General features: G+C 34.2%; 1 protein-coding gene and 1 pseudogene across 1 annotated transcript; one reads left to right on the top strand and one right to left on the bottom strand.

The window, feature by feature from the left end:
- Nucleotides 1-13,968: 13,968 nt before the first annotated feature.
- LOC127848043 (glyoxylate reductase/hydroxypyruvate reductase-like) lies at nucleotides 13,969-21,653 on the bottom strand (annotated as a pseudogene).
- A 3,588-nt stretch (nucleotides 21,654-25,241) lies between these two features.
- Nucleotides 25,242-53,772, top strand: LOC127848042 (lactoperoxidase-like). Its single transcript, XM_052380328.1, has 15 exons — nucleotides 25,242-25,372; nucleotides 38,202-38,331; nucleotides 39,660-39,783; nucleotides 40,145-40,353; nucleotides 40,745-40,927; nucleotides 41,754-41,784; nucleotides 45,179-45,294; nucleotides 45,733-45,849; nucleotides 49,392-49,496; nucleotides 50,255-50,549; nucleotides 51,004-51,195; nucleotides 51,557-51,793; nucleotides 52,203-52,366; nucleotides 52,778-52,874; nucleotides 53,450-53,772. The coding sequence occupies exons 1-15, from the start codon at nucleotides 25,274-25,276 to the stop codon at nucleotides 53,625-53,627; spliced, it is 2,277 nt and encodes a 758-aa protein (XP_052236288.1). The 5' UTR covers nucleotides 25,242-25,273; the 3' UTR covers nucleotides 53,628-53,772.
- The last annotated feature ends 18,317 nt before the right edge of the window (nucleotides 53,773-72,089 follow it).

The raw sequence follows: 72,089 nt of genomic DNA, 5'->3' as shown, positions 1-72,089 counted from the left end.
TGTTGGAATGTTTTGACTGGATTCAGCATAAAAGATAGATATCACAATTTATGTTATCTGCATTAAGGCGAAAAAAGACGAACCAATTTTAATATAAGTCGCTAAACCTGTTCAGCAACCATTCAGAATTTAAAGTACAGTTACGTTCCTCTTCTAAATGAATCATGTCAAAACAAGAATTTACGATGATACGCTGGTGTTTGGTTCATTTTCTGTTTTGATATTTATATTTAACCAAAAAATGATTATCTGCAATGAAGCATGACTCAAATACATTAACTGTCAATTCGTTGACAATTTAATAAACCTGCGTGGGACTTTCGCACATTAACGTCCTTTTAAGTTCAAAGTGAACTTCAATCAGTCAAAAACCATTTCATGCGATAGGATCTCAAAATGTCGCCTGATATGACTATATTCATTATATGAAAACAAACCTATGAACGCCTCTCATCACATCACTACTCGGGTAGAAAGCTAACATACCGTAGCATGAAGTGAACGCGCGTAAATCGTTTCAGTTAATTTATTTTTACAGCCAGAATACGCACGGGCTGGCTGGCTGCTTTTTTAGCACAAAATTATTAAATATGGAGCACCTTCATGAGTATTAAATTGACAATCTCTTAACAAAAGCATTTCGCTTGATGTCTATTATTAGTGTGTTGCTCACAAACTAACAGCCTGCATCCAAACTCACAACACACGTTATAGTTTAAAGCAGCTGTGACTGTAAAGCATGCGATCGATCGTTATCTAGCGTAAATGAAATAATTTTTATAATACCAAGTCTCGTCACCAACATACATAAGTTGAACGATAAGCAGATATGATTTACCAAGAATAACAAGCAGCAAAAGAAAAAAAAACATGAAGTATTGACAAGCGATTTGCTGTCACGATATACCAGTTTTAGCTCGACTGCTCATTTACATTCGGCATCAGCCTCCACTTTAAACTCTGGTTAAGGTAAACGTGTAACAACTTTATACCAATGTTGTAATTCAGGTATTGTATTAACACTTCATTTGTTATGTCCCTCTTTGTACTTTAAGGCTTATGCGCAAATTTAAATTCATTTTAAGGATGCAGTAAACAAATATTTATCTCCGTAATAACTCATTTAAAACCTCATACATGTCTTTGGAATCATTATGCTCAGCCAATGTCTAATACCCATTTCTCTGACCTGCCAGAGTTATGTTCCGTTCCTATCACACATGTGTCAGGTCAACGTTTTCGTGCAAAATTGTATTTTCATTATAAGCAAATGACAACGACCTATATGTTTGAACAGCCGATTAGCATGATTTTGCCCTTGTATAGTTACTCATGCCATGTTTATGTTTTTTGTTTTAGTTAGTACATGTACTCAGGTTTATAGTGCGCAACCAACAAATTCATATCTATATGCCACTACATACGTGCGATTAGCATTTCACACTATCTTTGGGATCATCAAATGAGGTACCCTACCAAGGCCCATAACTATGAGATGAAATATAGAAGAATTATGCCATTGCTGGTACATTTAGATTATTATGAAGGCGTTCGCTTACAACAACGTCTGTCTCAAATTTGCATGCAGACATAGCATGTGGGACCAAGGTCGATGCCACTGTTACTTAAAATAAATATACAGTTTACGCTCGATAACATCAGTTCGGATGGAGATATTGTTCTGTACGTATGTGTATATGAACTTGCAACAGGCTTATATGGTGATATGTTTTATTTAAATAAAGGTCATTGTTACTTTAGTTTTTTTAGTAAGTAAAGTGACTATGGATGTCCTTCTTTTTTCTGTGGTACCTTATACTCAGATCTGGCTTTACACTTTATTACACATATTTAAATTAATTGGGAACAAGTTAAATACATAGTTCTTCAGGGTAGTGACTATTCTTGTTTAACTTGGTAATGTTTTAGATTTATATTTACATTAGTATACTTAATTAGTGCTGCAAATGAAATTTCAAAATGTCTTTATTATAGTCAAGTGGAATGTATATGTGTTTTGTTGATTATTGTATAAGCATATGTTAATTTAACTATGTACATTTACATTTGTTAATATGCATTACATGAATGTTTATTTTTATATTTTCTACCAAAAAACTGTAGAAAATAAAATAAACACTCAAATATCACTTCCTAAAGGTTACAAATTGATATCAGCATGAATAATTCCTTGAAATAAGCATTGAAATAATATTAAAAAATAATTGGTTATTTACTTCAATTGTGTCATTTTGAGATGTTGTCATAATTTTCATAATATGCTCACTAGGCTACTAAGCACTTAAGCTTTATCTATAACGACATACAAATGGACCGTGCTCAGTGAAAAAATGGGTTTAATGCATGTGCGTTAAGTGTCGTCCCAGATTAGACAGTGCGGTCCGCACAGGCTAATCAGGGACGACACTTTCCACCTTAACTTGATTTTAAGCGAAGAAGAAACTTTCCTGAAACGAAAAATAGAATTAAAAAGGAAAAAAAACACGTTATTCTCAACACAAGCCACTGACACTTGGAGTAAAAGTCTAGCACTTAAACAATTCGGCCATCTGTGTTCATATAATCAAAAATGTATTTTATGCTTTATATAATATATATGCAATCCTCGTAATGTTACAACACATAACGATAACAACCAAACTCTCCAAATTATACAATCGTTTCGCGTTTGTAATTATTTATCATGTTTAGGGTTTTCAATGGTAAATGATCCGTATTACTGTTTCCTCGCACACATCATAACTACAACGAATATTTGCAAATCTGAAAACAATACGTGAAAAGGTCACATTTAAAGCCGCCCTTAACCGGATGAAGAGTACTAATGAAACATATAATATAATTCATATATTAATATTATTAATAATATTGATATATGTTTCATTAGTACTCTTCATATTTGTAGTAGTAGTAGTAGTAGTAGTAGTAGTAGTAGTAGTAGTAGTAGTAGTAGTAGTAGTAGTAGTAGTAGTAGTAGTAGTAGTAGTAGTAGTAGTAGTAGTAGTAGTAGTAGTAGTAGTAGTAGTAGTAGTAGTAGTAGTAGTAGTAGTAGTAGTAGTAGTAGTAGTAGTAATAGTAGTAGTAGTAGTAGTAGTAGTAGTAGTAGTAGTAGTAGTAGTAGTAGTAGTAGTAGTAGTAGTAGTAGTAGTAGTAGTAGTAGTAGTAGTAGTAGTAGTAGTAGTAGTAGAAGTAGTAGTAGTAGTAGAAGTAGTAGTAGTAGTAGTAGTAGTAGTAGTAGTAATAGTGGTAGTAGTAGTAGTAGTAGTAGTAGTAGTAGTAGTAGTAGAAGTAGTAGTAGTAGTAGTAGTAGTATTTGTAGTAGTAGTAGTAGTAGTAGTAGTAGTAGTTGTTGTTGTTGTAGTAGTAGTAGTAGTAGTAGTAATAGTAGTAGTAGTAGTAGTAGTAGTAGTAGTAGTAGTAGTAGTAGTAGTAGTAGTAGTAGTAGTAGTAGTAGTAGTAATAGTGGTAATAGTAGTTGTAGTAGTAGTAGTTGTAGTAGTAGAAGTAGTAGTAGTTGTAGTAGAAGTAGTAGTAGTAGTTGTAGTAGTAGTAGTAGTAGTAGTAGTAGAAGTAATAGTAGTAGTAGTAGTAGTAGTAGTAGTAGTAGTAGTAGTAGTAGTAGTAGTAGTAGTAGTAGTAGTAGTAGTAGTAGTAGTAGTAGTAGTAGTAGTAGTAGTCGTAGTAGTAGTAGTAGTAGTAGTAGAAGTAGTAGTAGTAGTAGTAGTAGTAGTAGTAGTAGTAGTAGTAGTAGTAGTAGAAGTAGTATTAGTAGAAGTAGTTGTAGTAGTAGTAGTAGTAGTAGTAGTTAGGGCTGCAACGGATATCCGAAATATCCTTGATTCGCGGATCCAAACGAGGATTCGCGGATCTAACCGTGATTGGTAAAATCGGTTTCAAATCCGGATCTTATTTGAGTTTAACCTTTCCTTTGCGGTAATTGTTTCTTTCGCCCTAACACTTTTTGTTAAATTGTTTCCTTCTGTTTGAAAGGCTGACTGGTTCTTAGTTTGTCATGCTACTTTTTCGACAAAAACATGGTACTACACAGTCTACTTTCGTTTTCGATGGTACAAAATGGCGCAGAAAAAAATTCACGATGCACATAAACAATAGAAACAGTGTTTCATCAAAATGTTTAAACGATCTATAAGTTATTTGTCCATGTTCAGATATAGCCGTACTTTTAAGTTTACAAAGGAGTGTACACGTGATTGGATAGTCGTCACTCAGGCCTATTACTGGAACGTTAACTTCTGATGCGCAAGATATTGATGTTGTGTTTACATGCTCAATTATTTTGGTTTTTGTTACGTTACGTTTTTGTTACTCTGGTTGGATATTGATCCAGTTGTGTGAGTCCGAAATCAAGTACAGTTTTTGCCCATTTTGTATTATTAAATTTATTAGGTGAAGAAAGTTGCAATGTTAAAATCGCCAATAGCTGACCATTTCGTATTAGATGATTCTGCAAATTCCATTTGTTTCTCAAATAAATCTATCCAAGATTGGAGACTGTTAGGGGCACGGTAGATAAAGCATAGAAGATGTGATTTATTATTTTCGGTAGCTACCTGTAGCCAAATAGTCTCAATGTCCGAGGATTCTAGATCAAAGCGACGGACATAGCTTATGTTCTTTTTGAGATATATAATAAGTCCTACAACAGCCTTTTTTGACCTGTCTTTACGTTCAAAAACGAAGTCGTTAAATAATAGATATGTATCATTAATTAAACCTGTTAAAAACGTTTCACTCAAACCAAATATATCAATTGACCTTGGCTCTCCCATTATAAGTTTGAGTTCATCTAATTTTGGAAGAATGTGTTGAATATTCAAACTTGCTACATGAATACCTTGTTTGCTGAAAGTAAAAACGTTTTTATGAATCAACAATTTATCTTTAAAATTATTATTCGTTCGAGAGGAGGCATTTTCGATAAATCTACGTTTTTGCTAACATAAAGATACTGGTATGAATCATAATTGTAATTACAATACAACGTACATGTATTTTAGAAACAAAAATAGTGTCAGATTGAATATTATAGTCACAAATTATTTTGTTGCATTCGGTTCATATATTGTTATGTTTAAGAAAATGTCTGTCAGTGTTTTCCTACCATAATCTGTGATTTAGGCAATCTGCTGTTGAGTGGTTTGCTAAACCGCAACGTCTGGACGGTGACCTCGTCCACGTAGCTGAAAGTTTCTATTACCAAACTGGCGACCGTTGTTCTGGAAACGGTCTCTAATGCCATATGTCGCCCCTGTCCATGGTGGCCGAGAGCAACGTGTAGCGGCGACTCTGTGTGTTAATTCTCTCGCGGACGTATGTTTGGACTTCACAATTGGAGTTACCGTGTTGATTGTCGAAACCAGTCTACTCGAGCCTTTTGGTCACAGGTGTAAACCGTCTTTGAAGTTAAACGGGCAAATTGTGGTTTTATCAGCGTAAATGAACGAATCGTAGCAGTCAATGAAAACAGTACCCGTTTCCATCCACAATTTCATTATTTCTTCATTTACCGGCCCGATGTCCGTGTCCGTTCGCGGACAGAGAGTGCATAAATATACAGTGCACTGGTGACGTAGAGCCTCAAATATTGAGCGAAGCGTTTCATACACACTGCGTGATGTTCAGGAAGCTGCATCATTACCTCCGACATAAATTACTGTGTATTTTGATTTATCATCAGTCAAAAGAAGAGTGTAAATGTCTCTCGATTTCTTACCGGGAAGTGTACGTACGTCCACATTGCTCTGAAGGCCACGCTTACTTATGCCTTTAAGAATTGAGTTTCGATTAATAACGTTCTATTTTTTTCAAGTCTGGGTTTATGTACGAAGTCATAAGTATGTGTGTTTCCGCTTCCGGTCTGTTCCGACGTGTTTTGCGAATTTTGCGAAGCGGGCGACGTTATTTCTACATCAAATTATTGCGTCGCGGGAAACGTTGTACGATCATTTGATAAATCATACGATCTAGTAGGAGTTTCCATCAATTTATTTAGCGAGATTTCAGTTTCCTTTTGTTGCGTTAAAATATTAGACATCTGGGTTTTCATTGATTAAGAGAAGGATTGCCATCGTTTTAGAAGTCCCTCGTTCAGGTTGCTCATTTACGTCATAACAGATTGTGAATTTGAAGTAACATCTTTCAACTTATTTTTCATGTCACTACAGCACAGAGTGTGTTGATTTTTTAAACCACATATAATATCTTTTATTTCAGCGAGTTGCGTTGAGATCTGTAGTATGTGTTCCCGCATTTCACTTTTAAGTTCATTGATTTCACTTGAAACGGATTTCATAAAATCATTCAATATCTCATGGATATTCGAATATTCGTGTCTTTATCAATTCGACGAGCATGCTTTTCGTTTCGTACTGACTGAACTGATTCATTGAGGCGACGTAATTCTTCATGGTTATCGGATTCATTTTGATTTCCCGAAAGTTGATTTGATTGAAAGTTTAGATTCATTTTTGCTTATTGACATCATAAATTTTTTTAAGGCATTGTTTACATCAGTTGTTGTTGTTTCGTCATTAACTAATCTTTCCTCTATGTTTTTTAGCATCGCTGGCAGGTGAATTTTAATGTGTTTAATATGAGACATTATTCTAAATGTTTGTCGTTAAAATGCTCACACTTTTTCGTGTATGTGCGATTTTGATAGTTTTTGAAAAATTTGCGGAATCTGGACCCGGTTATAAAAGTTTGTTCGAACACCGTCAAAGTCCATTTTTTCATCTACTTAGTATTTGTTTTTGTTTTTGATGCCGTTATTTCTGCTTCCACTACTGCTATTGCAGCTGAAGCTGCTAAAGTAGTATAAATATTAGTAGCTGTAAAATTTATAATAATAAAAGTTAATTACTTTTTTTCATAACAAATATATAAGTTCTGGTGTTTCAAAACATAATTTTGGTTATAGCAATATCAATTATTATTTATTTTGCGTACTTTCAAATTAAGATTCGAACCGATATTCGATATCCGCGCCATTGGATTCGAATTTGGATCCGATTGAAATTTTGGATTCGCTGCAGCACTAGTAGTAGTCGCAGCAGCAGAATCAGAAGTAGTAGTAGTAATAGAAGTAGAAGTAATAGTTGTAGTAGTAGAAGTAGTTGTTGTATTAGTAATAATAGCACTTTAAGTAGTAGAAATAGTTGTTGTGTTAGACAAATATATAGGTATTCGTTGAAAAAATAATTTACATTTGGTAACAATGGTATCCACAATTTATAGCATGTTAAACAATTTTCCATTTTATACAGTCAGTATTGTAGCAGCTGGTTTAATCAGTCAAATGCCTAATAGTTATGTAATTAATATTAAATCATGGGGACGGGGCCAGTAATTTGTTAATGCCATTATTATCTGTGCTTTTTATTACTTGCGTTATTTATACAATTTTAGGAACCGTGTAATATATCATTATTATACTCGGCAGCAAATGGTATCTCTTTAGGGACATATTTATCATTAAGTTCCTTTAAGCGTGTCAATTATAAAAAGTAAAACAGCAGATTGTCGCGATTAAAGTTGCTTTAGATTGTTTACAGGATAGCTTTCCAATCCTGGTTTATACATTTTTTAAACAGCGAATAAGATGTTGAAGAAATGTCCAACAGTACAATTACAATGCATAAATATTTACAATCACATTGATTTATAAAATAAGACATGCATCCCTTAAACTATTGCTTTCAGGGTTATCTGTTTAAGAATAAATATTTGCAAACACTTTGTAAATCTGAGAAATATTTAATATTTCTCTTTGTAATGACTCATTACCACACGGTGTGAGAATCATCTATAAACACTTATATTTAAGCCAATAAATGGGCCGTGCTCTGTGAAATGGGGGTTTATTGCATGTGCGTAAAGTGTCGTCTCAGATTAGCCTGTGTAGTCCGCAAAAGCTAAGCAGGGCAACACTTTCTGCCTAAACTTGATTTTGGCTTAAAAGAGACTTTATTTAAAACAAACTTGCCATACAAGCGGAAAGTGTCGTCCCTGGTAATCGTGTGCGGACTGCACAGGCTTATCTGTGACGCACTTTACGCACATGCATTAAACCCCTTCTTCACAGAGCACGGCCCAAATGTATTGCCAATTACCCAATCATTGCGGCAAAAAGTGTTTGAATGCCCTTTATTTCGTATTAGGTAGGCAATATTCAATTTCATTCATTCGTTTGGCAGATATAAGTATTTGTAAATATGTTCTAAAATAGCATAGGAGCCGAATGCTTTATACATCTATTTCGTATTTTTGGTATGAGCATGGGCGTGCTGATGTTAACGTCAACCAATATGTTATATCGAGATAAATTAGCTTTTTGTATAAGTTCAATTGTTACCTATTAATAATGTCATGAATTTCTTTATAAATAGATTTTGATTCCTTTTTCCAAGAGATATTCATTAACAGCGGATGATCATACGTTCGCTCCCAGTAGGTCGATGAACTCTTGCAAAGGCGATATAGCTTAAACGAGTTTAATGATTATGTTGCTATAATTTAATTTGCTGAGAAAAATTTATTTCATCTTTATTGATGAAATTGATCAGCATTACGTCAGTAAATAAATACCCTATGTATACATTCAAGCATATGTGTCTTGTTCTGAGAAAATTGGGCTTAATGCATGTGCGTAAAGTGTCGCCCCAGATTAGTCTGTGCAGTCCGCACAGGCTAATCAGGGCCGACACTTTCCGCTTTTATGGTATTTTTAGCTTCAATGAAGTCCCTTTTTACCGAAAATCTAGTTTAAGCGGAAAGTGCCGTCCCTGATTAGCCTGTGCGGACTGCACAGGCTAATCTGGGACGACACTTTACGCACATGCATTAAGCCAAGTTTTCTCAGAACAAGACACATATGGTCTGTACCTTTCTTGCTTTTTTTTTAAGCATACTTTTACCAATTAAAATTAAATACATATATTTTATGGACCCTGTGCATGCGATGATTTAAGTATCATATTTAATTAAAATTAAAATTAAAGTGTCATGCACATTTGATTTGTTATTATTTTGTTTATGACATAATCAAGTAATAAATGTGATTTATAAAGGTTTTCTATAAGAGGTATGTTTCGTTCGTCTACGGGCAACCATGTTTTTTGAAAGAACAAACAAGCACATTAAAATATCGATGCAATTCCTGTTATTATTTCAAATAAATTTAGCAAGATCATATTTTCTAATGTTTTGTTCATGCACTTATTACCTAAAATTATACGTGTCAAAAACACAACATATTGACTTAAGAAATATATTATGAAGTAAACGCAAAACGGCGCTGTTTCTGTGCGCAAAAAAAGAGCTGTTACCATTTAATTGACACTCTGCAATATGTCACATAAAAACACGTAATAAGTGCCTGCCGGTATTGCTGCGATGACAAATACATAACAAATCACCATTAGCCAACATGTTGTCCTTTCTATAGGGTTTATACAATGTAGTACCAAATACTAGTAGTACGCATACTTTTTGTTCGTTTCTGTGTTCAACAGTAGTTTCGTCATATCCAAGCGGTCTGTTATTTAACTCATACTTCTCATGGCTAAGGATGTTAAACTAGTACTTATGACTATACAATTGTTTAATTTTTATTTTAAAAATATTTTCTTAAAAAAAACACATTTTGTATATAACAATAATTTCTACATTCATGACCTTTTACATAATTTTATCATATTATGCATTAGTGGATTTGCCTCGCCTAATAAGTAAGGATGTAAAGTTTATGTACATAATTGTTACGATTTGTGCCGGATCAGGATTGCGCGAGAGTAGTAGTCGTAATTCCGTTTTTGTAGTAAACGAGCTCCTTTCTTTTATTTCTAATTTACAGCCTTAATAAGACAGTTTTTTTTTAATATAAATTTTAGACGAATATACAATCGCAAAGGTCAGCAGATTCATTTAGCAAGAACATTAATATTATCTGATGAGAAGTAGCATATACCTTATTTATGTCCAATACAGGTTATCTAGTAATATCCTCTGATCATGAACTACTTATTGACCAATATCCCCAATACAAAACCTATATATAATGATACTGACAATATTACACGTGATAATAGAAATATAAGCTTACTTCATTATGAAGTTTGAGGCTTTATATCACAAAACAACACACACAAATCTTGCATAAAATCTGGGTCTGTAGCTTAGAGCGACCAATGCATTATGGGTTTAGAATGGTACTAGTCGGCCCAGAGGTACGCTGAAATCGTCAACGTCTAAATACAACTGACATTAAACTTACATTAAACAGTGATGCAATGTTTTGTGGGAGTTACATTACATGTTTTCATATCATTGTATGATGCAAACCAGAGACAATATATTGCACCATCTGCGCACGATTTACCAAAACAAAAACAGCCATCAACTACATCGTGTTTTTTTTTCAAATATATTTCTAGGCATCACATAGTGAAATAATATGATAATCGTCTCTCAATTTTTAAGAAAACACGCCATTATATCAAGTCTAAAAAGTCATATTTAATTTAATAACATTTCTTAGACATTCAAACAAACAAGAATCTTCCTGCCAAGCATTCTATAGAAAAACAGCAAAGATGACGTTTGTGAGTAACAATAAAAAAATATCACGCACATTCGCGAAAGACAGACAAATTAAATAAACCCTCTTAATTACGGGACCAATCAATTCAACCCATATGGTGTAATACAATTCGAAGCCGTTAATGACTCTGTCAATTATTGCAGTCAATAGAATAGCAGTGCCACCGTTCACCTCATTATTCGTGTATAATGCAATAATTCCGATTAGTTTACGAGTAGGACTATACATGAATAACTGTTTACATGTAATACGTCCAAATCATATATTTCACACATCAGTTTATTTTTCCACACAACTTCATGTGTAAGATACAAGTTTAAAAAATAGCGCAACAAACAACGAAACAAAATCAAAAATGCATCATTTCAATGTCCACTTCCATACTGATTGTTTTAATTGTGCGACGATGCAGTGCATTTTTTATAAGTGTCCATGGTGACAGATGGTTCAGATGGCTTTCAATATAATGAATACCCTTAGTATGTGCCTTGTGAACACCCAATGTGTTTACTCATACTCAATTAATCCTATCAGGGTCAATGCTGAAGTTCAAATTTATTTTGCATCATGGTTGTATCATGTTGGATACGTCAAACTGTGAATGTTATCCCCTCAAATTCGCGATTCAATGTGCAGGGTTTTAAAATGCCATGTGAATACTAGCGTGTTCATGTGGTTATTGTTGGTAATTGTTTGCTAGCCAAAATATTAAGATGTTTGTCCGTTCTAAGAAATTGAAAAACCATACAAATATAAGGAATTTAATTGTGTTAAAAGGCGCTAGTCTTTAACTAAAAGCAACTAAAACATATAAATACACAAATATATAATAATATCTTCATAAAACCACAGACTACAAAAAATATGGTCACTACAGGTCGATTGCAAGCAGTGGGGGAATCGAACTTGTCCATAGTTGTAATGTTAGAATTTTTAATGCCGAGACATATCCACTAGAGTTAAATAATCAGCCAACACTTAACGTAATACTGCTGCGAACGACACATATTTAGCTGTTAATTACTGGAAAATGACTGGTCAGACTTTAGAACCTTTTCTAAAACAATCAACTCTCTTAGGTACAATTAGCAACACCGCAACCACTATATTAAGTCGTTACCAAGTTGTTTGTTTCCACTTACCCGACCGATCATACTAAAGTCTGCGAGTATTTCAGCCCAATTAGATCATATTCTCTTGATTAACTATACCTTCATTAAATATAACTAAAGAAGGGGTCTTTACTATTTATGTACATCATCTAAAATTTGTATTAAGTTGTGAACTGTAGAAAATAAACAATCAGCAAACCTACCATTATATTTGGCCACGTTAGAGGAAACAAATGACTCTTTTCGCCTAACTTATATTTTGCATAAAATTAACTTTGAGTTAGTAAATGCTGTGTGTTTCACCTGGCGACAGTAAAGATAGATGCATCCCTATCTGATAATGTGGTTTAAAAAAATATTTTAAACTTTTTTACACATGACATGTTATGTAATATTGCCAACTTAAACAAACATATTTCATACAGGTTTTTATTTCTTTTAAGGTTTAAATACAACATGTTGACATCTTGTGTTAAGATCGTTTGCAAACCGGCATCTATCGAGCTTGATTTAAGTGCTATTGGTGAAGTTGGAAGGTGTTCAGTTGATCGCGTACTGTGAGGTTGCGATTTATTTATCTAATGTATTGCTACTTTATTTAGCAACTTCTGAAATATAATACTGATCACATTGCTGGTCGTTTATGCCTCACTCTGATTTGAACATATATACTCATGGGCTCTTTGTATAAGGTAAATTTTATAAACCAATAAACCTGTCACCTGTTTGTCATGAGACTGTAGAGATCCAGTAACTTGTCAAGGCAATCAATAGATATCTAAGACGCTGTTTTAGAATAGCATAACAATATGTGTGTGTTTTCCTATCAGGGCACGTTTGTGTGAGTGCTAATCACTCAGTGATATGCGTGCAGACTGGTTTGTATTAATGTGTAATCATAAGATAAACATAATATGTAGCCGTAGTTGGTATGCATAGAGAATCGGAAATAGAGAGGAGGCAAAGAAGCAGATGATAAAGGATGATGATATGTTTGGTATTATTATCATGGTATGTGGGGCGATGTTGGGTTTATAAATGAGTACATGATTATAATCTAGAATTAACGGCTGAAAATGGAAACAGAACAATTAATAATAGTATACTTTTGAAAAATATCGTTGGACATTCACCACTATCCATGTTATTTAACTTATGAAGTGATGACATAAAACTCTGGTATGGTTAAATACAGAAAGACAGGTGACGTTCTTTCATAACTTAAAGCATTACGATTTCACAGTGACCGCATCGAGCTATATTTGGCGGAATAAATTATTTCAACTACAAAGCCAGTAACACTGACCAACAAAATTTGTCGAGAATAACCTTTTAACTAATGTAAGTATTACTAATTTATATGAGCGCATGCAAAAACCATGGCCACAGTCGAGCGTAAAATGACAAATGCATACACTGAGGTAAGAACATGAAGTAACAACGGCTTATAAGACATCGTGGCGGTCCTTATTGGTTCGAGACATACTTCTGTCATTGTCGAAATACTCTCAAATCGAGTAATGGACGAAAAAGACGAAATTTATAACTATTTGGTCAATGTTTATGATGACCGTTGTTAATTCCAAGTGTATACGCTCTTATGTAGATAAATGCTGAGACATTAAAGAAAATGCATATTTGCCTTTACAGATTCAAAAATTAAAATACTGCTTCCTCGTAATATACATGTATATGATTATGCTAAATACGTGTTGAATACACATACTAATAGTTAGGCCTAAACAACTTGATCGGACGTTATTCGGATTTTTCGCACCAAAATGTTTTAAAATACAAGTTCTTATTTTTGTATTGCACACCCGCATGGTCCATTTGTCTTGCATCCACGTGTTTTAATGCGGAGACGCTATTTCCCCTCTTCATTTTCGCCAAGAAAACACATTCTACGACATACACTATTAATTGTCTGATTTATTGTTAAAAGTCTACAATGACAGTTTTTAATAAGCTGTAATCGTTGGGCTCAAATATTTTACAACTACAAAAAACAAAATATTTTGTTATTCTTGACTTTGAGCAAGCATGATCAAAATCGAAACTTAAATAAAAACATTGTATAAATTGCGCGTGTTTTCCAAAACGTCTTGGGGAAGAATTCCGTCAATTAACTGAATCAATTTGTAATGTGTAAAAATAATATCTGACATAACATGTAATGTCCTTAAGTACAAAACAATAACAAAGTGTGTTCGCTTATTTCACTTGACACGGGATAGGATCCCCATAGAGCGCAGCGACAATATTTCTGTCTCTCAGTTCTGACATAGCGTTCCTTGCTTTGAACGTCGCGCTGCCGATATGCGGTTAAACCACTTAAAAATCTAAGGTCAAAAGAGGATGTGACGTCGATAAAGGCTCTGGTGACGTCACATCAAGTCCCGCCGCTAAAATATCGCCATTTTTTAAAGCGTTGTAAAGATCGTCCTGATTCACTAAACCGCCCCGGCTTGTATTGATGATATCGCATTTTTCTTCATTTTCCTGAAGGCGTCAGCGCTGAACAGACCAGTTGTCTTGCTATTGTGCGCACAACACCCGATGACGAAATCCGAGTCGTTTAGAAGTTTATCGAATGTAACGTATTCAGCCGGAAGTTGCGCGGCCGACGCTTTTTCTGTCTGACCAGTGTACAATATCTTGGAGACGCCAAAAGGTTTCAGTCTTTGAGCCATGGCAAACCCGATTCTTCCCGGACCTAAACGAGAATAGTCCAAAATGAAAATTTAGAATATAAAGAAATGATGATAATCAGTGATCTAAACTAGTTTCATAGTTTCCCTCTAACCCGAACGTCTTCTCTCAAATGAAAACAACACATATGAGAAATACAGCTTTTATATTGGATAAGCCTGCGTACTACCGGATGACACAATGCAATTCGTAATGCGAGTATTCATCATACAAAAAGACATAATTATATACATTCGATGTTCTTTACAAATATGCAACACTGTAATCAACTATATATTCATAAAGAAACTTGTCATTCACAGCCCTTTACCTTAACTTTAGGAAAATTAATGTTTAAAACCGGTCAGTATCGCCAAGTTGAATGACAATTCCTCGTTCGTTCACCCGCATATACCTTTCTACAACGCCCTCTAACGGCGACTTATCTTATTCAAGGGAGATTATTTTCCTCTAATTCACTTTATTCAAACTAGGGAAATTATATTTCACGCTCGTACTACTACTGCTGCTGCTTACGTTAATGCAACTGCTGCTGCAAGCACACGTCCACTGCTCAAATTGTATTTGTCAAACGTTGTTTTGTAGATACGAACTTTAAAGGTTAGACAGAGTAATCAGCCGGAAAATTAAGACAGCGTTTATTTCTTTAACTGTTTAATTGACTGTCTTTTTTATACCAGAGACGTAGATTAAATGTAATCTACGTCTTTTTTATAAACAAATGTTGTAGATCAAATAAATATTGCAAAAACGATTCGGACTCGTTCGAATTAGATCTGTCTAATAACAATATTCACAAGATTTCACAAAACTAATTTGCGAGGACCAGGCATTAAAATTCCATTCTGCTAGCATTGTGGTCGCTTAATTACGTCGACTATGGCGACTATAGATATATAAGCAATATCCGATACTCATGACATCGGATTCACGGTCTTAAAAACGATAAACATGATACTATGCTTCACATGGCATGTATGCGAAAATATACTTCGTGAAAAATATGGCGCGTCGTAGAAACTGTCAAACGATTGACTTAACATGACATGAATAGTTTATTTCCCAACGCTTTTACGTTAATACGTACTTCCCAAGCCGACAAGTGTGAGATTTTATTAAATGTTTTTTTTTTATCTAGGTACGTAATTACTACGCCAACAATCAATAATAAAGAATTGCTTTGTGAAAACGGGGCTTTATTCATGTGCGTTTAGTCAGTGTCGTCCCAGATTAACTTCTCCACACAGGCTAATGAAGGACGACACTTCCCACCTAAAGTAAATTTACGCTGAGAAGAGACTTCCATTAAACGAAAAATACAATAACAGCGGCAAGGGTTGTCCCTGATTACCCAGTGCGGATTACATAAGCTATTATGGGACATCATTTCACGCACATGCATTTAAATCCGTTTTCACAGTTCGAGGCTTTATAATTTGTTTATGGGTATACTATCAATGTGAAATACGTACCAACAACGCCGACGGTGGCGCCTTCTAGCCCCTGTCCGCACAGCCAAAGAGGGGCCCACGTACCCCAGGACCCGTCCTTGACTGTCGTCATACCTTGGCACAAGACATGAAGATAAATATAAGCGGTGCTCTTAGAATAATGGGCTTGATGCAGGTGAGTTTAGAGCGTCCCAGATAGGCATTTGCAGTCCGCTAATCAAGGACGACAATGTCCGCCTGAACTGGATGTTTGCTAGGAAAAGACTTCCTTTTAACAAAACACACCATACAAGCGGAAAGTGTCGTCCCTGCTAATTGCCCAAAAGACTTCACAGGCTAAGCTTGGACGACACATTACGCCAATGCATTAGGCCCTTTTTTCCCTGACCGCAACTTAAATGTAGTAATATATGTGCATACGGAATATTTGTGCATAGCTGGAATCATCTTTCTGAACACAACACATGCTGGTCGATTCAAATATTGGTTTGATATATTAATTTAATTGTTTATGATCCATTTTCTGTGATATATTGCTTGTCAGTAAACAATACATAAAATTACTTTGTATATAGAAAACTGTGCTGATTAAAGGTTCATGTAGAGACTTTATTTTGAAAAATGTGGGACCCCAAGCATTGAACTCAAATTTGACTAAAGGAAGAGTGCCACATTGAAAATGTATACATATATGCTTTGAAGGATGTTTTTCCTTCAAACTGCTACCAATTTTGTACATCAACGTATCATACCATCCACAAAATCAATCAAAATACAAAGCGATTTTAACACTAACATATACATTATTTTAAAAAATCTGAATCATGTTTATTTCACGTATTTCGGCGGAAAATTATATAACTAGTGAATAATATCGACATTGACGAGGGCAAGTTACGCTTAAATAGTAAAAAAAAAATTACATATATAGATATATCAAAACTCGAACACATGTCATTTCATCACCATAGGGGCAGCCATTTGTAAATTCATAAAATAGAAAGAAACATGCTAAAAACTCACTCATCGCCTGTTTGACATTCCAAACGGTTGACGATGACAAATGCATTGGATTGTAATCTTTCCGTTGATGTTTGCAAACTGCACGATCAGACCTCATAAACACTCAAAAGAATAACTATGTAAGAAGCATTTCATCAATGTATACAATTGTTGTCGAATCACCATACTTTTTTATTGCGCATAAAAAAGTACGCTTACAGACTGACAGAAAGATCGATACGTAACTCCGTTAAATTCATCACGGTATACTATTCTATTGATAATATATATAATAACACATCGCTTTAACAATCTTAAAGGAGAAATAATTCTTTTAAACAAAGTTTTTAATAACGAAAGTGAAAACAACGGAAGTTAGATGGATATTCTGTGAAATGCACTTCGGCTTCAGAAAAACAATACAAATAAACTAAAAAAGACGTGTGGGGAACAATTTTCAGCTGGAAAATATTTGAAATAGGGTAAGTGATGATATCTCTACGTGGTCATTTCTCTTATTGAGTGTGATCTCTTGCTGATTAATGTTAATAGTTGTTTTACTAGTTGCGAACCAACTGTCAAAATCAGTTTGTGTTTTCTCAGGTATGTGTATACACATACCCGGTTTTCTCACCACTGCACGTGGTTTCGACCGATTTGTTTTGCACGTTTTTCTACGGAGCACAGCGAGGGCCACGCTTTCAAAATGGGCAGAAGGAATCGGAATATAAAATCAATCGGTTTGCCAATTTCTTTATATTCCTTTACAATTTTATATGTCGTCTGCAATCTATTTCAATTTGAGATGGTTTAAATTTGCAATTTGGTTGAGAGGTAAATAACAAAATTGTTAAGCATTTGAAAAAGAATTGTGACTCTTATTATCCACCATACCTGGATTTTTAAAAAGTAGTTACGTTTTAGTTATTTTTAGAACTTTGTTTAGGAAATTTATCCAAAATAGGCAGTTGAATAAAAACTCATTTGTTGTTTTATTACAATACTTTTCTGTGAAATGTTGCTAACTTGACCTTGTATATGTATATAGCTTTGTATTTATTCAACTTAAGGTAGTGCATATCCTTCCTAACTTTAGATTGAGATTTTGTAAATTAGTGTAAAAATGTATTGGTTTTAAATCAAAATATGAATAAAGCACACAAATATTGAATGTCAAAAATGTGTTTATATTATTCTATCCGTCTTTAGCTTTAAATTGATATATAGTTTGACCATATTGTACCACATTGAATGAAGAAAAACCAAAGCGAATTTTTAATGAATTTTATCCCCCCCCCCCCATAAACCTTAATGAAATAAGAAAATTTGTGGACACCGATAAACGTTCCGCATCGTAGGGAATTTGGAACGTAAATGCAGTGGCTAAAGTAAATACGCAACACTTGGTAGTTTCTGGGCGAGGTTTGGAAATCTATAATAAACAAGGGACAAAATTGTCACAAAACCAGGTTTTTCCCTCAAAATGTGACCTTTACCTTGGAGATATTGACGTAATTCTTTCGCGCGACACACCGTCCAAAGATGGTGAACAAACGTGCCAAATGATTATAAAATCCCACAATGATTAACGTAGTTATGGCCCGGACAAGCTCATTTATGGCCATGTTTTTACCTTTGAACTCAAAGTGTGGCCTTGACCTTGGAGATATTGACGTAATTCTTTCGCGCGACACACCGTCCAATGATGGTAAACAAATGTGCCAAATGATTTTAAAATCTCACAATGAACGACATATTTATGGCCCGGACAAGCTTGTTCCGCCTGCCCGCCAGCCCGCCAGCCCACCAGCCCGCCCGCCGACATTTCCCAATCTAATAACCAGTTTTTTCCTTCGGAAAAACCTTGTTAAAAAGCACTCATCGTGTTTATAAGCCAATATCAGACCTTCTTGTATGCGTCAGTTCTGCCGTTGCCCTTGTCAACACATCCGGTGTGTAGCCGACCAGAATACCGCGCTTTCGGCACGCCGACACATCCATGTGGTCGTAACCGACGGACATCATGCCGACAATACGGAGATTCCTCCTAGATTTGAAAAACCATTAAAAAGAAAAGAGTAAAACCTTTCTTCCTTAAATGCTAAAAAACAGCTCTATTGGTTATACTGTTACTTCAAAATACCCTTCCATTTTAAAAATGTAAGAGTTGTGTCGAGTTCTTTAACAATTTACATGTTTTAGTAGTTTGTTACTGTATTCACTAGTTGATAGGATATCACTGTGAACACTCAAAATTCATAGATTACTTAAATGCATATGACCAAGAATGGTATTAAATGAGGTAAGTATTCATGTTAAGTTGAGACAATTGCCATTTGTAAAGTGAGCGCTATAAAAATAAACTTACAGCTAGTGAACCACTCGTTGAACATTTTAGTCTCGTTTGAACAAATGAATATTCTGTAGTCTAAGCCGGTCTTACACACGAAATAGCTTTTTTATGTGTAAGTTTATGATTGGCTCTGTTCACAATTGTGTTACAAAAATGTACCTTACAAACTCTGGAAGGGTACCTGTAAAAATAAGATCCGCGTTTGACACCGACAGCTCTGTTTAGAAATTTTGAGTGAGGCAAAACTTACTTAAACACCGTTTTATGTCTATTATCGAACCAATCTCCACGCATAGTTGTCGTTCCTTGCTCTCACATACAACTCTGCGAAAGGCTCAGCATGCCATATTGCCCAGAAACTGGGCAAAACCGAACAAACGCATGTTAAGAATATTTGATATGCATTTTTAGGATCAGAGGCGTAAAATAATGAAATAAGAATTATAAATTTACGATACATCGTGCAAAAACTTGCGAGTTTTCATGCAACTCTTTGGAACTATTGCATTGCCCATTTACGCAGATCGAAACATTCCACGCACTTAACAAATGTAAACAATTGGACATAATTTTTATTGAGTTACGTTAGGCATTGCTTCGACGTATGTATGTTTGTAGGTTTGTTAACATAACAAAAATCATATCAATTTTACAATAATTAATTATTACTTATATAAAATATTATGGTATAAGATGGTTTTTCTTTAATGCAGTGAATGTAAATGTAACCGTCGTGCAAGAGATTGTTTATTATATTGTAACCTCCATGATGAACGCTTGGAATTATCATGACATGAATGAGACGCTTTCATAAAAATAGTCCGTTCTCAGCCCATCATAGAGGTGAATGTAATGTAGCCGTCGTGAAAGAGATTGTTATCGAACTAACCTGCAGTCGATAAAACTTCTTCGTTAATCTTGTCAGTAAGCAAACAGAACAACCCATCAGCTCCGTTTAGAAGTTAATGTCTTGAAATAGCCTCGTCCCTGTCCCATTTTGTCACCTCACTTGTTTGCCTCAACAAATAAATCCCATCTTTTGGCACTCGTTGAGTTACGAATTCTTTCGGTTTAAGTCTTGTCAAAATGTTTAAGATACCTTGAAAACATTCGTTGACTATTAATTAATCGTGTAGAGTTGGTATTACCGTCGAAACTGCTGATAGCACAGAAAATGACCTCGTAATTGTTTTCATTTTACCAGTGTATTTCGCGGTCCATTGTAATCTTTATCCGGTGTACTCTTGTGTATCGATGTAAAGAAGGAATGCATCAACACTGAACACCTAGAAGTTAATTTGATACATGGAAGTGACGGCGCATGCTTAATGAAGCTAAAGCCCAATTATCTAGAAAACATTTGACAAAGGTGTGTTTATTCACCTCAAATAGACAATAGCTTTTGAATGAAAATAACTTATAATAAAAAAACGCAAATACATATTTGCCTCAAGAAATTAAACCTGGGCCATCTCGTGTATCTTTGTTTTGCTTTAATCGTTTCAGCAAAACAGTATTTTTATATTATATATTGTTGACAACATAAATCAACATCGTTTTCAGAAGGCACTTGCTATTTCGCAACTGTCTTTACTCGAGTTATTGACTCTTACTGATTAATAAACACAAGTTTAATATTGGTAGACATAAATCACTGTACAAAAATAAAAAAGCAATATTAAAAAAAAATCTGCGATGTACACGTGTTTTAGGTAGATAGTTGCATTTTCCCTAAACTGTAAATTACTTCGGAATAGCGGTGCCGGGCTCTTAGTGGTTGTAAAGTAGCTCATATGACGTGTTTTAAAGGAGCCTTTTCACAGATTTTGGCATGTATTGAAGTTTGTCATTATATGCTTTATATTGATAAATTAAACCATTAGATAAAAAAATATTCGGTAAAAAAAAAACAAGAATAAAATTTTAAAAAAGTAACCCTCAACCTGCAGTAAAAAGTCTCCAATTTAGACCACTCGGCCATCCGTGCACATACAATGAGAGATGTATTTTATACTTTATATAAGAAATCCTCGTAGTTCCACAAAATATATAACGACAACAACAGAACTCTCCAAATTATTCAATCGTTTCGCGTTGTAACGCTTTATAATTTTCAGGTTTTTAAATCGTAAAAAGATGCACATAATGGCTATTTTAGAGCATGGTAAATATTCAGTTTTACTGTTACCAAGCAGCCTGTCCATCCGCGCAGTGTGGTACAGGCAATTTGTCCGCTACAAAGTCAGTCAAGTGTTTGAGGCATCATTAGCGGACAGCGCAAAACCTGGTCAGGTTGTGCAGATGCACATATTTGTATTGAGCTACGCCAGTTTTCGACTGACGCGGATCGTTAACGAACCTGATAACATACTTAATACCATTGTATGTCTTCAAATACATACGTTAATCTGATCATTCCTGTTCACACTCACTGGCATTTATTATAAACATACTTGCCTGGAGATATGTGACATCACTATCTCCACACTTGCATTATCTGCTCTAATTAATATGCAGTCTCAAAAATAGTTTTTAAAACTGAGTGCAAAATTGATTAAACAATATTCTAAAAAATGAATGTCATTGACATTGTAAGTAATGCGTTGTGTGTACCTATCTACACAACGTTAGCCTTGTTTTCGTTACATTCACAACGTTTTTTACAATCGTAAAGTTATAAAATAGTAAGACATCAAAACTATTGTTGACAATACTAGCCATAGTTTTATGTGGACTCTGTTGTTTTATTTGAAACCAATATTTCAAAGCGATGGATGTATTTTATAACGAACCGAATTGTTCTTCATTTCCTTCGCCACATTTTAGTTTTAAAGGTACCGTCAACCACACACGACAAAAAAAGAAAAGTTCTTAAATACCGTTTTTTTAACAATTCATATGTAATTAGTTTATATTGATTTTTATATCACGACTGGTATATTACATTACTTGTTTGCTTTGCTTCCTAAATTTACAATTGTTACGGTGGCGCAAGGACCGATACGTTTTATTCCAAATAAAGTACAAACACAATACAAAACGTGACTAAATTAAAAAATCGTTAAAATGCTCATATATTTCATATTATCATATCAATAACATTTACATTGGGAGCGAACACAGTGGACGAATGAATAATTAAAAAAAATCGGTAATGTTCCACTCGCTCAAAAACTATATACCATGTTTAACGAGTATTGAGAAAGCGAATCAAACAAAATGCACAAGTTTTTTGTGGAAAAATATGTCCGCTTTATGGTATTGTTCTATCAACGGAAGACTTTGCGAACATCTAGTACTGGCGGCTAGTGTCATCCCCGATAAGCCTATGTGGAAAGCACGGGCTAATCTTGGACGACACTTCACGCACCTTCATTATTCCCAATTTTCCCAGCTCGGGGCTCGAAGTCTTTTATATCAGGCTATCTCGACGTATTTGTCAACGCATATTGTATGATTTTCTCAGGGTATACAGCACTACGTACAGAATATATGCCTCTATAAGAGCAATTACAGTAATTGAGTATTTCTATCAAATGCTAGATGAACGGCCTTGAAACACTGGCGCGTCTTAGTTAATAAGTGAATCTAAAATGGTAAGAAGCGTTTACTTGGTATAATAATACATATAAGTAAATGTAGTAAAAAGCATAAATATGACTTACAACATGCGTCTTTTTCATCTCGAAAAAAATGTATAGGTTGCCAATTTTTGTGGGGCTTTATCTCAAACTCAATAAAGCTATGTTAGGAATAATTCATGCGAGTTTTTTTGCTGGTCGTTTCGATAACTTTAAGTTTCAAAACCAAGTTTAGAAAGCTATGCCGAATAACGATACAATATGTGACTTGTTAAATAAACAATTTGACAGACATTAAATGTTTAAGAATATGTAAATAAATTGTTTCATTCATGCAGGTGGAAGAGTAGAAATTCGACAAGACTATTCATTTGGCTGTTTAATTTAAATTGCATTTTAGCGATTTAGTAAAATGAAGTTTTATGTGGGTTGAATAATTCTTTCGGTGAAGTACTTTTTTTCTTATATGCTTTATAAATAAATTGCGTGCTTAATGTAAAAAATCCCGAGATGGTCGCAAATTATCGTGTATGGACATCAAAGCCGCGTATCGTTTGTTTACAATTTCGACATTCAGACATTATTTTCGAATTGAACCAGCGCAGTTTGTTTTCTATTCAAACATAAACGTCACGATACCCTGTGGGCATAAACATTAATGGTTATTTTGATTATATAGCAAAGCTATTGTATGGCATGACCATAAAAGAATGTTGACCAGTATCACGGACTGACCGACTAACTGACCTTAAAACAACACTGTCACACCGGATAACCGGTTGCATTTGGAAAGTAAACTGGTATATTCTGTACGCTAGACACCAAGTTACTAATAAACGCACGCCAAAAGAAGAACGGATGGAAGAACGAACGGGGCAGAAAGACGTTCGGATATACTAACGAACGGACGGGTGGACACGCGGTCGGAAGGAAGGCGGGCGGGCCGAAAAAAGATAAACAAATATTGAAAATACAGACTGACATATGATGTTCACATGTTCACAAATTGTATTCCTCATACATAAGAAAATATGGATATTATTTGTCAAAATGTTAAATCGTAGCGATATTTTTAGCACAGACCAGAATAAGCGCGTGTACGATGAAAACTAATGATTATAATGTTGTATACACTTAGTACACGATTATTAAATTTACAGAAGCTGTAACGAATAAACATGTGATGTGTTACTAATAAGATAGGAACTATTCACAAATTTGACGATCCTGTTTTCACACAATATCTAAATTTAGTATATAGTCTTGCATAGATTTGTTCACAATCGCAGACAGTTTAATAGTGTCAGCAACGACATGGAATAATTAACTTCTGCGTATACTTAAGCTCATACTTCATCTAATATCAACGCTACCGGTATATATAATTGGATAATTAGAGAGTTGTAATTGTGTTCACTCTGAGTTAAATGTAAACTTTTTATCAATTATTATAGACATGCAACCCGCATACGTATGATATAGAGGAAGATCCAATGCACAGCAAATACAACATTTTTGTGTTGGCCTACATTAGCAGACAATAACTCTCCCCCGCCAAATAAATAAATAAAAAACAACAACAACAAAACAAGCAACAACAAAAACATGCACTCAAAGAAAACATTGTGTGATATGTAGTGCATATGGCTTTGGGAACAATCTAATGTGGATCAGTTATGTTAAAGTTGTGTTATTAACCCATGTATGCCTAGCGTCTAGAAAAAAGGCCCTGGAAAACAGCGTAGACCCAGATGAGACGCCACATAATGCGGCGTCTCATCTGGGTCTGCGCTGTTTGCTTAAAGGAATTTCTGTAAGAAAAAATCTAAATAGAGAAATAAATATACTAGACATCTCTAATTTTGGAAATAAATTGATCCAATTAAGAAGGATGGGAGAGTCCACTAGGCATAAATGGGTTAACGTTGCCGAAAAAATTGTACGGTACTCTTTAGTAAGTAAGATGCACGACAGCCCACTAGGTGCAGTGAATACTTACGCATGTCACTTTCGGCACATTTTTCCAATTGAGTGAAAAGTAGTTTTAATAAAAATATTAACAGCAATATGTGAAAAAGTTTTACTTAATATTTTCCTTAGCAACATAATAAATGTTTGCGCCAGCTTGCACATTAAATTTTTTAAATAAGAATTATTGATTTTTTAAAGTAAATATATGTTTAAAACATGATTTTACAAGTTTAAATGTTATATGTAAAAAATGTGTCCAAACAATTATAAATTGCCGACAGGCATTTAAGAATTTAGTGGTTGAAACCAGACTAACCATTTCAGTTGCACAAATATAATTATGATGACGCAAATCACGATGTTTACTCCCGAATCTATCACGTATTCCACTGAAGCGTCGAAAAGTGTATTGTTAAAGTTTAGGTGGGTGGATACGATTTGGTTGGAGAATGGACTATAAATACCAGGCGATCACACGGTTCGTGCACACAAGACAGATATATCCGAAGAACAGACGTCGAGGTTGGAGCATTAGAACAAGAATGAAAGTAAGAGCTTTTGCGTATTTTTGATTGGATCATCATTATTGCGTGCGGCACGTGTTATACGTACTTTACGTACTTTAACATGGCATTTAAGAGTTGCATGACTAAAGTCGCCGGGAGTCATGGAATGTATTTGGAATGTATGTGGAATTGTTTTACTCTACAGAGAATATTTAAAGAATGGAATACATATAATAAAAAAACATTTCGATACTATAATTTGAATAAAATTAGATCATTCCTTGTTTAATACTGCAAAAGATTTATATGTATGTGGTACATATATTTAGGGTGATGACTCGCCAATATAAAATATTTTTAACGTTGATTTATTTGTGATGTTAGAGCATGATATATAACAACAACAACAACATTTATTTCGGCAATTTAGCTACAAATAAGCTTCTAGCCTACAATTAGATAAAGCAAATGGTAATTCTTCAGGTAAAGATTGCTGTGATTGTTAGTTGAATATAGAGGAAGAAAGATATTAGTATTACAGGTCAAAGATCGTGAATGTAATGTAAGTGTTTGATGGTCATTGAATATTTATTTGTTAACATAAAATTAAATATATCGAAATCGCTTTTTGGTATGTTGAGAAAACTATTTAGAATATATAAATATTACAATATTACAATAGTGCATGCTTTTGGCATAATGAGAAAAATATTTTTACTATCGACATAGTAAAACCAATATTTCACATATACAATATAGTATAAATGGTACCAATATTTCACATATACAGCATAGTATAAATGGTACATTTTATCGATGAAAAATGTTGAATAATGTACATATATATATACGTTAACATAGTAAAACTAGTATCTCACATACACACTCAACAAATAAAATGATGTATGTTATCGATGAGAAAAGTTGAAATATGTACATATATACAGACAAATAGTTAAGTCAATTAGTAATTCAATTTTCATTGACGTTTGAAGCAATGATAATTATTTTTTGTCAGAAAGTTACATGCTTACGAGTTCTTCTCTTAGTCTACTTGCATCGTTAATATATTTTGCAATTTGAAGTAGTTCATATGTATTTGTAGTTGACATAAGCGATTTAAATTTGGTTGATGTTGGCCATCTGCAGTAATATGATTTGAAGTATTTTCTTCTTAGATGTGAGTATAGTGGGCATGTTAACATGAAGTGATATTCGTTTTCTATTAAATTATAATAGGTCTGCCAGATTGATTAATGTTACTTAACCAATTTTGTTTAAAATGATCTTATATTCTAATTTTTATGCTTTCTAGTGATATAGTAATACGTTCTTGATTAATCCATAAATTTGTTAACCCTATTTGTTCTAACATTTCTTTTATTTGTGACGCCCAATTGTTTTTGTTATAATTGATTCCGTTGTCGGCGTCGTTTTTCAATAGGAAATAAACTTGTTTTAGAATACTATTTTCATTTAAATTTAAGATTTTTATCCAATATCGGAACATAATAATTTTTCTGTGTTCATGCATCGGGATCCTACCTAGTTCTCCGTATAATCCTACAAGATTGGTTGATGTTTTTACACACAATAATTTGCGTAAAATTTTTGAATGTATTAGTTCTATGTCTTTTGCCATATGATTACCCCAAACTTCAGCAGAATAATTGAGAATTGGGGATATTAATACATCAAATAATTTGAGTTTCTCATTTAATTTAAATTCATATTGATTGAACACGGAAAATAATTTATGCATAGCTTTTGATGCGTGTTCTGAGATGTTCTTTTGAGTTCTGTTCCAGTTTCCGTTTTTAAAGAAATTGACCCCTAAGTATTTAAAGGAATTGACAATTTCGAGCTTTTCGTTGTTTAAAAAAAATCTATATTCGTATATCTGGTGCTTCTTTCAAAGATCATGATTTTTGTTTTTAAGGTGTTTATCTTTAATTTCCATGTATTGCAGTATATCTCAATGTCCTTTAGCATAGATTGTAACGCGGCGGGTGAAGTCGCAAATAAAACTTGATCGTCTGCATAGAGTATTAGAAATAACTTTATTTCATTGATGGAAAATACATTGTCGATATTCGAATTGATATTGTTTAATATATCGTTCACGAACATCATAAACAGTAGCGATGAGCCGCAGTCACCTTGTTTTACTCCTTGGTGTGAGTATAGGATATTCGATAGCTCATTATTGTTTTCACTACAGATCTGACCGTGGAATACATCGCTTTAATAGCATTAATAATTTTCGTGCTTATATTTTGTGAAGTGAGTTTTTGCCATAAGAATGGAAGATTGATTTTATCGTAGCATTTTTCATAATCGATAAAGGCACTATATAATTTATGTCCACTATGAATGACTTTTGCTATTATAGCTTGTAATAGGAAAATGCAGTCAGTGGTGCTTTTTCCTTTTTGGTAACCAAACTGATTTTTAATTATAGTTTCGTTTTTTTCTATCCATTTTGTAAGACGGTTGAACATAATTTGCGAATATATCTTGGCAAGAATGTTGTTTAATGTTATACCTCTATAGTTTTTAGCTGAATTTGGGTCACCCCCTTTAAATATAGGTACAATGTAACCTAGTTCCCAGCTTTCTGGATACTCGGCATTGTTGAACAGTTTGTTATAAAGTGTGTAGAGGTACGGGGATATGATATCAAATGCGTTTTTTATAAGTTCTGCTGATATTTCATCTGGTCCACAAGCTTTGTTGTTTTGTTGTTTAAACACTGCTTGATGTATTTCATTTAAGGTTATTTCGCAGTCTAAATCTGCATCGTTAATTGATGTATTCTCTGCATTTTCGTTATTAAAATTTTCATTTGTGGGTTGCGTTTCCCCTAATAGATTATTGAAATGTTCAAATAGGTCCGTTATCTGTAGATTGTTTTTCTTTTTCTTTTTATTTGTGTAGCTTTGTTTAACTGTCTTCCAGAATTTTCTTGGCTGGGATTTAGCAATATTTTCGAGTTTTTTGCCTTGGTTGATTTTATAATAATATTTGGCTCTATTTCTAATTTTATTATACATAGTTCTCCGTTGTGAAAAATGAATTCTGTTTTCGTCTGATTTACAGCGGTTGAATACATTTCGTGCATTATTGAATTCGCGTTTCGATTCATGACACTCTATGTTAAACCATGGTGGTTTTTGCTGTGTACTGCGATTATGCGAATTCAGATTACCCCCTTTAAACGATTTACTAAAAACTCGCGTTGCTTGCTCATGCATGAAGTTCGTGAGCAGATTTACCTGATCGACAGTACCCATGCTATTTAAATCACGAAGTTTATGTAAATTTGCATTTAATGATTCTCGATAGACGTGAATTAAATCTTGGTTAAATATTAATTTCGTTTCCGTTACAGCTTTCACATTATTATCTTGAACATTATCTAATATCTGATTTTTTAATTTTAATGACAAATATAATGCAGCATGATCTGAAAGGTTATTCCAATTTAGTACTTTAAAGTCATTGAGAATATGAGTATGTTCTATATTAATAAGTAAGTAGTCTGTGACGCTGAGAACTCGTGTTGATAAGAAAGTATATTGTCCCGTTTTATCGTTTTTAAATCGTCCGTTCGCTATAATGTGACCTGTAGATTTGCATAGTGAAATCAATTTTTGTCCGTAGTTATCTATAATGCGATCAGCGTTAAGGCGAACGTTTAGATTGTCAACATTTTTGTTATCCTGCACGTGGTCTCCCGTCACATTTAAGTATATATCATTGCTAATAATATCTGATAAATTTCCAGTCCTAGCATTGAAATCACCAACAATACATGTGGCCCCAAGTGGCCCATAATGTTCTATACCTTTTTCGATTTCCTCGAAAAAATCGAAGTCATGGCCTATTAACACTTTCGAGGTAACTGGTGGAATATAACATTAACAAATGAATACATCTTGGTCGGTAGTTAATATTTCACTGCTTATCTTTATCCATATTATGCCATTTTTATTGTGTTCAATAACTGATATTTTATTATTTAGTTTTTTTTAATGAAAATAAACGCTAAGGCCGCCGCTATAACGACCTTTCTTTGTTTCGTGACTTTTGTTTCCGAAAAGATGGAAAGAGATGTATTCATTTATTTCAAGGTTAACATAGATTTGAGTGTGTCCATGTTTCAGACAGTAAAATCAAGTCATGTTCTGCAATAAAGTTTAAAAAATCTTCATCATAGATTTTTCGTACTAGTCCATTCACGTTCCAAACGAGAGTTCTTAGTTCCTCCTTTTGGTCCTAGCATGTAACTTCACGGAATTGGTCGCTGCTGTTGTTGCGTACCATGTTGCGTACCATATATGCTTATTTGATAATCTCGGTTGTGTGTATATATGTGGAGATTTTAACAGTAGCGTTGGTGATAAGAAGGATTATATTGTTTGTGACAAATTTAATAGCTGTATTGATAGCAACGATTATACTTCAGTTTGTATCCCTGACAGGGCCTCTTCAGATAAATCACTCAACAGTCACGGGATAAAATTGCTCGATATGTGTAAAGGCTCGTCTTTTCGTATTGTAAATGGTCACATCGGTAATAGTGATCAGTACACATTTTTGTCAAATAACGGCTGTCCAGTGATCGATTATCTTTTAACAAAAGAAAGTTACTTTTCACATATACAACAATTTTATATACAAAGTTTTAATGAATGGAGGGACCATGCTCCGCTATGCTTTTCATTGTTATGAACAGAACAGAACAGAACAGACATTTTATTTAGACTTATACATAAGTACATCGTCTTAATACAAACAATATAAAATAAATATGTCACGTTTTCATTTCATTTAAGTTGAAAACAAATATATATATAAAACACACAAAAAATACAAATGAAGAAAAAGCATAGAGTAAATTTTCTAAACATATAATGACAGAAAGATTTGTAGGTGATACCGGTTAGACTCTATATGGTATTATTGATACATGAATTGCGAATTACAAATCCTTCTTTTATATATTTACACAACTTGACAAGTTCGTTTTTATCGGATGAAGTCAGTAATTGGTGATACTTAAACACAGATGGATTAACATATAAATACCTTTTAAGGTATTTTTGTCGTAAAACACTAAAACATGGACAAATACAAACAAAGTGAAACTCATCTTCAATATCTCTACTATTGCAACAAACACAGTATCTTTCGTTGCGAGGAATATTATTACGCCCATATCTCCCAGTTTGGATTCTCAGTGAGTGAACAGAAATTCTTAACTTAACAAATTGGGTACGCAAACTCCTTGGTAACAAATCCAAGTAAGATTCGTATACAATTGTAGGTTTAAAAACTCTGTACATGTCTAATACAGTACTGTTACTTAATGTACCAAACCATTCCTGTTTAAATGTATCCATAAGTCTATTTCTAAACTGACATATAAAAGAATTAACACACACAGAGCTAGGGTTATTAAAAACATATCCATAACCATAATCGTTTAACAACTGTTTAATATGTGAGACCCAATTGATGTTTCCTTTATGACACTCTACAACATTCATATTATACACAGTTTGGAGAATAATATTATCACTCAATCTAATTTTAAACCAATATTTTAACATTCTTATAAAACGATTTATGTTAAGTGGGTATCTACCCAACTCTCCATAAACACATGCGTTACAACTGTTGAGTCTTACTTGTAGCATTCGTTTACAGAACTTTAAATGGATACGTTCTATTTCTTTAGACTTTGTAAAACCCCATATTTCGGAGGCATAGTTAAGAATAGAACCAACAAATGCATCAAATAACTGGCAAAGTGTTTTAGGTTTTTGATCATACATTTTACACTTGTATAGCAAAGTATTCATAGCCTTAAGGGCTTTACCTACTAAATGTTCTTGGTTGAATGTGAAACTACCTGTATAATGTATAACAGTACCTAAATAATTAAAGTTATCAACTGTTTCGATGATTTGGCCATCGTATGTCCATGCCTCATTTTGGCGTAGGCGGCCCCTCTTACGGAAAACCATAATTTTAGTTTTTGAAGTGTTTACTTTAAGGCCCCAAGTATTACAATACACAAGCAGATTATCCAAATGGTTTTGTACTTCTTCTGGATTTTTACCCAATATGGCCATATCATCGGCGAAAAGGAGTAATATAAGTAAAACATCGTCAATGGTTAATCCAGACTCTATATTATGTTGTAAAAACATCTCTAAGTCCTCTACAAACAGAGAAAATAGCAAAGGGGACATAACTTCCCCTTGACGTAGACCAACTGAGTAACGGAAGTAGTCAGAATAAGTAGAACATGACTTAACACACGATTTAACATTTTCATACATGTCTTTAACAATTTGCAATATTTTACCTCTAATGCCAGTTTTATACAATTTTAGCCACAATGCATTTCTATATATACTATCAAAACATTTCATCATGTCTACATATATTACATAGAGCCTTTTATTGTCATTAATATATTTTTGTACAAAAGACATTAATATGTATATAGCATCGATTGTTGAATAACCCTTACAAAATCCGAACTGTGCATCCGAAATACTATTATTATTCTCACAAAAACATTCGATGCGCTTATTAATTATTGTAGTAAATAGTTTTGAGAAACAGCTCACAAGTGTAATTCCTCTGTAATTATTAATATCGTTTACAGAGCCCTTTTTGTGTAATGGGATTATAATTCCATGTGTCCATTTTTCAGGGAAAAAACCAGATTGTAGTATACAATTAAAAATATCACATAAATGGTTACACAATATATCGCTACATTCTATAAAATATTCGTTTAATATAAAATCAACACCCGCTGACTTATTTCTCTTTAGTTTTTTAATTGCACATATAACTTCATCAACACTAATAGGCTGGTCTAACTCTGGAAACACAACATTATCTTCGCTAAAATTATAGCTGGAACAAAAATGCTCTGCCTCGGTATTATTGCAATTAAAAGTACTGTTGCTAAGGTTTTCAAAAAATAATTTAAAATCTTCCAATGAAATGTTATGGCTGGTTAGTTTATTCTTTGATTTGAAAAATGTCCAAAAATCGCGAGTTTTTTTTTCTTTAAGTTTTCAATATCAGACATTTTTGTACGGTATGCACATCCCTTCTTTTTCCGTATTAAATTTTTATAAAGTTATGCAATAACATATTTCATAGCGAAGAAAGCCAATCAGGTATAAAATATAAATGGAATGACTCCCTGCGGGATCAATTTCGATCAGGGATTATTCGAAGCTTACCAACTTTTAATGATTTAATACCAATTGTCCTGACAGGGACTCAATTAATGTTTTGATTGACCAGTTTTCAAATACTATTCGCGATGTTGCAAATCCATTGTTTGCCAAAGAATGTTTTTATACACATGATGTTTATTTTGAGGGTTACAATAGGAAAGATAAAGACTGGTTTGACCATGATTGTATTGTTGCGCGTAATATGTATTTAGAAGCACTTAGATTGTTTAATATCGTACAAACAGGTCTATTCTGTGTGATGCAAAAACTAATTACAAAAATATTGTTAAGAAGAAAAAGCAAGCTGATTATAATAAACGTATGTCAGATTTAGCAAATTTACGCAAAAGTAGGCCAAGAGACTTTTGGAAACATTTTAAATCTAAATCGGCAAAAACATCTTCCAATATTTCTCTAAATGAGTTTAAAGATATTTTGAAAATTTAAGCACAGACATTTCGACTGATTTAATTGTGTATTGAACTAAGGATATTATCCTGAAAAATGGACCGAGGGAATAATTGTCCCTCTGCACAAGAAAGGTTCAAAAGAAGATGTAAATAACTATAGAGGGATAACTTTAGTTTGCTATTTGTCTAAGCTCTTTACAACCGTTTTAAACAATCGCATTGAAAACATTTGTTATGAAAATAATACTATTTCGGACGCCCAATTCGGATTTCGGAAAGGGCGTCTACGACAGACGCAATATTTATTCTTCATTCTCTTGTTCAAAACTATTTATTTGAAAATAAGAGATTATATGTTATTTGTGTGGATAGGATGAAATGTTTTATACTATATATAGGAATGCATTATGGTTAAACATGTATAAATGTGGCATACAGGGTAAAATTCTTAGAATTGTTCGAGACATGTATCAAAAAGTTAAATCTTGTGTTAAGTCATTGTCTTCATATTCTGACTATTTTTCTTACGCAGTGGGGCTCCGACAGGGCGGAGTTATGTCACCCGTATTATTTTCTTTGTTTGTAGAAGATCTTGAGTTGTTTTTACAAAATGATTTACAATTCGGATTGAATATTGACGACATTGTATTGATTTTACTGTTATTTGCTGATGATATGGCTATTGTAAGTTAATCGCCCGATGAAATTCAAAACCATTTAGATAATCTATATTATTATTGTAATTTATGGGGATTGAAAGTAAATACAGAGAAAACAAACAAAAAACAGTATTTCGGAAAAGAGGTGGATTATTGCCAAATGAAAAGTGGACCTACAATGGTCATGACATTGAAGTTGTGAATGATTTTAACTATCTTGGGGTTGTTTTTAATTATACTGGGAGTTTCACATTGAATCAGGAACACCTAACGGGTAAAGCATTAAAGGCAATGAATATTTTATTGTCTAAATGTAATGACTACGATTTAAAGCCGAAGATACTTTGTCAATTATTTGACGCATTTGTTTGTTCCATTTTAAATTATGCTTCGGAAGTCTGGGGCTATATTAAATCTAAGGAAATTGAGAGAATCCATTTGAAATTTCGCAAACGATTATTAAAGGTAAAACTTAACACATGTAATGCATGTGTTTATGGTGAGCTGGGTAAATATCCCATGTAAATACATAGATATGTCCGTGTCATTAAATATTGGTTTAAGATATGTAGATCTGAAAATATCATTATTGAAACCATATATAACTTGGCCGTCTCAGATTATCATAAAGGCTGTCATAATTGGATATTTAATGTAAAAAAATGTTTGATGACTGTGGTTTAAGTTATGCATTTGGTGATATAAATACTATAAATATTGAGGTTAACTCATTTGTAGAGGAATTAAAAGTCAGAGTTTATGATAACTTTACACAGGACTGGTATAGAACCTTAAATAACAGTTCGATGTTTGATGTTTATCGAAATTTTAAATTCAATTTTGAATATGAGTCCTTCTTAGACATTCTACCAAGAAGTTTGAGATACTTTTTCACCAGATTAAGATTGTCAGCCCATCCACTACATATTCAAACCGTTCGTTATACAAGAGACGTTGCTAGCAATCAGCGTTACTGCTTGTGTTGCAATTCGACTGATATTGAAGATTAATTTCATTTTATTTGCATTTGCCCGGCGTTTAGAAACATTAGAAAAAATACATAAAAACATGTTATTACAAAAGGCCATTTATGTATAAATATTTAAGTTTACTGCAATCGAATAATTAAATAGAACTCATAAAAATATGTCTTTTTGTTAAAGAATAACTTAAAGTTCGAACATCTATTATTAACGCAATGATGCTTTAAATGTTCATCCTCTTTTCACTTTTCATTTTTTCTTTTTTTTCTATCTTTGTTGTTTTTATATTTAATTTACTTTGTAAGCTTAGTAAATAATTTGTAAATATGTGCAAAACTTTGTACCTATCACAATTGACATTGTACTGTTTTCATAATGTGTTGTTGACGATGTACATTGTACAAGTCAAAATAAACTGTCGGTCTGTCTGTCAATGTAGTCGTGTTATACTGAAAAAATGATCATAAATATTTTGGATCTATGCAAATGTTCGCAGCGAATGCAAACTAATGTCAAACACGCAAAGTATTGTGCATTTTGAATGCAATAACAATGTCGATACACACGCTTTAGTTGGAAATACTTTCTGGGCCAACTTCCGATTGTCTGAATAAAACGACCCAATAAAATCAGCTACCGCATATATGAATGAACTTATTGCAATTATGTGAATTATTGGTATCAAAAACATGTATGCAACTTTGACGCACCGTTGGAACAATTATTTGGAATACAAATACTAATTGTTCGGATATATTCTCTTGTCCAGACGTAATTTGTTTAACATTCTCATTAAGCCTGTTCTTTAAATATAATACAATATTTTTTAACATTTTTTATTTGGATACAATTTATTCTTATTTCAGGTATCTGACGCTAATGTTATTTAAGCATGCATTATATTTTCATGTGACATACGCTTTTAACGGAGAATAATTATTAATTCCATTTATTAGAATCAAATCGAGAATCATGAAATCGATGACTAAATTGTTTGACTTTTTGCAGCAATGTTTGTTGATGTATTCACATAAACGACTTATCGTGTATTTTTCAATTTTTTAAGTTTCAATGCAATACGCTGTTATTTATTTTTTTCATCATCGTTAAATACAATGGAAAACAAGTTTGTCATATCGTTAGATATATTTTCACACGAATTGAATTCCGGAAGGAACAAACGTAAATTACCAAAATATATTAATCAAACAAAAAACAACAATAAATCGAGCATAATTATCAATGTTTAATATTTTAAACCTGATTGGCATAACTGCTTATTTGTGCATGGTATTTTATTAATATGGCTGCCTTTCCTTCATATCTCTTAAATCAGAAAAAACCTGTCTATTTTCAAAGCTTAACATGCGTTTTCCGCCAATTAAATATTAAGTGCCCCATTCAGTTTTGAATTAATAAAGAATGTTGAATACTTTTCAATAAAAGACTATTTTTAACAACTCAACCCTAACAATCGCAATGGCAAATCGGAAAGTTTATCAAATAATTAATATTAATATAATACCGTTGCCACATTATTATGTACGCAATATACGAGTTTTTTTATTCAACGAACCATCGGTAGTTTGTCCAAGATTTAGCAAATCGATACAATAAATAATACAAATTTACATTTTAATAAAAATGAATTTCATAAGGTATGTTTTGAATTAATTGTTTTCATGTTGTGTCTAGTTTCTCAAACGAATAACATGTAAATCACAGGAATGAGGTTTTCATGGAGGAAGTCCCTTCTTGTAGATGATAAAACAGCGCAGTGTTGGTGGGTGTCTAATAAACATTCACATCAATGAGCCGTATTATACACACATACATCATCGTTTGCGAAGTCTAGTCAGGACCTACCTTGTCCGTTAATGAGAGCACGAAATCTTTCGTGATTTATAAGCAGACAAGTTAGTTCTTGGCCAGACTGTGGCTAAAATAATGAGTTAGAACATTAGTTAACACTTTGACAACTCAAATATTGATAAACAAAATAAAAGATTTGAAAATTGTTAACAGATTTGCAAGTTGTCTGGAACATATAGCATCACATGATGTTAACAATAATTCATAAACGCCGATCAAAATCACTTCTCCATATTATGCAGTATATATAACGTAGGAACTAATGTACGGGTTGTCAAAATAACGTAGAAATCGCTGTGCGCGATGTAAAAAAACACACACAGGAACCAATGTACGCTTGCGAAAAAAAACGTAGCCAACACTTTCCGTAGAATTGTTTTTCGAATAACGTATAGTAGTTCATCTAATCTCCTCATGAAAAACACTCTTTTTTAACAACTATTGTGAAAACATATAAACTAATTTAACTTGTTAATAAACAAGGATATGTTTATTAAAAAAATAACTTGGAGGACATGTCTTATATTTTAAAGGCTTCTAAGAAATCAAAGATGTTCTGCTTTCAGGTGGCAAAATATAACCAATGAAACATAAAAACTGTACATGAAGTTTAGATAGTCTGTAATATTGTTGACCATTTTCAACGTGTTTGAAAATTGTCATACTGTACTGTGTCTGTCAAGTTTCTAGAACACATCAGATCCGATCACGACTATCACTGTATGAAAATTGGTGCAATTTAATTGATTGTATCGTTCTTCAAAAGGTAAGTCAATTGCCAAAATAAGATATGTTTGCCCGTCTTCTAAAGATTTTATTTATCTAGTGACCCATGTGTGACATCGGCCAGAACAATGTAACGTGTCCGATTGTGGTCACGTACACCGAAATCTTCGGTGCGAGACTCGTTTAATGAATATGAATATGTGATGGCATTAATACAGTTTTATTCAACAGTTGCTATTAAATAAATCATGTTCAAACCAATAAACACGACCATGTATCTGCGGAGCCACCTCTTTTGAATGAGAATCGATAAACGTGTCGATGATACTTCCGAGGTTGAGCTAAGGACGGGAAGTTTTTGAAAGGTCGACCGAATATAGAAAGTGAGTCGGTTGTATGTGTTGTTGTTTTTTACAATAATTCGCCTTGATTAAAAAATGGATATCTTAGGGCATATTTCATTTTTTAATCTCAATTATAAGTCATCTATAACCTTAAAATCCAGTTGTGGCTTGGCGGAGGGGCCCATGTGCTCCACTGTGTGTTTGTGTTAAATAAACGACTCTGTTAGACTTGCAAATTCTCGATTGCATAAAAACATAATGATTAAAGTAACACAAGTAATCAAAATCAACGAATATTTCGCAAAAAATGTTTCGTAAATTAAAGTAGACCCATACAATTTCCTTATAGAATTGGCCAAAATTTCAACGCTATAATGTGGTATGTTAACAAGATATCCGACCATTTACGAGCGAGCGCGAGCCTGGCTTCGGGTAGTTCCGAAAGAAGGACGTATTCATAAGAACTATGTCGTGCTTGCGAAGAATCTGCCCGAGGTCAGCCTCGCGTTCGCTCGTAAATGTTCAAAATTCCTGAACATGTTTAATAAAATATGGTATGATATGACAACTCGTGCCAGATCCTATATATCCTTATTATGTTTGAAGATGATCAGCGCAGCCCTATGGCTGCTGGTGTGTGTGGCGCTCGCCCCGGGGGGTCGGGCCAATTCTGCCTCACCAGTGAGGGACGTCGTTGCCCATGCGGTGAAGATAAGCCATTTTCGTACAAAGAGTGGTGAGTGATATGTTTTGTTCGTACTATAGACCAAAGCGACATACTATTATTGTGTACGAATATAGAAACGATGTTTGCTTTATTTGCGTTAAGCTGGTTCTCCGCATCGAAGTTAGAAAAAAATGAGGCGCGTTCTGAGAAAACTGGGCATAATGCATTTGCGTAAAGTGTCGTCCCAGATTAGCCTGCGGAATACGCACATGCTAATTAGGGACGACACTTTCCGCTAATATGACATTTCTCGTTTAAATGAAGCATCTTCTTAGCAAAAATTCAATTTAGGCGGAAAGTGTCGTCCCTGTTTAGCCTGTGCGGACTGCATATTCTAATCTGGGACGACACTTTACGCACATGCTTTATGCACAGTTTTCTCAAATGTGTGACAGGCGTTAGGTTATTTGAATTTTCCGACAACTTTGAATTTGCCTTCTTAGCAAACACAGGTTTAAAATGTAAGCGCAAATTGCTTGCATGCATTTAATGCTCTTAGGTTGTTCTTTTGCAGAAAGTTTTTGAGTTTATTGAAATATTATGGCGAGGAGTTGATTTAAACTGCATTTCAATGTAACAATTACTAAATGTATGATAGCAATAACTAAAACTTGTCATTAGCACATTGTGGGTTTTGTGGTGCAATCTTACATCGTTCAATTTGGGTATGTTTAATTGTGCATGTCAGCCATTAAAGTTTGAAGAAAGATCAGCATGAAACCAACTTAGTTTTAAGGCTTAAAACAAACAACGTCATTAGCAAGTAGCACATGTATACCACTTCTTTATTAAATAACGCGTACCACTTCTTTAGTGAATCAAGTGCACCACTTCTTTAGTGAATCAAGTGTACAACTTCTTTAGTGAATCAACTGTACCACTTCTTTAGTTAATCACGTGTATCACTTCTTTAGTGAATCAAGAGTACCACGTCTTTAGTGAATCAAGTGTACCACTTCTTAAGTAAATCACTTGAACCGTTTTATAGTGAACCACGTGTAAGACTTCTTGAGTGAATAAAGTGTACCACTTTTTTAGTGAATTAAGTGTTCTACTTCTGTAGTGAATCAAGTACTTTGCAATCTATTCTTTCAACTTATTTATATCATTAAAAATAACTCAAGTCTACCGTCATGCCACCAAATGTGTACACAAAATTAATAATGCATTATAAGCGTCATGAACCAATTAGATACATGCTAAAGGATAAATCATTTACATTATGTAAATAGTTTGCTACATTTAAGAAAATGCATTACACAGTAAGATACATCAAAGATATATCTCCAGTTTTAATGAAATAATGTCTTAAGCGGAAATAAATATTTTTTCTCCAGGCGGCACCACTAGCAATTTCGGATGCCCGCTACGAAACGTTCACCAACGACAGCGCCCCACCGACGCCGCCGCCGACAGGTCGATGACAACCATGATGACCGCCGCGCGCATTCTCCGGGAAGAGTACGATGCTCTGGCCTGACCGCTTGGGCTTTATAATAACTAAAATACCAACATATACAAAAAATACCTCAATGCATATAAAGTGGAATCATTTCTAATGAAACAAAAAAGATGTTGGCTTCATAACAAAATTATTCGTTTATAAAAATAACCATAATTCTGTTAATGTTGAAAATCGCTTGAACGATAATTTTGAAAAAAAGTCAATATTATCGTTAACATTAAAAAACGTTTCGATTACCGCTCATGTGATGTGTAGTGATTGGTATTTATGGTGCAATAAATTGATATAATATATTTTTATTCGAAATTTTGTTTGTTGTATGTTTGCATTGTGTTTATTTTTCTCGCGACCTTATAGGGGCTTCAGTTTAGAAGATCTTCAAAGTGAGGCTGTGGTGTCGGAGTTCTCTCGCCTTCTCACCGACCTTCCTGGATGTCCTAACACGACGGTCATGTGCAACGCCGACGACAGATTTCGGTCCATTAATGGCACGTGCAACAATCTGAACAACCCCACTTGGGGAATGGCGGGAGCGGCCCAGCGGCGTCTACTTCCGGCAGCATATGGTGAGGAAAAGATTAACACCCTTATACCACGTCGTTGCATGATTTATCTCCATTGGTAATGGTATGAACAGCCTTGGTGCTTTTAATCACCCCAAATCTAGATGTATAACATTGTTAAGTATGTAAAAAGCCGTTACTGTGTCCAAATAAATACTATTCATTTCCAAATCGTTGTTTTACTACGATTGAAATACTCCCGTTCTTTTACCCGCTTTTGCTGTTTACCTAATGCCGTAACAATATATTCAGGTGAATAACTAATACCAATTAACACCCCCCCCCCCACCTCCGATCCCTACCGCCCCCCCCCCCCGTCCGCAAAATTGCCAAACATCAATAACCAGCAACAAAAATATAACATTCACTTGTTCGTTTATTATGCGACTGTAAGATGACGGGTTGAACCTCCCCCGGTCGCTGGGTATTGATGGAAAGCCTCTTCCGTTCGCGCGAAAGGTCAGCAACGCAGTCCACAGGGGTTCGCAGCAGCTAAAGTCGCCGAAATTGACCTTACAAGCCTTTCAGTTTGGTCAATTCCTAGACCACGACTTGATAATAACCCCGCTGAGCAATGGTAAGTTTTTTCGTATCGATGATTACTTACCCTCGATCGGTGTTTGTATTGTAAAACACGTTGAAGGCTAACTTGTGAGTTATGAGTATCACCTCAATAAGAAAGAGTAGTCGCCTCAATGAGGAAGAATAGTCACCTCAATGAGGAAGAGTAGTCAACTCAATGAGGAAGGGTAGGGTATACTAAATACTATATGATCATCTCAATGAGGAAGAGTATGGTATACTAAATACTATATGATCACCTCAATGAGGAAGAGTAGGGTATACTAAATACTATATGATCATCTCAATGAGGAAGGGTAGGGTATACTAAATACTATATGATCATCTCAATGAGGAAGAGTAGGGTATACTAAATACTATATGATCATCTCAATGAGGAAGAGTAGGGTATACTAAATACTATATGATCACCTCAATGAGGAAGAGTAGGGTATACTTAATACTATATGATCACCTCAACGAGGAAGAGTAGGGTATACTAAATACTATATGATCACCTCAATGAGGAAGAGTAGGGTATACTAAATTCTCCGTAAACAAACATTTGTCATACGAAGTGCTTTTCACAATTGGACAAATGCCAGACAATAATGCATTCATTGTCGTTATGGTTTCGACATTTTCCATGTGCAATTTCTATTGCCGTACGTTAATATAACTTAAAGGGTAAGTTTTTTTCCCGTTTAGCTAACTATTTCTGTAGCATGATTGTTTAAATGTCTTCATTCAAGGATTGAACCCAAAGATATATGTCACTCTCTTGATAATCTCTTGTTTGCCTTAAACATATACCAATACATATCGCTTCCATATTGTTTCAGCCGTGGATGATTGCTGCGCAAATAACGACGAGTAAGTATAATCACGTTATTTAATCGACATGCATGCACGCCCTTCTGCTTAGGTCATTGCTATGTCGTTGTGTAAATGATAAACGCATACTTTGAAATTTTTTGGTTTTGTTTGCTTTTTGTAGCTCTATAGTTTGTAGTACATTATTAAATCGCTCACGCTCAGTTGTATGATGATATATATCCTCACATTATAACCATGATAACGACTATCGTAAAATCGCGTAATTATTATACTCCAGCACAAGATAAAATCAAGAAATAGTACCGTGAACGTTCATCGGTTTATAAATTCATCGACATAATGTGCAGTGTAGAAAAACAATACCATGATTTCAATGTTTTCGCCCTTTGTCAATGTTATTGACTGTGTTCTCTCCGTGGTTTTGCAACTATTGACTCACCAAATATGCGATTCGCACCTTATGTGATAGTCGATGCTTTAAAACATTTTCCCTCTAATCACGTCGTTAAGTTAATCTACGTACTGCTATGCTGAATCAGCTCATTTACCATTATAAGTGTTAATAGTGACGTCATTAACTTACATCTACCCTGAATTAATCATAGATGTTAGCAAAAATGTCATTTACATATTTTTAAGACAAATCACTTGATGTAGTCTTGCCCTCTTCCAAATAAGCTAAACGACATATATCTTGTTAACATTTGCGATGTTTTTATATTAAGTGTAGTTGCTTAATCAAACACTTTACTGAACTAACCCCAAATGTTAACCAAGATTTAAGTTTAACTACAATGTTAGACTAAACACTGAAAGAGATATAAGTAATATAATGATCACATCTTGCTTTGTAGATGAATAATTAAGAGATGCAATTTGTATCATTAAGATACAGCGAAATAATTGGAAAGAAAAACACAACCAATTAAATTCTTATATGCAAGTTGTTCGACAGACTTCTAGCACAATTATCTCAGTATCCATTACATAAATGAGTTGCAACCAATTTTGTCGGATACATATCACAACATACTTGTATAGTTAATATTTTATAACCTTAGAGTGCCAATAGTAAGTACAGCAGGTATCACCGTTTGGCTTCAAGAAACTTCCGTTCCATTAAACTACAAATAAGTATTTCAACCTTTTTATGCCCCAGGTAGGGTGGCATATAGCAGTTGATCTGTCCGTCAGTCTGTCCGTCCGTCCGAAAACTTTTACATTAGCCATAACTTTGCAATATTGAAGATAACAACTTGATATGTGGCATGCATGTGTATCCCATGAAGCTGCACATTTTGAGTGGTGAAAGGTAAAGGTCAAGGTCATCCTTCAAGGTCAAAAGTAAAAAAATACAATCCAATGGAAGTAATAAGTTTTAAAAGGGAGATAATTACTAAACCTGCCAAATGATATATTGAAATTTTCTTTCAAAGCGGCGCAATATTGGGAATTGTGTTTCTGACAAACACATCTCTGTGCGGTTTCGGGGATTGTGCTGCATTGGTCGCGAGCACAATTTTATATCAATATATGTTTGTAGAGTGTGAAATGCTGCGTTTTTTACATGCTTATTGCGCTTAGCGTCTGTGCGGTGTTCATGGACCGATAATTTCCTGTTGCTTGCAAGGAACCTCACTTAAGATTCCCAAGGTTAAGGATAACTATACTTATTGCTACTTCTGGCTTTAAAGAGTTAGCATTTTCCTTGTCACGTAATTACACATTGTTCCTTGATAATACACAGTAACAACTCAAGTTCATTTTTGTTTTCATCGAGATTTATTTCTGTTAAATAATTTCTAACACAACGCTTCTAATGTTCATGAAGTACAATTTTACAGCGCGGCGGCCTATTGGCCGCCACGTCTAGAAGACGTGACAAATCTCTAACCGCCGACTCCCCGAATGGCTCGAATGGGCTCCAATGGTTCCAGGTCCGTTAAAATTACTCCGCTTTTATACCAATTTCGTTACGTATTCGCCTAATTCGTGACCCACGCCTGTCATCAAGTAATGGGCGTCAAACGTGTGCATACCGGACTTTTACGCCTCTGTACTCGAGGATCTCCCTTTAATTTGACATCTCCTATTTGTATTCACACCTGGAAAACGCATCGGAATGTCGCTTCTTCCCGCTTAATGTACCTACTAATTGTTTATATGCATTTTGCGAGTCCCGATTCTTATATTTTTACCAATCGGAATGTCGCTTCTTCCCGCTTAATGTACCTACTAATTGTTTATATGCATTTTGCGAGTCGCGATTTTTATATTTTTCTGTTCGTTACATATTACTGAAATATATATATATTATACTTTCATAAAATGAACTCATAATAATAAAATACATTGCATATACATTTTACTGAAATATACCCATTATAACCCGTAAAATGTACTGTGTAGCGTAATTACACATTGTTCCTTGATAATACACAGTAACAACTAAAGTTCATTTCTGTTTTCATCGAGATTTATTTCTGTTGAATATTTTCTAACACAACGCTTGCTAATGTTCATGAAATACAATTTTACAGCGCGGTGGCCTATTGGCCGCCACGTCAAGAAAACGTGACTACTCTACTCGATTGTCTCGAATGGGTCCCAATGGTTCCAGGTCCGTTAAAATTACTCCGCTTTTATACCAATTTCGTTACGTACTCGCCTAATTCGTGACCCACGCCTGTCATCAAGTAATGGGCGTCAAACGTGTGCATACCGGACTTTTACGCCTCTGTACTCGCGGATCTCCCTTTAATTTGACATCTCCAATTTGTATTCACACCTGGAAAAAGCATCGGAATGTCGCTTCTTCCCGCTTAATGTACCTACTAATTGTTTATATGCATTTTGCGAGTCACGATTCTTATATTTTTACCTATCGGAATGTCGCTTCCTCCCGCTTAATGTACCTACTAATTGTTTATATGCATTTTGCGAGTCGCGATTCTTATATTTTTCTGTTCGTTACATATTACTGAAATATATCTATTATCCTTTCATAAAATAAACTCATAATAATAAAATACATTGCATATACATTTTACTGAAATATACCCATTATAACCCGTTACATTACATCCTTTGAGATATCCATTTACACAAGTCGTGAGCTTAAGATTATGTTTTATTCAATGAAAGTTCATATACGCATAGCACTTTGTGTTCTTAAAAGCACGATATATATTTTAGTATAAACAACGTTATTTAAGGTAAAGAGCATTTGCCTGGCTTTCTTAGCACCAAAACAAAAAAAAATACATCTTTACAAAAAAAACAGGTTTTGAAATATATCTTGAAGTGCTATCGCCATTTATTGAACATGAAGCTGTACAAACATTAAAGCATATATAACGCGCTGCTTTTCAAGAGCAATATTCTCTGTTCAAAAATCCATGAAACTTTTCGTCATAAAACCTACCTTCAGTCTCGACAATTGCTTCAACATCAACTTTGCCGAAGATGACCCTTACTTGGCTCGGTTCAAGGCCGGATACTGCATGGAGGTCCCGAGGTCATCTGGGGTCAATTGCAAGTCACCAGGTAGTACAGATAATCCTTCGTCACATATATAACCTTTATCGTGTTCCAAATTATATGAATGATTGTACATTTTTTCTCATATGCAGTCGCATGCATCGTATTTGCGGAATTATTTGCAAAATTTAGTTGTTGAAGTACTCTCAGTAGCCGTTATTTTTGACACCGTCGTAATTGTAATTTTATTAATTATAGTCATCGTAGTCAATGTCGAAATTATTATGAGTCGTAGAAATCTTAAAAGTAGAATATGTCTTGTTTTATTTTCGAAGTTGTTTTAGTTGCAACAACATCATTGTCATAATAAGTAGCAGCAATAGCAACAGAGCAGCCGTTGTTGACAACCTCGCCATCGTACTATCCGTAGTCGTTGTATTTTCGTAGTCATTCAAGTTTTTCCGTCAATATGGGTCGTCACTTTATTTTGTATTTGTATTTTAGCTAACGCAACTGTATATCAGCGTCAGCAGATCAACGATATTACGTCATACATCGACGCTTCCAACGTCTACGGCTCTTCTGACGAGCAACTCTCGTCCTTGCGAGATGGGACTACACGTACGTATGACGTCATGAAAATATAACTGACTTCCGGTCGTTGGACCCCCGTTTATTCGTCGTTTAACATTCTTGTGTTAGAAAGTTTTAGGATTTAGGTGAATTAGTTAAGTTCATGGTTGAATTATATCATTCATTTTCATTAAATACCATACATAAATCGCTTAAAACTCAGGGATTCAAATCAAATGATATATATGTTATAACGCATTTCTCTAGCACTAACTTTATGTTAATACTTGTAAACAGAATAATTGTAGCGTTGTCATAAAAACAAATATTAGTTTGGTTTTCACGAATAACAACATATTTCCTCTAGAGCCTATATGAAATGTTCCGAGCATACAATTCGAAAAGTCTAAATAGTTGTATAGAGTTTATAAATGTATAATATATAGCATACTGCAAAGTATACGTACCTGGGTGCAGATTCACGTGACTTTGTGAGGTTCCCCCTTTTAACTTTAATGGATGTTAACACGACGATAAGAGGTGCTTTATTTCAAATAGCATTTTGTAGCAATATTTCTTAAGAATTTCAACTAGTGCATTAAACACAGTTTTTGACGGTGCTGCGAAGCAGCTCGTCTAAGTTATCATACCATGAAAAAATTCTTAATAGTGGCGACCTATGAAAAAGACCGAGCCAGTCCGATTGAGACAGCTCAATTTTTCTAATCGGCATACCTCGCTGATTATTATTGATAAAGGTAAAAATTAATAGAACAGCATATTCTGGGGAAACAGATTCAATAAGTGTATCAAAACGTTAATTTTAAATTGGTAACTTAACATCCATTTTATCTTTATGGAACAATGAAACAACTATATATTTTCTCTTTGGTGTTTAATATTTGTTCTCGATTTTGCAAATAAATTGCGAATGAAAACATGTGCAAATTGTAAACGCTGCACTGCTATGATCTATATTGATAAAACATTTATTTGCGTAGTTGTCTGTTCCGCTAGTGAAGTGGTCAGCACGTACGCTTTTTCACCTCTACGACACCGGTTCGATTCCCTCTCCCGGCGAAATGTTTTTTTTTGTTTGTTTTGTGGTCACCATACCGGACAGGTGAGGTTTTCGCCGGATAATCCTATCCCCCCGCTGCACAAGACCATATCAAAAATGAAAAAGTATTTCAGTAAAAAAATAAATAGCTGGAAATTGCAGCTATCATTCAAATTTCGTCCCAACTGTCGTCAGTCTATGCTTATTAGGTAGGAGTGCTGGACACACTCCGGGTCCCATCATTATGCAGCCTTAGGCGCGGAGGTAACTCATAACATTGGAAATACACAAATACACACTGGGTGCAGCCTAGGTGCGTATAGATTTAAAAAAGAAAACAAACTCACGTACGGGCACAATCATTTCAAATTTGCATATTTAATACGATATTCTAATAGAAATTACACAACCACCTAAGTGTACATACCATGTTTGATTATTCGTTCGTTTATTAGAGTTCAGCATATACATGTATAAGGTCATATCGTTTTGGTTAGTTAACTTATCTATATGTTCCTTGGCGAACTCGGGAAGTCAAGTGCTCTTACGATTGAGCTCACCTGGTCCGGCTATGTGTTCATACCTACTTTCAAGAATAATCATTAAAGTATTGCCAAACTTAATGAACAAACATGCCTATGCGTATTGAACTTGAATTAACAAACAATATTCAACAGCAAAAAAAACCCATATCTCCATGTCCATGGGCATGCGAAATCACGTCCGTACATATAACATTATTAAATTAAGAACGTAAACAACGAAATAATGGTAGGGTATGGTGTACATGTGTTATTAACGATCATGTCACGTTTTGTAAATATCTGCTGAAGCGTAATTTTAATTACCCACAAACATTTTATTGTAATAGAAAATTTTTACGAAAAGTGATACAGAAAAATACACGCCGATTATCTTTTAAAAGATATTTATTGTTAGATTTGATCGAGAATGTAACCCGTCTCCCAGTTTCGCTGAATGGGTCAAGTTCCCCACGGGAACTACTTCCCCGAACCCCCAATTTTTTTTCGTACCCAAAATGTTTCGTTCCCAAATTTTGTTCGTACCCAATTTTATTCGTACCCAGAATGTTCGTACCCATTTTTTTGTGCCCAAAATGTTCGTACCCACATACACAATTGTGGTGATTTAGATAAACTTGAACTGATGCTTTTATATCAATTCTCTTCAAAAGCATCGTCGCACCAGTTCTTTGATTTTTTCTGCTGCGAATGGTTATGTGAAATACATCAGACGTACTTTATTTAATTAGCGTGTGTACTTAATCAAATTTCGATTTTTACTACACGGCCATGCTTCACGGAACGTGGAACTATGTCACCGATTTCAGATGTGTTCAGTGATTTGTTATTATTATACCTTAAGATATCTGATCAAATTGCAAGAACAACTGTCTTTTATGCATTAAAGATTTGTGCAAATGTATTTCAATAACTTGAGATATTTGATAAAATAAAGTTCTTAACGGTGTGATTACATTCAGCCAGTGTGTTAACCCCCTGAAAACCCCGTTTATTATGCACCCTGTGTACAACATTGGCGAGTGTATGTTGGTATTATGCAGCGCTAATAAAATATTTGATATTTTAAAGAACGTATTTTAAAGAACGTATTAAAGTATGATTTATGTTCAATTTATATAACTTTTTAAAGCGGGTTTATACGATTTCGATGTCAACATTTTATTCTCGCAATATTTAACCAACATATGAATGTGAACAAGGGGTATTAAATAAGAATTAATTTTCAATGTTTACATACATTGTAGCACAATCAATGGAGTACTGTTCACTTCAGTAAAATTGTATAGCTTGTGAAATTCATAACCAGCAAGTTACGGCCGATACAAACATGTTGACTAGTATTTGTTGTAAAGCTAAATTGTGTATATATGTCGCGTGAATGAATCAGCACAAACCTGTGGGGATCTTTCAACAGCAAACATGTCTTTTTTATATAAAGGGTTTTTATACTATTCGAAAGAAAATTATTTGCAATTATATAAAACCTTTATATTTTAATTTATTTTCTGGTTCTATTTCTTATGAACGTGTACTTAAGTGTATTTTAGTTTTTTTTTTATCGTCTTTTCAATTGTATTGAAAACAACCCATTAGTCTTCACAACTAACATATAATTATGTTTATTGTCTAAACAGGTATTATTCTATTTAGAACTTTCAACACAATTTAAATTATTATTTGTATTACAAATATATAATAATAGGGATTTATTTATACATGACAGATCCAGTTCCCAAGGTTGTTGCTTCTTTACATAGTACACATGAACGTAATTATCATATTAGCAGCGTCCTTAGCTGCTCTATTTATAGCATGGTTGAAAAGCTTCCATTAACGCCGTTTTGTACTATGAGGTTCTAACATGACTTATTATAGCATGTATACAAGGCATAAGTAAACTAAAAGCGCACATGGAGGTCTATTTTTTATCCTAATAGAAAATATAATACAATTAATGACCAGTTTATTTTTTTGTTTTTTTAAAGCGTTCTTGAAGGTCGCCCTGGGCGCAGATGGGCCTCGTCTACCGAACGGTGATGATAGAACGTGCCGTTCTGACGCCGCAAATGGGATACGATGCGGCCTCGCTGGTGAGAGTCATTTGTTTTGTTTGTTTTGGAGTCTTGTCATCAAGGATTTCGTTAAAGCATTTTAAAACTGAGTATAATCTGAACATACAGACCATTCAGAGTCCCGTTTACACATCAGGAGGTATTGGATCAGATTAATGAGAATTACAACCCTGAATTGTTTGTTGATATGTAAATCGTAAAATGAAGTAAAATGTACATCCTTATACCTTATACGTCTCCTTATTAAATAACAAACACAACGCTTTAAATTGAAAATACAGCTTGTATTTTGGAATCTATGCGTACGACAAGAAGACACGTTTATAACGTATGACAATAAACAAATGTGAACATTTCACATTTTGATATAGATTTCATTACTCATTCATGAACTAAAGCTCATACACTTTACACGAAAAAAATATAAAACATACCATATTCCTGAATATAATTCTTTTCATTAGAAAACTTGTCAATATTAAATATTCAATAAAATATTAGGACAATTTACGTGTTATCTAGTTCGTATCGCAAAGCCGAATGGCTATTCCACGAGCATATTGACCCGTCAATACAATACACTGAGCGAACCCTACAGGAAACTTTCGTATGCAAAGGATAATCATTTCCTCTTCCTTCATTATATTCATTTGAGTCTCGTTTTGCGAAACCTCGGCTTAATGCATGTACGTAAAGTGTCGTCCGAGATAAGTATGTGCAGTTCACTAATGTTTTTTAGGGAAGAGACTTTATATTAATATGCGCGTTATATTAAGGTGATGTTCGCGTCAACGTATATCCTACTCTGATGTCATACCACAACGTGTTCATGCTCGAACACAATCGTCAAGCGCAGCGTCTGCGCCGAGATATTCCAAATGATGAGGAAGCGTTCCAGCAGACGAGAAAACTTTTGATCGGAATCATGCAAAAGATTGTTTACGACGAATTTCTCCCATCGTTCCTTTCACCGGAAGCGATGAAGAAGTATAAACTTTCCAGTTCGAATATGTACAAATACGACTCGAAACTGGATGCCACCATCGCAAACCCTTTTGGAATAGCGTATCGGTAGGTTCCGGTTATAGTTGCACCTAATTGACTACATGCATAACAGATATGTGCTGATTTTGGTAGTTTATCGATTTTAATACGCGATATAAAATAGTATAACAATTTTAAAATAGTATAGCACAAATAAGTTGGGCCGTATACTTTTTTCAGGTATTTATAACGATTTATAAATATTTTTACATGCTTATTCTCAATTGTACACCCATTCACTCATAACCTCTTAATTGTTCGTAAAAAATAATCTTTTCCAGACAAAAAGTATCAAAAGAAAACTGCAAAGTTGCGCCTTAATAACCAAAATATACCATACACAGAATTTGCCAGTCGGCCTGAATAACAATTAGCACACAACAATTGAGTACGCGAATAGTTTGCATAGTGTTTGATTTTCAATAACATACTTTCGCACCTGATATAGTAAGTATGTTCGCATGTTTATATTCTTTTGCAGCATGGGGCACTCATGGATCCCCACGTTAGTGTCAGTTTACACAAAGGACTTCAAATTGTTCTTTCAACAATTCTTGAACGAGACTTTCTTTGACCCGACCTTGACCTACATCGAGTCTGTGAACGGAGCTCCATCTGGGATGAAGGGACTTGCGTACGCGATGTCGGCCCTCGAGTCATCCGAAACAGATAGGTACATGGCTGTTCCTGTATGATTTTAAATGTCAGTAGATATGTGTGCAGTACAATATATAATATTTGCTGTTTTGCAACAACGCATAGCATATCTAAACTATATTGTATACATGTCCATATGTTACTGTAGGCTAAGATAACTAGACCCATATACGTTTTGTTTAAAATTATCGTTCCTTCATATAATCATTACATGTTAAGACATTTCATGTAAACAAAGAAACACTCTGCCATCTAAATAATAACTATTGAAATGAGACTAAGCAGCAGTCTGTATAGTACTACTGTTTTAATAGTCGTTTAATAGGGGAGAAATACTAATACTGCGAGAATGTCTTTACTGAACATCTTCATTTTAGAACCATCGAAGATGTCGCGCGCAACACGCTGTTTGTCAACCCCGTAGCCGATACTTCCTTCGATCTGGCATCCTTGAACATCCAGAGAGGTCGCGACCACGGACTCCCCTCCTACAACGAGTACCGGAAGTACTGTGGGCTGTCGGAAGTTACGTCATGGAGCACCTCAGCAGCGCTTGGAGGACTTGTTAATCATGACGCTGACGCAATTATAAAGCTCGAGGCGGCAGGATACAGGTACAGTACAATAATTATAGTCCCTGGTGATCTGAAATTCTCGAACATTGGTGTCGCGCATATTACAAAAGGCTACTATTGGAAGAAACCATACACACAGTATTAATTAACACGTATACATTCCACCTTTGCTATTTCATTTTTTTAGACCGGTGGAGTTGCGTCCTTTCCAAGTTATATAATTGTTTTGTCAATATGTGTAGGACATTTATATAAAAAATAAGCTTCTACTGTAATTTACTGTTATAAATACAATGTACATCAACGAGCATGTAAACAAGCGCACCTCGGTTTGTTGTCACATTGATGTTGACATATGGGGAGATTTTTTAAATATAAACAGTGGAATGTGGGGGCATTTTTGTTCTAATGATATTTATCCAGTTTTCCTATACGGCGATCTGTTCAGTTCTCCAAAAGACATAGACCTTTTCCCCGGGGCCCTGAGCGAGACGCCTGTCCCAGGTGGAGACCTTGGACCAACCATGGAGTGCATCATTGGAGACCAGTTCCACAGAGCAAAGTTCGGAGACAGATTCTTCTATCAGAATCGAGGGACAGGATTTAACGAAGGTATGCATATCTATGTTCGAAATGTATTAATAAGAGGCACTACAATTAAAAGATCGATGTAATCGTTAAAAGAGGAATTTGTTTAATCGACTATAACATTGAATTTTGTCCATGTTCATCCACGCTCATTGCCCTTATTTAACAATACATACATTAAAACTTTGTTTAAAAGCTATTTGGTACTTATTTATGTTTGGTCAAGCAAGATAACTATTATATCTTCATTCAATTGAAAGTACTTGTACCGATATATAGTATTATCTAACCGATCATTTAGATGTTTTAGCAAATATCTTTGAAATGGAAATATATATGCATATATAGGTGGTATAGTATTCGCGATTTCAAGAATAAGGCTAAAAAGAGTGGTGTTTCAATGCTAGTATACATAAATATTTTCTGGAATTCTAGCGCAACAGGCCGCCATTCAGAAGTACAGCCTGGCCTCCCTGCTTTGTAGAAACTACCAATTCGACAAGGTCCAGTTCCCGAACGTCTTCAGACTCGCGTAAGTTTGGCGTTACACATCGCCGTCCTATGGCGTTAAATTGCGTCTTCAATCGACGAAACACTTTGCCTTTGATAAAAATCTTGCTATTTAAGCCATCGTAAATTGTATAAAGTACAGCAGTTCAATTTAAATGTTAATTTGCTTTTATGGCAAAACAATTGACCTCTAAGAACGTCCACACGTTCGTTTTCAATAACGTTAATCATTCCCTTTGAATGGCGCAGCACAGTATCAATACAAGTCCTATGTTGACACAACCTCGTTTTCTCAACAGGGTACCAGTCAAAAAGCAATTACGCGTAATTGTACTCTGAATCGCCACCAAACTCCGTCTAATTCGTGTTTTGTTCGTATTTAAAAAAATCACTGACCCAATATGGGAACCAATGGTAGTTAACAAATAAATATAGGATTTTAAATGGTTGATTCTTGTTTTGGATAACGCAAATATATATATTTGTCATTCTTTAACACCAAATAAAACTCGCCGATACGCAACGTGCGTTATATTATAGGTCCACCTCTTGATTGTATTCTGTATACGCTGTCATCGCAATATAATCGAATTTCAGCGATCCACTTAAACGCTGCCATGACATCAAAGACCTCGATATTGGGCCCTTCCGTCCGTCGACCGGCGGCGGGGACGGCGGTAACGATGGACATGGTGACAGAGGCGGTGGACACGAGCACCATCCCCGACAAACCTTAAACGACATTATTGACGAGATCTTTGAACAACAAGAGTAGCGGCCGCGAAGGGGGTTTATTTCGTTAAAGAAAAATATACTATTAAAAAAAGAACACCCACACCCACAAGGTTTTTCTTTATTTGTTACTGATATTTTTAATAAAGTAAATGAAGTTTGTAACTAAACGTGTTAAGGAATCGATACGAGCTTAGCAAATCATATATATTAAAAGTATTTACGTGTAATCTTAAACCTCATTTTAGTGTAAGTAGTTGCACTTGTAATTACTGACGAAGTACATGTATACAATACTTCGTTCAATGACAACCAAACCAAATATCAATGAAACATACAAAACGCCTATTTTGTTTCTAATTTAAAGAGTATTCAATATAAGAAAGTAGGATTTTAGACATAGTTTTTAGAAACAATATACAATACGTAATTTTAATAAACGGTGTTTTGATGTATACATGCAGAAATACTATTTGACTGTTAGATATGTAAAGTATATAGAACAAAGTGAGTTACGCATGAAATAAATATTTTTGTATTCAATATAAATTTTTGTTTTAATGTAAGTTATTTTGTTCAGTTTTCGCGTTGCCCAAAATGTAAACTGATTCAACGGAATGCATTGAATACAACAATTGAGTCCCTAACAGATTTTGACTGAGTCCCGAGGGTTAGAACTCTTTATTAGAATAGTTTAGTTACGTGCTTCAGTAACTTTAAGGGGCATTTTCATGTTTTGGTAAATTGACAAAATAAAAAATATCGTTTCAAATTCGCAAATTTTCGTTGTACTTATGATATGTGTGAGGAAACAGTAATACTGAACATTTATCATGCTCTAAAATATCCATTATATGCATTTTTAACGTGATTAATTGATTCGACTTCACATATTCGGGGAATAGCCATACATCGTTAAAAACGTCAGTGTATTGGTACTGAGGTTTTGCATTATTACATTTTTTTCAATGTATTAATTACTATAATGCGTACCTGAAGGCATTTTATACATGCCATGTTGATATTATATCAACTGTCAGGACTTCGTTGTTCGTCCAACTTTATGTGACAATTTTTTCAATCTTTGATGGTTTTATTTCAATGATCACTTGCTTAGTTAGCTATTAATTCATGCCTGTTGGCGCTTCTACGCCAGCCCTTTTAAATCCATTCATTTGTTATGGTTTTCTTCTGTCTCACAAATGAACTTGGAGATTTTGAGAGCGAACATACAAATTCTCCACTTTTATGATATGTTTCGTTTTAAGAAAGTCTCTTCGAAGCAAATATCTGCACATTCTAATCTGGAACGACACTTTACGCACATACATTAAAGGGATCTTTTCACGCTTTGGTAAATTGACAAAATTGAAAAAAGTTGTTTCAGATTCGCAAATTTTCGTTTTAGTTATGATATTTGTGAGGAAACAGTAATACTGAACATTTACCATGGTCTAATATAGCCATTATATGCATCTTTTGACGATTTTAAAACCTAAAAATTATAAAGCGTTGCAACGCGAAACGATTGAATAATATGGAGAGTTCTGTTTTTGTCGTTAAATTTTGTGAAACTACGAAAATTGCTTATATAAGGTATAAAATACATCAAATACGTGTAATCGGCGGAATAGCTCAGTAGGCTAAAGCGTTTTTACTTCAGGACTCTGGCAGGACTCTAGGGGTCACTGGTTCGAAACCTGCTCCGAGCAATGTTCTTTTCCTTTTTTTAATTTTATTCTTGATTTTTTACTGGAGCTTTTACGATCCAATGTTTACATTTATCGATATAAAGCATTTAATGAATAAGTTTAAAAAAATGCCAAAATCTGTGAAAAGGCCCCTTTAAACCCCCTTTTCAAATAGCACAACTAAATTATAAATAAATTAAGTAAATTTAATAAATTTAAAGCTTAATACTACTACTACTCCTACTTGTCTTAATGCCGGGCTAAGCGTTTATTTGTCAGTCAGCGTTCTGCTGATATATGGCTGGCATGCATGTGCACCGACCCGGGATCGAACCCAGGACCTCTTGATTTTAACGCAAGCGCCTTATCCACTGAGCTCCGGAGGCACATCATATTAGCTACAATATGCTTCCGCACTAATTTCTTCTTTGCATACACATCTTATTTGCATACCTTTTACGAGAAGTCCAACTTTGATGGAGTGAGGATTTCAGTTTATTTTTTTTAAAGGGGCGCTTATGTGTAAATAACCGAATATTAAATTTGCGAACAATGGACTCTGGGTTTATGTGTGATAGTTCGTTATTTTATTTTATTGAGGTCCTTGTGCCGAATCGTCATTTTGTTAAACCACACGTGTATGTTTTTTCTCAGTATTTGTGTTGTACACGTGACATGTTTGACTGTTAAAACACTTTTAATTAAAAAATATCAATATTGCAAACAACGTGTGCATCATTAATGAGAAAGTTTTACAACAGTAATGCGCATGTCTCTAATATCAATTTATTTATCGGTAATCACCAATCGAAGTTGATACTATTCGACATCATTTGTAACACTTTTTAACGTAATACGATAACTGCTTACATAGCGTTTATGATTTATATGAATACCCCGAGTGATCTAATTATAGCTTTTATTGGAGCGAGCCCCAGATTCGAATCAAATTTCACATATTTCTTGGTCCAACCTTGCTGCATGCTGTTATACTTATGCAAGGCAATTTAAAACATAAATAGTCATATACACAAACCATTAAATGACATCTTAACAGGCATTTCTGTGAACTCTTCCCTTTCAAATAAACTAAAAATAACATTTCAAGTAATGAAAATCAGAGTACATTAAACATGATCTCACTCTTTTAAATTAGGCATCATAAAAGGTGCGATATTAATAATCAATACACATGTATAGTATCTAATAAATAATAGCACATTGTACAGTCCAAATCGAACGGAACAGTATGTTTTAAACAATACTTTGTTTTAGTCATTCCTAACCAGATCTTAGCAATATAATACAAAATCACATACTTCTTTTGACAAAATATGCCTCCCTTTAAGACTGAATTAATAAACAAGAGGGCCAAGATTGCCCTAGTTCGCTCACCTGAGACGAGTCGGTTCATTCAATCTTCACCAAACGTCAAACTTAACAAAGATATTGTCAAGACAAACATCCTAGTCAAGTGTCATCATTATTGAACCAAAACTCTGGCGTATGGAGTGTTTACGGGGTTTTTGTAAGATTTGAACTAGTGACCTATATTTCGACCCTGAATGAGAAACATCAAACTTTGCTTACCAAAATAAAAATTTTGACCAAGATTCATAAAATCTGAAACACATTTGTAACCTCTAGAGAGTTTACAAGGATTTTGTATAATATGATGAAAATTTTGACAATCTAAGGGCAATAATTATGACATGTATTAAGAAATTTTGCTCATTATTGAACTTGACTGAGATCTTGTTGCCATATAGCTTCTCAGCATCTTTAATGAAGGATGCCTAAGAAATGTGAATGCTCGAGTGTTTACAAACCAAATGTGGACGGACGGTGGACAAAGACCAATCCTAAAACCTCACCTGAGCAATAAAGTGAGCTAAAAACTGTTTTCATACTTGTCCGAAATATCAATAAAACCAATGTATTGACCAAGTTTCACGACGATTAGGCAAAGAATGTAACTCCTAGAGTGTTCACAATGTTTCTCTATAGTCATATAAGGAATTCTGCCCCAACCCCCCTGGCGGCCATGTTTTTTGACCGATCGGGACCATTTTCGAAATCATCTGAGATATAAATGAAAGTAATCTTTATACCAAGTTTCATGATGATTGTGCAAAAAATGTGACTTCCTGAGTGTTCACAAGCTTTTTTTCACTATATAAATATAAGAAAAATCCGACCTCTCCCTGGCAGCCAAGTTTTTCAACGGACCGGAACCATTTTCGAACTGAACTCACGTATCTAGGAAACAAGTGTTTTGACCACATTTCATGAAGATTGAACCGAAAATGTGACTTCTAGAGTGTTCAGATGTTTTCACTATATACATATAGTGAAAATTGCCCCGCCCCTTGGTGGCTATGTGTTTTCACGGATCTGGACTATTTTCAAACTCGAACGAGATAACAATAAAACCAATGTTTTGACCAAGTTTTATGATGAGTGGACACAAATTGTGACTTCTAGAGTATTTACAAGGTTTCTCTATAGCCAAATAAGGCAAACTGCCCCGCCCACTGGCGGCCATGTTTTTCAACGGACCGGAATCACTTTTGAACTTAACCTATTATTAAGACACACATTTTGACAAAGTTACATAAAGATTGGGCATGCAATGTGACTTCTACAGTGTTTACAAGGTTTTTCGTTTTTTTTTACCTAATGACCTTGTTTTTGACCCAGCATGACCCAGTTTCGAACTTGATCGAGGTATCATTGGGACAAATCTTCTGACCAAGTTTCATGAAGACCGCAAAGAAATGTTGCCTCTAGTGTGTTTACATCCAAATGTTGACGGACAGACTGACGACGGACGGACGAACGACGGACAAAAAACGATCCCAAAAAAGCTCGAGACATATGTCTCTTTTTTTGTCAGTTGAAAGTGCTGCCGAGAAAATGTTAACTATTAAAATTGTTACTACAACTATCAGAACTGCCATAACGATGAACAGTGAAGAATATAAAGTGGTTAAAATATACAATATAATAATCACATCAGTTATAATTCGCAAAAAATGCATGAGAATGGTGGAGGTGGCAAAATAAAAAAAATATATGTTTAAATTCAACATCATTCAACATCATTACATTATATAATACATCAATGTCGTTAGAAATAGATTCACTAAAAGGTATCAGTGTACATACATATAGGGATGGTATGAAATTTAATATCTTGTAGAAGAGCATCAGATTATGTTATGTCCTCCTATGTTTAAGGGTTTATTATATAGATTCGGCAATGATGATAAACGTGGTCACTCAACGACACAATCTGATTGCAACATTAGTTCGTTTTAGTCCTATATTGATAATACAAGTAAGTGCTACCGTAATTATTCCAAGTTTTCGGACACTAAAAAATACTTATTATCCGTGTCCGAAAATTTAGAGACACTCTAACAATTTGGCATTGACGATCGGATACGGTTATTAACTATGTATAGCGCTCATTTTATAATCGGCAATACTACGTGCTTGTAAAAAACTACGCCATACAGTATACATTTACAGCCCGCTGAGGCTAATCAGGGACGATACTTTCCGCCTATGCCGGATTTTTGTTAAGGAGAGATTTTCAGTAAACAAAACATTTCATACAATATGAAAGTGTCGACCCTAATTTGCCTGCGCGGACTTTACATGAGAACTGGTCAGGCCCGGTGTAAATGCACACATACTTCTTCCGGACTGTGATATTTTGTTTTACACATATACACATAATTACTTGTTGATACTGACTCAAGAAACAATGATAATCTATTAACAACGTGAACATGGACTTCGTATTAAAGTAGAAACTTTTAAATATTGCAAGAGTACTATCTCACGTCGCCAAAAACTGTTTCAATTATAAGTCACACGTTATATAGGCAATTTGATGTAATTACAAGTTTTACAGAATAACAATTGCTAGCGACGACATTGTTACACATCATATATATCGAAATATTATTGGAGAACTGTTGCCTGTGATTGCCTGTGTGAGGCTTTCCAAACATGCAAAACATTTTAGAAATCAATATACTTTTTAGAATGATATTCTTTCATTGAATAACTTGCTTTCGATCTGTTATTGATATTTCTGTATTCAACACAGTATTCAGTGTATCTAATTAAAGGTCTACAATTTTAAATGCATTTTGATACTACTTGTTGACTATGCAAAAAGACTCATTTGTGGGTAGGCGGTTTAATCTATACTAGTTTACGATGAAATGAGCAGCACATTCGAATACAAATGTTTTGTTGGATTGGTGTGCTCAAATCCGTACAATAGTCCGCATGTCTTCGTCACCCAAGTGAACTGTGAGGACAGACACCTTGGTTTCGGTTGACTCAGATAGATAGACTTGCAGTCGATGTTGCTCACAACATTAAAGACTGTACTAACAGGAGGATTTGACATATGTTTTAGCTATATACACTTATAATTGAAAATTATAACAGCGTTATCCGGACCGAACGCATGACTATAAAACACGTGCATGCAACCAAATCTTGTATTACAATGACTAGAATTGGATGGTCGACTATAACATAATTTATTTCAGCATTATCAGTAAGCATATTCTAACCAGGTGTTATAGGTTGGGGATATCCTTTTATCGCGAATTCCCAGAGTCTGAGGGGTTCATTTTGTGGTTCCGCCTGTATCCATAGATATCTGTAAGGACGCTTATAAAAATGACTCCAAGTGGCTGGGCTTGGTATAGATGGACCTATCATGCCCTCTACACTGTACGTCCAATGAGTCGGTCCCTTTTTTATTGTATATGATTTATCTTAAAGAGAAATGTGAGTTATACCAGTCAATTTAATTTATTACACGCAGTAATTCCAACAAAGTAACAAACCACTACTTAATTCCTGAATGCGAGTATCTTTATGCAAATTGTTACGTATTTCATTATCTTAAAAACACGTTATTTTACAACTGAATTGCTTTATCTTTGTAATAAAAATATATTTTGACAAGATACAAAATAATGGAGATGGTCTTGAAAGTGTTTATTTATTCTTGTTATTCATTTTTATTATTGTATGTTTTATCCTTACTGTCGTTAGGCTATCCGATCGTTATCCATTTTCAAACAGAGCATACTCAATGTTATGTTTCGAAAGTTGCTTATAACACCAAGCTTTCGGAAACACCGACATAAATCTAGGTAAAACATACAACGTTATTTAACCCAACGGTAAGGCTCTTTTTTATTATATTTTATTTATTGAATCGCTTCTATCGGTTGTATTAAGATTTCTGGTATTATGACCCTTTTTTGCATTGTTTTCTTGAACAATCCGTGATCAAATATATGTTGTATACATGGAAAATTCAAAAGTGGATATGGGTATACATGAAATTTTCAGTTGCAATTTTATTTATCGGTATTATATCACAACATTTTTTTAATTGAGATAGTGGTAACTTATCAATCAATTCAACTGATTCACCTGACTCATTCTACTGATTAAGTGTGAGATTAAACACATGATTTCATTTTAAAACAACAATTATATTAAGTGTCTGTTCATTTGCTAACAGGAGGTGAGATAAAGAATATTATTGTAATGTGGAGTCCCAAAGTCAGAAAATCGAGATCATGTTACCACGATACAAACTTCGTTAAAATGGCTTTAAAATGTCATATCGAGCTGAGTCAGAATACAGGTTTTCGATCTTTAATTGGCCGCGGTTTTTCCATTTTGCCGTGTTTGCCGTATTAACCACTGCGAAATATTAATTTGCGATGTTCATGCTGTAATGAGCTTACAACAAACTTATAATATAATCGTCTTAGTGTTGATTGATATCAATTAACATGGGTATCAGCCAGAAAACGACCGAATGTTTTCTTGTTTGCTTTTCCTAGTAGTGCCACTGGGAATCATTTTATAAGAGCAGCGGTATTTAAAAATACGTGTCATCGAAGAAAGACATTGGTGTTGAAATTGATAAATATATGTTATATATAAAACAAAAGAACCATGATGATTGGCAAAAGTATTTTCGGGCCCAATTACATACTATTTACAATTGCAGATTTTTACAATATTGACGACGTTTCGTTCTACCATCTACGCCGATTGTCGCAATATGTTATCAATTTGATACAAAATGTACAGAGTTTCGACCACTCCACTAAGGTTTAAACTACTCTGTAGATGACCACTCAACAATGTTTATACTATACACTACATTACAGATTCGGAAATTGTTTACATTATGTAGGAGAAGAAGTCTATGTAAACCATGAGACCTCCGAGGTATGGAACAACGGACAGGAAGGACAAATAAAGTGAACTGCGAACAGATGGCCAGAAATACAGCCGAACATAATTTCGAACATAAACACAGCACCGAAGTTAATTTATATGAAACAGTTAAATCATGTTTTACTAGATGTTAATGGGTGGTGCGGTGGTCGAGTGGTAACACTCTAGTCTACCAGAACAGAACAAATCTTTATTATGTTTCACAGGTCACATAATACAATGAACATGTATCGTGACAACAGGTGAGCATATATAAATTGTGTTTTTACACAGTTTCATGAAACATTAGGAAATCCGTCAGAGAAAAACTATAAGAAATTGGTGAGGGGGGAAGGTGATCTTTGGAGTTTTATCAGCTACTCGGCAGTTACAAGCGATTATAGAAGGATATCATTTAACAGTTAACGATAGTGAAGGTTATATAAAATATACAGGGAAAAACTAGACGTCCCACATTAGTGATAGTCTGGTGAAAATACTACAAGACTTTTTTGTTACAAAAAGGATTCAAAGGTTAGATTCAAAGTCAAGACGACTTTATGCTTAAAAAGAAAATTAAGATTAATAAACATACATTAAAATCAGTTATTTATCAGATATATTTCGTTATGGTCAGAAAAAAAAGAAAAAGAAAAATTGTAACACAAAATAATGACAGGACAACAACAGCAACAACAGCAACAAAAGTTCTCATTTATACATGCAACATAAATAAATAAAGAACTTACATAAAGGAACTACAAAAAGGAGATCCGTTGTTACACCATTTAAGATCTATGTATTAGAAGGCTATTACCTATCGATTATATTTAGTTGATGTCTAAAAACAAAAAAAATGACAAAAAGTGCAACATTTTTGACAAGGAAATATAATTTTCTTAGTTTGAGCGCAGCGAATTAGAGGAAAATTATTTTCCTATGCATAAGAAAGTCTCCTGTAGGGGTCGCTCAGAGTATTGTTTTGGCGGGCAAATATGCTCGTGGCTTTGCGATACGAACCAGAGAACACGTAAATTTTCTTAATATTTTATTGGATATAAAATATTGACAAGTTTTTCTCATGAAAATGATTATCTGCATGAATATATTTTTGTTGTTGTTTTAAACTATATGAGCGTTAATTCATGAATGAGTTATGAAATCTATATCAAAATGTGAATTGTTCACATTTGTTTATTGTCATATGTTATAAATGTGTCATCTGTTCGTACACATAGATACCAAAATACAAGCTGTATTTTCAATTTATATCGTTGTGTTTGTTGTTTATTTAGGAGACGTATAAGGTATAAGGAAATAAATACAGCTTACATCGATTCGGCAGTAAAACATAGAGAACGGTATACAGCCATCATGATAACACATTATTTATTGTCTACCCAGTAATGTATAAGCAAAGGTCTAATTTAAAGTTATTACATGAGGCTTGTGGTAGATTTACCAATAACTTTATTTACTGTAGAATTATATATTCATTTAAACCAGGCGTACACGACCATTCAAAAGGTCCCCGGTTCAATTCCCGGCCGGGGAACTGAAAATTTCAGAAATGCTAAAAGTGTTTCCCACCCAACTAGAGATGTACTGGTATGAAATCCAGGTAATTCTCGCGTGTATCGGTGCTATACACTGAGCACGTAAACAAACCAAGGGATCTTTTCGCAAAGAGCTAGGGTATCGCATCCGGATTCCTTGTATCCCAATACTGTCTCTTCTGATTGCTGTCTCTTCAGCAAGACCAAAGGACCCCATTGGAAATAAGTGCTTGCACTTTCATGGGTTATCCTTGATCGCAAGGTCAAAATAAATATAACTAAATACATACATACATACATACATACAAAAGTAAGTATTAAACAATGTGTGGTTAGTTTTAAATTTATCGTCTGCTTTTGAACTTGTCCTCCTATTAATGATGTGTGATTAAGATAAAGTGTGTTAAGGTTGTTTGTATCTTTATCAAAGAGTACCATATTTGATATTTCCCATTCGGTCTCTGTATAACGTGTTGTAAATATCTACTCTTGACACCGTGACTTCATTGACAAACTTAGCCTCTTAAATATGCACAGTTACTGGTAATTTTTATTAACCAATACTCACAGACGAAATAATAAACATCATTGTTGCATGTATCAAAATAGTGGTTTGTTTGAGAAACTCATTAAACACCTGACAACAGAAATATATGTGGCTATACTTGCATCTATCGAATAACCTTGCCAATACTTTTCTTTTGATCCGATAATATGTGCAGTGCCAGATAACCTGTTACACAAATGCATACTTGAAACGATACGACGGTAAATACAAATTATCATATCTCAAATCCACGTTAAAACTGTATTTATTGTTTTGTGACATTAGTTGAATTTAGATTTTATGATTAAGATAATATTATTTTTGCGTGTCAACCGTTAGGTATTGTATTTGGGATGTAGATTTTCTTCTTAACTATCATGCGAGTGTTAAATTAAATTAAGAATGTATTCGTTTATTGGCATCATCAGCCCCGATAGATGATTGGTTATACTTAGTGAAACAACTTACATACACATATTGTCATGCTTTAATGTTATAAAGAGGTTTTGAGTTTAACTATACTAAGTTGTTTTAAGATATACGTAAAACGTTCAGGAGGATGTATGAAGACGATTCAAAAGATGACACCAATTGTGATATACTTTCTGAAAATGATTCATACCCGGTATATGCAGATATTGTCAGTGGTAACATCATTTCCAAAACAGACTCAAACGAATATATACTTTACATTGCGAATCACTTGTTAAATGTATTCGAAGAAATATATATTATACAATATTATACAAAACATATTTAATTAGCTTCAGGGTTAAGTATGTTTCTGTCTCCGTATGAAAGTGATTAAGACAAAGGTATTATAGTGCATACCTACCAGTAGTAAAAATCGACGCTTCCTCAATGAGGAATAATCCTCTAAATCTGACTCCCATTCTGATGACGTAGATGCTGCCGTTGAACAAGTGGCTGTATCTCCATCTCCCGCAAGCTTTGACTCAAACCCGCGTGCTGTGTCCGTCTGGATCGCGGGCTTGTCAAGTGCCACATTTGAAACTGCGAACATAGACAACCGTTTGTACTATGCACGTAGGTTGATAAAATAATTCGCGGCTCCCGCGATTGATTATAAATCATAGTATATATGATACAACTGGTGTGTTATATGAAATTTAATACATATTATTTGAATACTAACATATTTACTTATTCCTGACAAATTTACACGGGAATGTCTATGTTCGCAGTTTCAAATGTGGCACTTGACAAGCCCGCGATCCAGACGGACACAGCACGCGGGTTTGAGTCAAAGCTTGCGGGGGATGGAGATACAGCCACTTGTTCAACGGCAGCATCTACGTCATCAGAATGGGAGTCAGATTTAGAGGATTATTACCCTATTTCAACCATATAAACAAGAAAGTAACTGGCGTTTATTTCATAGTAAGAATATAACTATGTCGACTTTACTCGCTGCGAAATTTCTTAGCGGCATGGCCTAATTCGGGCTCTACTATGAAAATGTGCGTGGAGTAAAGTCGAGATATAAAGCGAATTTTAATACGAAATAAACGCTTATCACATTTTGACTGATATGGCTGGAAAGTGAACGTCATTTGAAAAGACACAATAAATAAAGGATATAACACGGCGAAAAATAACTGTCTCGATATTGACGTCGCCATCTTGACTATCACGTATATATATATATATATATATATATATATATATATATATATATATATATATATATATATATATATATATATATATATATACATAATGAAAGAGGGTTGTATGTATGCTATATTTGTAAAGTTTTGTATGAAAAGCACACAACCATATAAACTTCATTAACAATTGTACCACTGTCTTCTCCTCGGAAGTGTTTTGCCTAATATCTTAAGAATTCCGATCATCGTTTTAACCTGTGTAATGCTTTGTGTATTATATAGGCAATTGCAAGAGACAGACTAACGATTCGTATTTAATCAAAGGTTTAACATTTATGCATGTCCCTCTTTAAGGTATTCTACAAAATGTTCTGACGCCTCGGAAGTTACAAGTTTGTTCAGTAAGTTATATCCCTCCGCGTTTTTTCCACACTCTTTTAAAACTATGGCAAGAAACCTCTCAAATGAGTTCTCCTGTTTTATGTGTCTATCATTGGTTCTATATTTTGGACATCGATAGCTCTCAGTAAACGTTAATATGACCGGTACGCTCCTCTGATTTGTAAGTTGGTAAATTTGCAAGATTTGTCACGCAAACGAATATCAGAAGTCTATTTTGGTCCGAGCAAACGTCTGGAATGTATGCATTTGAGTCATAGACATGTTGTACTCAAATGCCCCGCCGTCCCGGGGGAACTTAATTAATACAAAGATGTCACCCGTGTCATACACAATCAAAAGGTTTATAAATTGTGTATCTAAACTGTTTATGCAATGGTCGTTACATAATATGTTGTTAAAATGTTATGAGGGACAATTTTTTAACGTGCATAGAAAACTAAAAACTAAGCGTTAAGTAAGTAGACCAAATCGGGTCTTACAGTACGAAGTATAACAACGAAGGTCATTGATTCTTCGTACTGAGGCCGATATGTAGCGTGTGCATGCTTGTACGAATGCCGTAACCACGGCTTAATAACTTTACGTAACCCTTGGTTTTTAGTTTCCTATGCACTTTAAAAACTTGTCTCACATAACATTTTAACAGCATATTATGAAACGACCAACGTCACTGAGTTTACTCGTTCCCACAATTAAGTAACCTATTTCTACAATAGTACTACTCGTTGCCGTGACAAGTTGAGATCTAATATACTTATCGCTGCAGCCACAGCTACAGGAGTATTGATTACATAATGAAAACGTTGTAATTTGCATTGTTAATTAACAACTTAGTGTACTTCTGAAAATATAGTGAGCGGGCGTCTGAAAAGCTATACTCTAAGCAGGGACATGTGCGGGTTTACATGTTTACTGAATAATTACTGGACTTCTACTGGTCTCGTTTAAAACAAATGATCATGCTACGGCTCAAAAAGGTTGGTTAACTTTTTTCTCATTATAAAACCGCCCATATTCTTTTTTTACTTAAGGTAAATGTGTAGGCATATGTTTTACGTGAAATAAAAAGCCTAGTTTAGCGTCACGGCATGGAAATTTATGTGTCAACCAATGTGTGTCAAACAAGTATTTGTCATCTTTCTTTAAGCGATTTATCAAAAATGAAAAATTATACAAATTTCATGTATCATTAAAATGTATTGTAACTTCTTTCAAACGCGCCGATGTAAATGTGCATTTTATTAAACATCAAGTGTAAATGCATATTGTGCAAGGCACTTCTTGTGCATGTTTTCGTAAAAAGCAAACCGAAAAAAATGAGTGATAAATTAATGTTACTTTATCAGAATATAGAATATGCCCATGTTTTCGATTTGATAGCTTCCTTAGTCAGCACTGGGGACGGCAACGTCCTGTATGTATTTGCGAAAAATAGTAATGCAACCTTACACAGAACAATAAAAGCCTAAGAGATTTTTTAGTAAAGAGTTTATTTTTCGATCCGTCATATGTTCTTTAGTACTACATCGGATACCAAGTAAACACGAGACTTAACCCGTCTTTCAATATTTTTGTTAATCATTGCCATACATTGTCATTCTACTATGGTCGGCTTCAATGAGTTTACCAGTTATTATAATTTCTCGAATCGGCGAAGTTAGAGATTTACCAACGCCGACCGTATTAGTTGTGTTTGTTTTATACACTAAGAAACCAGAGGCAATATAGTGTCAGGTGATTTCATTTGTAATACTTTTCTTTTATGAGCACTCATTCAACACCTGAGCAAGGATGAACGTTTCCAGTCAGAGAATAAAATACAATATATATCAGTATTCATCAGCATCAGTAGTAGACCACTACAGTCAAAGAACATAAATATTATATGATGTATCCACAATTCAGATCTTACGGTGACATTGTCCTTTCATCTGTATCATGCCAGTGTTACACAAGTAATACAGAACATGTTCCTTTTTGCAGGCATAATTAACAATTCTGCACTAAGGTGTTTCATAGAAAGCAAATGCACATAAATTGTGTGCCATCTATGTGTATAAAAGTATTAAACATATCATATAATATAACCTGTAAACTGGTAGAGCGCAGATTTCGATGTACTATGAATTAAAAAAACTTCTGCCGGTGACGTTTGTTAATAAGCTAGCAGTAAATATCTCATAATATTTAATTCCCGTGTAAATTTGTCAGGAATAAGTAAATATGTTAGTATTCAAATAATATGTATTAAATTTCATATAACACACCAGTTGGATCATATATACTATGATTTATAATCAATCGCGGGAGCCACGAATTATTTTATAAACCTACGTGCATAGTACAAACGGTTGTCTATGTTCGCAGTTTCAAATGTGGCACTTGACAAGCCCGCGATCCAGACGGACACAGCACGCGGGTTTGAGTCAAAGCTTGCGGGGGATGGAGATACAGCCACTTGTTCAACGGCAGCATCTACGTCATCAGAATGGGAGTCAGATTTAGAGGATTATTCCTCATTGAGGAAGCGTCGATTTTTACTACTGGTAGGTATGCACTATAATACCTTTGTCTTAATCACTTTCATACGGAGACAGAAACATACTTAACCCTGCAGCTAATTAAATATGTTGTGTATAATATTGTATAAAGTATATTTCTTTGAATACATTTAACGCATTTAACAAGTGATTCGCAATGTAAAGTATATATTCGTTTAAGTCTGTTTTGTAATTGATGTTACCACTGACAATATCTGCATATACCGGGTATGAATCATTTTCAGAAAGTATATCACAATTGGTGTCATCTTTTGAATCGTCTTCATACATTCTCCTGAACGTTTTAAGTATATCTTAAAACAACTTAGTATTGTTCAACTCAAAACCTCGTTATAACATTAAAGCATGACAATATGTGTATGTATGTTGTTTCACTAAGTATAACCAATCATCTATCGGGGCTGATGATGCCAATAAAAGAATACATTCTTAATTTAATTTAACACTCGCATGATAGTTAAGAAGAAAATCCACATCCCAAATACAATACCTAACGGTTGACACGCAAATATAATATTATCTTAATCATTAAATCTAAATTCAAATAATGTCACAAAACAATAAATACAGTTTTAACGTCGATTTGAGATATGATAATTTGTAATTATCGTCGTATCGTTTCAAGTATGCATTTGTGTAACAGGTTATCTGGCACTGCACATATTATCGGATCAAAAGACGAAAAGTATTGGCAAGGTTATTCGATAGATGCAAGTATAGCCACATATATTTCTATTGTCAGGTGTTTAATGAGTTTCTCAAACAAACAACTATTTTGATACATGCAACACTGATGTTTATTATTTCGTCTGTGAGTATTGGTTAATAAAAATTACGAGTAAGTGTGCATATTTAAGAGGTTAAGTTTGTCAATGAAGTCACGGTGTCAAAAGTAGATATTTACAAGACTTTATACAGAGACAGAATGGGAAATATCAAATATGGCACTCTTTGATAAAGATACAAACAACCTTAACGCACTTTATCTTAATCACACATCATTAATAGAAGGACAAGTTCAAAAGCAGACGATAAATTTAAAACTAACCACACATTGTTTAATACTTACTTTTGTATGTATGTATGTATGTATGTATTTATTTTTATTAATTTTGACTTTGCGATCAAGGATAACCAATGAAAGTGCAAGCACTTATTTCCAATGGGGTCCTTTGGTCTTGCTGAAGAGACAGCAATCAGAAGAGACAGTATTGAGATACAAGGAATCCGGATGCGATACCCTAGCTCTTTGCGAAAAGATCCATTGGTTTGTTTACGTGCTCAGTGTATAGCACCGATACACGCGAGAATTAACTGGGTTTCATACCAGTACATCTCTAGTTGGGTGGGAAACACTTTTAGCATTTCTGAAATTTTCAGTTCCCCGGCCGGGAATTGAGCCGGGGACCTTTGGAATGGTCGTGTACGCCTGGTTTAAATGAATATATAATTCTACAGTAAAGAATGTTATTGGTAAATCTACAACATGCCTCATGTAATAACTTTAAATTAGACCTTTGCTTATACATTACTGGGTAGACAATAAATAATGTGTTATCATGATGGCTGTATACCGTTCTCTATGTTTTACTGCCGAATCGATGTAAGCTGTATTTATTTCCTTGTCAATAATGTTGCACTTTTTGTCAATTTTTTTGTTTTTAGACAACAATTAAATATAATCGATAGGTAATAGCCTTCTAATACATAGGTCTTAAATGGTGTAACAATAGATCTCCTTTTTGTAGTTCCTTTATGTAAGTTCTTTATTTATTTATGTTGCATGTCTAAATGAGAACTTTTGTTGCTGTTGTTGCTGTTGTTGCTGTTGTTGTCCTGTCATTATTTTGTGTTACAATTTTTATTTTTATTTTTTTCTGACCATTACGAACTATATCTGATAAATAACTGATTTTAATGTATGTTTATTAATCTTAATTATCTTTTTAAGCATAAAGTCGTCTTGTCTTTGAATCACAACTTTGAATCCTTTTTGTAACAAAAAAGTCTTGTAGTATTTTCACCAGACTATTACTAATGTGGGACGTCTAGTTTTTCCCTGTATATTTTATATAACCTTCACATTCGTTAACTGTAAAATGATATCCTTCTATAATCGCTTGTAACTGCCGAGTAGCTGATAAAACTCCAAAGACCACCTTCCCTCCTCACCAATTTCTTATAGTTTTTCTCTGACGGATTTCCTAATGTTTCATGAAACTGTGTAAAAACACAATTTATATATGTTCACCTGTTGTCACGATACATGTTCATTGTATTATGTGACCTGTGAAACATAATAAAGATTTGATCTGTTCTGGTACACTAGAGTGTTATCACTCAACCACCGCACCACCCATTAACATCTAGCAAACTTTGATTTAACTGTTTCATATTAATTAACTTCGGTGCTGTGTTTATGTTCAAAATTATGTTCGGCTGTGTTTCTGGCCATCTGTTCGCAGTTCACTTTATTTGTCCTTCCTGTCCGTTGTTCCATACCCCGGAGGTCTCATGGTTTACATAGAGTTCTGCTCCTACATAATGTAAACAATCTCCGAATCTGTAATGTAGTGTATAGTATAAACATTGTTGAGTGGTCATCTACAGAGTAGTTTAAACCTTAGTGGAGTGGTCAACACTCTGTACATTTTGTATCAAATTGATAACATATTGCGACAATCGGCGTCGATGGTAAAACGAAACGTCGTCACAATTGTAAAAATCTGCGATTGTAAATAGTATGTAATTGGGCCCGAAAATACTTTTGCCAATCATCATGGTTCTTTTGTTTTATATATAACATATATTTATTAATTTCAACACCAATGTATTTCTTCGATGACACGTATTTTTAAATACCGCTGCTCTAATAAAATGATTCCCAGTGGCACTACTAGGAAAAGCAAACAAGAAAACATTCGGTCGTTTGCTGGCTGATACCCATGTTTATTGAAATCAATCAACACTAAGACGATTATAGTATAAGTTTGTTGTAAGCTCATTACAGCATGAACATCGCAAATTAATATTTCGCAGTGGTAAATACGGCAAACACGGCAAAATGGAAAAACCGCGGCCAATTAAAGATCGAAAACCTGTATTCTGACTCAGCTCGATGTGACATTTTAAAGCCATTTTAACGAAGCTTGTATCGTGGTCACATGATCTTGATTTTCTGACTATGGGACTCCACATTACAATAATATTCTTTATCTCACCTCCTGTTTGCAAATGAACAGACAATTCATATAATTGCTGTTTTAAAATGAAATCATGTGTTAAATCTCACACTTAATCAGTAGAATGAGTCAGGTGAATCAGTTGAATTAATTGATAAGTTACCACTGTCTCAATTAAAAAAATTGTGTGATATAATATCGATAAATAAAATTGCAACTGAAAATTTCATGTATACCCATATCCGCTTTTGAATTTTCCATGTATACAACATATATTTGATGACGGATTGTTCAAGAAAACAATGCAAAAATAGGGTCATAATACCAGTAATCTTAATACAACCGATAGAAGCGATTCAATAAATAAAGTATAATAAAAAAGAACCTTACCGTTAGGTTAAATAACGCGTTGTATGTTTTACCTAGATTTATGTCGGTGTTTCCGAAAGCATGGTGTTATAAGCAACTTTCGAAACATAACATTGAGTATGCTCTGTTTCAAAATGGATAACGACCGGATAGCCTAACGACAGTAAGGACAAAACATACATTAATAAAAATGAATAACAAGAATAAATTCGGGTGAGGCCGGCGATAAAACACTTTCAAGCCCATCTCCATTATTTGGTATCTTGTCAAACATATATTTTCATTACAAA

The sequence above is a fragment of the Dreissena polymorpha genome, chromosome 10, assembly GCF_020536995.1.
Source record: "Dreissena polymorpha isolate Duluth1 chromosome 10, UMN_Dpol_1.0, whole genome shotgun sequence".
Lineage (NCBI taxonomy): Eukaryota > Metazoa > Mollusca > Bivalvia > Myida > Dreissenidae > Dreissena > Dreissena polymorpha.
Note: the sequence above shows the minus strand (reverse complement) of the source record. Positions and strands in the feature narration are given on the sequence as shown.

Bases quoted from the DNA above. Each gene is read 5' to 3' on its own strand.
- LOC127848042 (XM_052380328.1), top strand. From the start codon at position 25,274: ATGGACTATAAATACCAGGCGATCACACGGTTCGTGCACACAAGACAG. The intron at 38,332-39,659 runs GTGAGTGATATG...TTTTTTCTCCAG, and splicing joins CCATTTTCGTACAAAGAGTG to GCGGCACCACTAGCAATTTC. The intron at 52,875-53,449 runs GTAAGTTTGGCG...ATCGAATTTCAG, and splicing joins CCGAACGTCTTCAGACTCGC to CGATCCACTTAAACGCTGCC.